Source organism: Hemibagrus wyckioides, linkage group LG02, assembly GCF_019097595.1.
Source record: "Hemibagrus wyckioides isolate EC202008001 linkage group LG02, SWU_Hwy_1.0, whole genome shotgun sequence".
NCBI lineage: Eukaryota > Metazoa > Chordata > Actinopteri > Siluriformes > Bagridae > Hemibagrus > Hemibagrus wyckioides.
The window spans coordinates 6,347,294-6,416,480 of NC_080711.1; the positions used below are offsets into that span (position 1 = coordinate 6,347,294).

General features: G+C 39.1%; 7 protein-coding genes across 13 annotated transcripts in view; 5 read left to right on the forward strand and 2 right to left on the reverse strand.

Annotated features, from left to right (window-relative positions):
- Positions 1–2,106: 2,106 nt before the first annotated feature.
- On the forward strand, positions 2,107–8,705 carry gdpd3a (glycerophosphodiester phosphodiesterase domain containing 3a). 3 transcript variants are annotated; one of them, XM_058419034.1, is made up of 12 exons: positions 2,107–2,309; positions 2,388–2,429; positions 2,511–2,697; positions 5,068–5,110; positions 5,265–5,400; positions 6,644–6,689; positions 6,770–6,888; positions 7,021–7,110; positions 7,437–7,570; positions 7,748–7,807; positions 8,022–8,073; positions 8,254–8,705. In XM_058419034.1, exons 3-12 carry the CDS (start codon positions 2,559–2,561, stop codon positions 8,392–8,394), a joined length of 960 nt encoding a protein of 319 aa, XP_058275017.1. In that variant the 5' UTR covers positions 2,107–2,309; positions 2,388–2,429; positions 2,511–2,558; the 3' UTR covers positions 8,395–8,705. The 3 variants fall into 3 exon arrangements, 2 of the variants coding, with proteins under 2 accessions (XP_058275017.1, XP_058275003.1); XR_009207508.1 differs by having other exon boundaries at positions 2,108–2,429; positions 8,254–8,475; positions 8,623–8,705; XM_058419020.1 differs by having other exon boundaries at positions 2,108–2,429.
- Positions 8,706–10,250: 1,545 nt separating this feature from the next.
- Positions 10,251–14,350, forward strand: ypel3 (yippee-like 3). The gene is made up of 5 exons (XM_058419046.1): positions 10,251–10,582; positions 11,468–11,586; positions 11,693–11,736; positions 11,828–11,936; positions 13,195–14,350. The coding sequence occupies exons 2-5, from the start codon at positions 11,470–11,472 to the stop codon at positions 13,282–13,284; spliced, it is 360 nt and encodes a 119-aa protein (XP_058275029.1). The 5' UTR covers positions 10,251–10,582; positions 11,468–11,469; the 3' UTR covers positions 13,285–14,350.
- Positions 14,351–18,059: 3,709 nt separating this feature from the next.
- LOC131362074 (uncharacterized) lies at positions 18,060–24,017 on the forward strand. Of its 2 annotated transcripts, XM_058403824.1 has the most exons (13): positions 18,060–18,162; positions 18,244–18,373; positions 19,703–19,814; positions 19,914–20,007; positions 20,122–20,176; positions 20,263–20,403; positions 20,778–20,938; positions 21,047–21,145; positions 22,032–22,177; positions 22,286–22,457; positions 22,580–22,692; positions 23,086–23,170; positions 23,280–24,017. In XM_058403824.1, exons 2-13 carry the CDS (start codon positions 18,256–18,258, stop codon positions 23,334–23,336), a joined length of 1,353 nt encoding a protein of 450 aa, XP_058259807.1. In that variant the 5' UTR covers positions 18,060–18,162; positions 18,244–18,255; the 3' UTR covers positions 23,337–24,017. The 2 variants fall into 2 exon arrangements, with proteins under 2 accessions (XP_058259807.1, XP_058259796.1); XM_058403813.1 differs by having other exon boundaries at positions 18,082–18,373.
- A 1,114-nt stretch (positions 24,018–25,131) lies between these two features.
- Positions 25,132–34,006, forward strand: LOC131363417 (uncharacterized). 2 transcript variants are annotated; one of them, XM_058405927.1, is made up of 16 exons: positions 25,132–25,370; positions 27,771–27,882; positions 27,958–28,036; positions 28,142–28,196; positions 28,494–28,634; positions 28,746–28,906; positions 28,993–29,091; positions 29,621–29,766; positions 30,090–30,255; positions 30,855–30,967; positions 31,080–31,164; positions 32,261–32,342; positions 32,438–32,550; positions 33,230–33,304; positions 33,429–33,515; positions 33,743–34,006. In XM_058405927.1, exons 1-16 carry the CDS (start codon positions 25,277–25,279, stop codon positions 33,824–33,826), a joined length of 1,692 nt encoding a protein of 563 aa, XP_058261910.1. In that variant the 5' UTR covers positions 25,132–25,276; the 3' UTR covers positions 33,827–34,006. The 2 variants fall into 2 exon arrangements, with proteins under 2 accessions (XP_058261910.1, XP_058261918.1); XM_058405935.1 differs by lacking the exons at positions 30,855–30,967; positions 31,080–31,164.
- Positions 34,007–35,789: 1,783 nt separating this feature from the next.
- rabep2 (rabaptin, RAB GTPase binding effector protein 2) lies at positions 35,790–45,083 on the forward strand. Of its 2 annotated transcripts, XM_058418245.1 has the most exons (13): positions 35,790–36,130; positions 36,723–36,893; positions 37,028–37,116; positions 37,723–38,064; positions 38,857–38,952; positions 41,572–41,670; positions 41,853–41,966; positions 42,055–42,133; positions 42,247–42,258; positions 42,373–42,428; positions 42,690–42,788; positions 43,230–43,346; positions 44,011–45,083. In XM_058418245.1, the coding sequence occupies exons 1-13, from the start codon at positions 36,094–36,096 to the stop codon at positions 44,113–44,115; spliced, it is 1,416 nt and encodes a 471-aa protein (XP_058274228.1). In that variant the 5' UTR covers positions 35,790–36,093; the 3' UTR covers positions 44,116–45,083. The 2 variants fall into 2 exon arrangements, with proteins under 2 accessions (XP_058274228.1, XP_058274238.1); XM_058418255.1 differs by lacking the exon at positions 42,247–42,258.
- A 1,911-nt stretch (positions 45,084–46,994) lies between these two features.
- On the reverse strand, positions 46,995–59,666 carry atp2a1 (ATPase sarcoplasmic/endoplasmic reticulum Ca2+ transporting 1). 2 transcript variants are annotated; one of them, XM_058418220.1, is made up of 24 exons: positions 59,514–59,666; positions 59,254–59,391; positions 58,555–58,572; positions 57,720–57,802; positions 56,180–56,284; positions 55,243–55,381; positions 54,434–54,514; positions 54,205–54,290; positions 53,724–54,021; positions 53,069–53,235; positions 52,284–52,372; positions 52,096–52,198; positions 51,872–52,003; positions 51,530–51,655; positions 51,221–51,439; positions 50,872–50,983; positions 50,521–50,744; positions 50,031–50,251; positions 49,662–49,864; positions 49,388–49,473; positions 49,058–49,191; positions 48,262–48,379; positions 48,061–48,178; positions 46,995–47,276 (listed from the first exon to the last, which is right to left on the reverse strand). In XM_058418220.1, the coding sequence occupies exons 2-24, from the start codon at positions 59,369–59,371 to the stop codon at positions 47,239–47,241; spliced, it is 3,018 nt and encodes a 1,005-aa protein (XP_058274203.1). In that variant the 5' UTR covers positions 59,372–59,391; positions 59,514–59,666; the 3' UTR covers positions 46,995–47,238. The 2 variants fall into 2 exon arrangements, with proteins under 2 accessions (XP_058274203.1, XP_058274214.1); XM_058418231.1 differs by lacking the exon at positions 46,995–47,276 and adding an exon at positions 47,636–47,728.
- Positions 59,667–67,311: 7,645 nt separating this feature from the next.
- The window catches only part of LOC131370001 (chaperone protein DnaK-like), a 6,931-nt gene continuing 5,055 nt past the window's right edge, over positions 67,312–69,187 (reverse strand). Inside the window, 3 exon segments of the mRNA XM_058416978.1 lie at positions 67,312–68,182; positions 68,184–68,232; positions 68,235–69,187. The exon segment at positions 68,235–69,187 is cut by the window's right edge and continues 395 nt beyond it. Of these exon segments, the coding sequence (XP_058272961.1) occupies positions 67,648–68,182; positions 68,184–68,232; positions 68,235–69,187 (1,537 nt within the window). The 3' untranslated portion in view covers positions 67,312–67,647.

The window sequence follows — 69,187 nt, forward strand, 5'->3', positions numbered from 1 at the left end:
CTCATGTCATACATACGTTCATGACTGTTTCACTGCATGGAATGAAAGATAACTGATCGAGAGTAAATAATCAAGTATATGATTATTTTTTATTTATTTATTAATTTGTTTTGCATTCATTTTTATTTTAAATTTTCATTTATTTCTATGTTCCCTGAAATATTATGACTTGAACAACAAATAAAGTAATATTAAATGGCTCAAGTGAGATCTATCTATCTATCTATCTATCTATCTATCTATCTATCTATCTATCTATCTATCTATCAATCAATCAATCAATCATCTGGGTTGTTGATTGGAGGATCAGGGTTCAAGCCCCAGCACCACTGCTGAGCAATTGAGCAAGGCCCTTAACCCTGGGGTTACCAGGGGCAATGTATCATAACTGCCTCTGCTCTCTGACCCCAACTTTCTCAGCTGGGATATGCGAAGAAAAGAATTCCACTGTGCTGTAATATATGTGTGGCAATTATAAAGGCTTTGTGTCCACAGTTCTTCTTCTTCTAAAATAAAATCAAGTCTTTTTAGTGTCATGAACCGAGTGACATTTTTCACATCACTATTGCCAACACTGTTTACATTGTGAGAGTTGACCATATTTTAATTATTTCAATCTTAGTTCGGAAATTTCTGCACTTGGGTTTATTAAAAGTCTTTAGGTGTTTAAAAAAATTGAAGAAGAAGAGAAGAAGAATCAGCGTAATTAGCATTACAATCCTGTGCTTGTAGGCTAAATAATCAGAGACTAGCTTTTACACTACTTTTATTTAACACAAACTGTTATGCTAAAAGCTATTAACTGTCTGTAGAAAGCTAGCTACTTGCAGTCTAGATCACAGAGAAGATCTCAGCTTGGATAAAAATGTGAGTAAATGTGGTGAAGTTAAAATTTAAAATAAAACACAGATGCAATGATTTTCTTGGTAAATGAGTTTCTCATTAATGTTAACCTTTGTAAAATGGCCTGTGAGTCATTTATTGAGTCACGTAATAAAAATGTATGCTGTAATGTAGTTATTTACAAACGTACATCAGTTAATGTTTTGTTTAATGCTAGTCAGCTACCCAGCGACAGCTAAGTTAAGTAGCTAGCTATGTTGTTAGCAAGCTGAGATTAAATGAAGTGCTTAGCTATTTATAGATAAGTTTGTTCTCTCTCTCTCTCTCTCTCTCTCTCTGTGTGTGTGTGTGTGTGTGTGTGTGTGTGTGTGTAGTTCTGTATATGTAGCCTGTCAGCTTTTCTCTACAAATCCACACAATAGAAACCATCTGCTGACTAACACAAAGTTTTACTTTAGAAATGTTGACTTGTATGTTTGTTGTGTGTGTGTGTGTGTGTGTGTGTGTGTGTATAGCCACTATTGAGGCAGAAATGTGCTCATAATGATATGCAGGAGAAGTTAGAGAAAGAGAGATACAATTTGTGACAGCCTTTGTTCAATATCTATTACTCATTAGAAATAACTGTTCATATGATAGATAGATAGATAGATAGATAGATAGATAGATAGATAGATAGATAGATAGATAGATAGATAGATAGATAGATAGATAGATAGATAGATAGTTTATTCTATTCTATTCTATTCTATTCTATTCTATTCTATTCTATTCTATTCTATTCTATTCTAGATAGATAGATAGATAGATCTCCTGGATTTATCATAGAGTAACCACTCTAACCCTAGACTATATAATGAAATCTGGTCAGCAACAAGAACTTTGGAACCAAGTCAACAACTTAGAAGTGAACTTAGTCACGCCCTCTTTTAGCAGTTTTATTTGAACTTCACACATGCAAATTCAGATGTGATACAAACCCTCAGACACGAGCGATGAAACCTGAACAATAAAACATACATTCTTTTACAAAGCTGCATGTGTACATGCACAAACACACACACACAAAGGCTGTCACAAATTGTATCTCTCTTTCTCTAACTTCTCCTGCATATCATTATGAGCACATTTCTACCTCAATAGTGGCTATACAAACACAAACACACACACACACACACACACTCATATATACAGGAAAGGAGGGACAACAGAAGGAGAGAAAGGGCTGCTGGCTGTCACTGACTAACCACTATCAATGTTACACTAATCCCAGACACACATCCACAGAGAGCATGCCTAAAGAGGAGGAGAACTGTTGCAACATTTATGTTTAATGGCCTATGTTTAAGGAGTGCTTCTTTTTTTTCAGGCTTTTGGTCTGGTTTGACTAGTTCTGGAGGAGGGCTGGCAAGAAGGAGGGGAGATATACAGGGGAAAAGGAAGGTGTACAGAAAGACAGAAAACAGGTCAGCAGTGAAAGAGAGTATGAAAGGTCTTTGGGATCAGTGTCTAAACTGTCTCTCTGTCTCTCTTTATCTGTGAAGATAAAGCATCAAGCGGACACACGAAGGAGAAATCTGAATCAGGTAATCTGGAAATACTTTCTTAATGCCAAACACAAATCGGCCTTGGGTTTTTTTTTTGACGGCTGAATTCTTTTCCTGCAGTGACTTGTCACTCTCTGGATTCCTTGGGCTTGACAGACTGTGGAAATTATGTCCAGTTTCATGTATTACCTGCTCCCAGCAGTAGGGGGGTACACCATAGTGTCCCTCTACCTGTTGAAGAATCCACACATCCTGCACAAGAAGAAGCGGACCGCCTTCCACTGCACACACATCTCACACAGAGGAGGTAAGGTGTCTCACCTTCCTGGTCCAGGACATGTGTTCAATTCACTAATCCCTGTGTCAGCTTGACAGCTGAGAACGTACACAGTGAAGTGAAGTTAATGATTTCACTTGTTCATGTGAAGTTGTTTTTACCCTGAATGATGTGAATGATTTACCCTACACTATATATTTATATGTCACTCACCATCCACATGATGATATGACCTGTTTCAGATTTAGGACTGAAGCAAACATGATGTGAAGTTATAGAAATGACTCCACTAACTTTGCATTTGTAAGAAATCTGACGGGATGCTGCACTTGTAGCTTGCTGTATTTCTTAACGCACATGACACGGAACACAGTGCATTATGATTAGGGTTTGTCATTTGTATGTTGTGAAACTGGAATAGTTTCATTCATAAGAAGTAACTTCCTGAAGCTTTATTCTGGACAGAGTCTAATCTGGATTTGAGTCAAATTGGATTTGTATTTTCGATACACAAATGACAATCCTGGGGGAAAAAATGCACTGTTTTGTGAATTGGACCTAGTTGTGAAGAGAGCACAGTTCTACAGATTCACCTACTTATCATCTTATTGGGACACAATCCAGAAATTCAAATATTGGACAGTTTTGGGAAAGATGTTCACATATAATCATATTTAATTACATGAGTCTTTTTAATGTATTCTAGTTTAATATTCCTGGATGTTCCATCCATTAACCTAACCCTTGAAAAATGACTTTCTGTTCATGTTAAGTGACATAGAAATGAATAATTCTTTATGGGAAACACAAAAGTGGATAAACCTCTTTCAGCTTTCAGTTTAATTGACCAATTAATGAAGGGTACAGTGAAAACTTGCACTAATACACATTACAACCTCAAACTACAAATAACTCGCAACCCAAGTGTAAGAGCTGATTATGTCAGGGAAAAAGAGGAAAAAAATGATCTGATGCATAATAACTATTATCCTAGTTCTACATTTTCTGATGAAAGTCCCATGTGGTGTTTGTCTGTTCATTCTGTGATGTCTCACATGGATTCATTTTGTCTGAAAGTCTCACCTGGTTTTACTTTGTCCTCACCTAGCATGACAGAATGCAACAGATTTGCTCAGGATCAGTAATCAGCCCAGAACGAGCAGCAGAAACATTGTAAAGTTCCTCAAGCCCTATAGATTCATGTAACGCTGATCTAGCATTCTTAATCTCCTGATGACCCCATATACTGCAAGTTTTCCGATTTAATTTAGTGCTTGTAGCTAAAGTCATTAAGGAATTATCAAACAGCTCATATTAGCTGGGTTAAAGGGTGTTACAAAGCCATAATGTAATCCATGGGAGTGGCAGAGCTGAGACTTGAAAAACCGCTCCCCTGTGAAATATGTTTACTTTGTGATCTTATGTGGAAAAAAGGCTAGTGAGGCTGTGTTTGCACAATCGAAGTACGGAGGTTATGACTGGCTGCGTTACTCTCTTATCAGAATAAAAAAAGCGCATGAATGTCATGATGTAACAGGTGTGCAGTTCACTGAATTAATCCTACTGTTCCTTGTATCTACAGTTATTACAGGTCTACACTGAATAGACATAACATTCTGAGCAGTGAGAGGTGAAGCGAATAACACTGATGATCTCCTCATCATGGCACCTGTTAGTCCGTGGGATATATTAGACAGCAAGAGAACATTTTGTCCTCAAAGCTGATGTGTTAGAAGCAAGAAAAATGGGCAAGCGTAAGGATTTGAGCAAGTTTGACCAGTGCCAAATTGTGATGGCTAGACCACTGCGTTAGAGCATCTCCAAAACTGCAGCTCTTGTAGGGTGTTCCTGGTCTGCAGTGGTCAGTATCTATCAAAAGTGTTCCAAGGAAGGAACAGTGGTGAACCGGCGACAGGATAATGGGCGACCAGTGGTTAACACGTTTGCCTCGCACCTACAGGGTTGGGGGTTCTATTTGCATGTTCTACTTGTGATTCACGGGTTTCCTTTGGGTACTCCGTTTCCTCCCTGAGTAGACTGATTGGCATCTCTAAATTGTCCATAGTGTGTGAATGTGTTTGTACCCTGTCTTGGGTTGGCACTTCGTCCAGGGTGTCGTCTACCTTGTGCCTCAAGTCCCCTGGGATAGACTCCAGGTTCCCAGCCACCCTGTATAGGATAAGCATAACATAAACAGCTCTTTATACTGTATCTGCTCTTTATACTGAACTTTGCCTAGTTGATAAAATATCATCAGTACATGAAATTATGCTGTAAATGGTCATATTGTATTGAATGATGTATATAGGATATACTAGGACATAGTAAGGCTTCAGGTACAGCTAGGAGTTTTATTAATTGCTATGAATTTTTAATATTAGGCATCTCTGACTTTTCCAGGTTCTGGTGAGAGAATCGAAAGCACCATGGAGGCTTTCACACAGTGAGTAATCCCTCATCTCAGATCAGGTCATATAAACTCCTTCTTATAGCAAGAGTCAGTGATCTATTATTTATGTAATATATACCGCGCTACATCAGCCACCTCCTCCTGTTTATCACTGCTGATGTCTTTCGAACTCTTTCTTCTCCCTCAGCGCAGTGGAGGTGGGCACAGAGATGCTCGAGCTGGACTGCCACCTTACTCGAGATGGCCACGTGATTGTATCGCATGATGAGAACCTCCTCAGGCAGACTGGGCTCGACGCCAACATCGCCGATCTAAACTTAGAGGTCAGGGGTTCAAATGAGTTGAGAAAAAGAGTTCAAATGAAAGAAACTTCTATTATTCTGTTAAATGTGTACTGTAGATGCAAAACCAAGTGCTGAGTGTGTTATACTTCCTTTGTTCATGAGGAGGATATATACAGTGCTTTGCATAAGTATTCACCCCCCTTTTTGTAGTGGACTTCATTTGGATTTTATGGTGTGAATCTTCACAAAGTTACCCAGTAATACAGAATAGTATTGAAATAGGGAAGATATAGATTTATATATATATATATATATATATATATATATATATATATATTCTAATCTTAATGTTTTTATTCACTTGAAAACTAATGCTATAATTACATATAGTAAATATTGCCCAACATACTTACTTGTTTCTGTAACATGAAACGGGTGTTTAGTTGCAGACAATGAATTTAACTAGAATTTTTTATAGCACTTAATGCTTTGCATGATGTTTGCTTTGCATGTCCAGGATTCAATTCCAGCCTGTTCCTAAGTGTGTGTGGAGTTTAAATATTCTCACCATCCTTTAGGGTTTTCCTCCAGGTTCTCTGGTTTCCTCCAAAGATATGTATTGTAGGCTGATTGGCATCTCTAAATTGTCTGTAGTGTATAAATGGGTGTGTGATGGTCAAACCCTAGGCTTCACTCATCCCATGACCCTGTTTAAAGAAAATTGGTTATTAGGTGGATGGATTATGATTATTAAAAAGTAGGCATATTTTTCCAGAGAAGCTCAACTGTCCACAAAAACTAGAACCTATGCCATATGAATGTTGTGCAACAACAACAAAAATCACACTTTCATTTATTATTATTTTAAGTTTCATTTCAATTATTATTATTACATTTTATATTATTCCTGTTTTGAAGGAGATAAGTTTCCTAATAAGTTTTTTTTCCACTCTAGTTTTCATTTCATACTTTCGGTTATCATTAATCATAAACAGCTCTTAAATTGTCTCAAACTATCAAACAAACTATAAATAATCTCATGAGACATGAATGGAATGCTTGCAAATAGTAATACACAGGAACGAAGTAAAATCTTTATAACCTCAAGGAATGCAGATGATCATTTACTTCAGAAGTGTACAGCATAAAAAAAGACAGGCATTTATGTGATGATTCTTGTCCAAGTGGCAGAATGTCACCAGTGAAATACTGTAGCTACTTGTAATAATAGAATAAACATTTTTCATGATGGATGATCTTATTTTTAATGATTGTTCTCCAGGAGCTACCACCGTATAAGGAACAACTCGAGGTTACCTTTTACACAGGTGGGTTTCCAAACACACACACACACACACACATATATATATAGATAATTGTAATTCATTTCTAACACACACTGCTGCAGGTCACTACAGCACTGGCTCGGACAGAAAGTTTGTCCTGTTAGAAGACGTCTTCCGCAAGTTTCCAAAGATGCCCGTGAACATCGAGGTGAAAGAGTTCAACACAGAGCTGATTGAAAAGGTGGGAGTTCATACCTAAGCTGGATTTCAGAGGCTTGTTCCTACTTTAACTCCTGCCCAAATAATTTTTTCATTTGTCGTAAATCTTATGCCACATGACATCAGTCTGCTCTTCTTTGTTTTTTTCTCTCAGGTATCTGGTCTTGTTAAGAAGTATGACCGAGAGGACATCACAGTTTGGGCATCTATGGAGTCAACGATCATGAAGGAATGTTGTAAAGTGGTGTGTGTAATAACGCATGCTTCTGTAACACTGTGGTGCCGCAGACTTTGTAAAATGGAGATGATAAACAAATGATATGATTCTTCAGCATCCAACAAATCAGGACTCAGAGATCCAGAAAACAGCTTTTAGAAAAATGTAATGGCTTGTATGGTTTGAAAAGATGTGTGGAAATTCACGTGTCTTTACAAAACTGTTGGCTTCAGCAAAATACTCACCGAATTCACTGACAATCACTTTCATTGAGAATTTTTTTATCCACTTCACAGATTTTCTGATCCTTTTCCTGTGTCTTATTCTCTCATTTTCTGTGTTGGCTTGGCTAGAATTCCACTATGCCTTACATGTTCACAGTGACGCGTGGCATACAGTTACTCCTGCTTTACTACACAGGCCTTTTGCCCTTCGTTGCATTGGGTGAAAGTTTCCTGCAGTACTACCTGCCCCAAATCTTCAACACGTATGTGTTTTATTATTCAACATCATTTTTCTACTCTTATACTCTAATTGTATAGTTAGTGTATATTGTGTATTTTTAAATGTGTACATGGTGACTATACAATATCTCTGGCCATGTCAGGCATTACAGTATTTGAGGAGGGTTTAGTCATTTATTAATTTATATTTTTCTTTTCAGGACTTACATTCCAGAGCCTGGCATTCTTAGGAACCGATGGGTTATCTCTCTCATTCAAAAGTATTTACACAATAAACACTTTATAAGCAGTGTAAACTACAGAAATCTTCATGTAGAACTTTTGCTATTTTATATTTATCTATGTATCTATGTATCTCTCTCTCTCTCTCTCTCTCTCTCTCCATCTATCTATCTATCTATCTATCTATCTATCTATCTATCTATCTATCTATCTATCTATCTATCTATCTATCTATCTATCTGTTTGTTATAGGTTGACTTTGAGGAAAGCATTGCTTCAGCATCTTAAAGACAGAGGAATTCAAGTATGGAAATAAATCCATTTTTTTTTAATTTTGTGTCTTCCATTATGGCCAAATTCTATTTTAGCAATTTTATCTCTACATTTTTCTCTTTCTTTCTTTCTTTCTTTCTTTCTTTCTTTCTTTCTTTCTTTCTTTCTTTCTTTCTTTCTTACTTTCTTTCTTTCTTTTCATGTCATTTAGATCCATCTGTTTGTTTGTAATGAAGAACGGGACATCGAGGCTGCTTTTGCAGCGGGAGCAACTGGAGTCATGACTGATTATCCCACTCTCTTAGCAGACTACCTTAGGAGGCACAGACAGGCCACAAGATTGACAAGATGAATGTTGCACTGTATAATAATAATAATAGTAAGAGGAAGAAGAAGAAGAATAGTAGTGAGAATTATTTTTAAATGATTAAAGGTTTGTTTCAAATGTAAATAAATATATATATATATATTGTTAGATCTACAATATTGATTTTAATACCCTTGTTCATATTATAAACCGACTGACTTCCCTGTCTACTAGATTGTACACTGATTAGAAATTCTTTTGGTTTTGCTCCAGAGTGCAGATTTCATCACCTTTGTGAGAACATGGGGTTCTGGGGAATATTAGTGTCCAATGGAATAAAGCAAAACTAAACTATTCTCAAGAACAGAAGAATCATTCCTGGATTTTGCAATTCTCTCAGGAATACATTGTTCAAATCACATGTCACATTTCAACACAGAGACAACAGTTCTCATAAACTCAGCATGTGCAGCATGTGTGCAGCGAGGCCCTGGATTACATCATAGTTTTACAAGAGTAAAACAATGACTTTTCATGAAATGATAATAAGGGGCACTGAACCAAATCATGTTATGTTACATCTAACACTTTTTTAATGCAATAACGTTTAACTGTATCAAAACTGTCAGATTAATAGATTAATATCACAATGCACAATACAACTGAGTCTGAAGGTGTTTATTAAATTTCCTTACCAGCAGCTCTGTCAGTAGTTCTGGCTGTAATTGAAGTAACCAGTTTACATTAATGGCCTCTAATATGTTATTGTTTCTATAGTAACGATTCATTCAGAGATAATTGTATGGCAGACGATCTACATAATTTATGTCGAATAATTTACAGAGTAATAAAATGTATAATCTATGATGTGGATATATTCTGTAAGGAGATGTTTATTTAGCATTTTTGGTCTCCAGTGTCAGTGTTTTGTAACAGTAAATATGTTTATTAATATAGGAAACAGAGGACTTTGTGCTCTCCTGTAACATAACAAGCTATACTATTAAATCCATGAGAGCTGAAGGAACGACTGTTTGATATACTATATGGCCAAATATTTGTCGACACCTAACCATCACACAAATCTTCCCTAAACAGCTGCTACAGAATTGTATAGAATGTCTTTGTATGCTGTAGCATTACATTTTTTCCTCACTGGAACTAAGATGCCCAAACCTGATCCAGCATGACAATGCCCCGGTGCACAAAGTGAGCTCCATGAAGACAAGGTTTGTCAAGGCTGGTGCAGACGAACACAAGTCTCTGACCTCAGCATAACTGGAACTGAAACACCGACTTCTCCCCAGACTTCAGTGCCTGAACTCAATAATGTTCTTGTTTCTGAATGAACACAAATCCTCACAGCCACACTCCACAAATCTAGCTGAAGCCTTCACAGACGAGCAGACCCTTTTTTTTTTCTTTTTTTTTTTTAGCAAAGGGGGACTAAATCTGTAATGACATGTTCAACAAACATACATGGATGTGATGGTGAGGTGTCCATATACTATTGCCCCTACAATGTAGCTGCTATTAACTAATTATGTAAGTGACAATAAGAACAGACTTGTCTCCATGACATTACACGTAACTTTAAATGATTTTGTCGTTCATCAATACATTATTTTTAAAAAAGTGTTTTATTATTAGAAATGAATCCATTTCGATGTGATTATCTTTATATCTTCAGGGTTTTTTGTTTGTTTGTTTGTTTAACGTGTTGATTGCAAAACTTCATGTTTTGACTGCTCTCGAAAGCGTTAAGTCACACGCAAGCCCGCGTTTGATTGGCTGAGCGTATTCTCGGGATTCGTTCTCTCGGTCCTGATTGGCCGAAGGTGGCGCACTTCTGCGGCACGTGACGTCGGTGAAATTATTTAAGGCGGCGCGGTAAACAAGCGTCAAAGTGTAAATATTTTGGTTTACGTCGTCGATCGTGCGATCGCGTGTCGACATTTATCGTGCGTTAACTGTTGTTGTTGTTGTTGTTGTTGTTGTTGTTGTTTTAATCGGTTCAGAGTTTTAAGGTGGCTTGGAGGCGGACAGTGAAAGAGGAAAGAGGAGGGACTCTGCAGTGGCGCACGCTTGTTTGCTTGTTTTGGGGGAAAAAAATCGGAGTGACGTTGAGCATTTCATAACAACCTCGACTTCTCATGCCTTTCAGCTGACTGAGTGCTTTTTGTATTTAATTATAGGATTTATACCTCAGCCATCGCGAGTTATTCACATTTAGGTGAGTCTGTTTTAATGTTCAGCAAGCCGCTGGTTCCTGGATCCTGACTGTCTCGTGGACGCTCTGTTTATTTATTTATTTATTGTTTATTTCCGCTTTGTCTCCAAAGCTTGCTTTTGCAATATGCACAACTATCCACAGAAATCCGTCGCATTATTAACATGTAATATAAATGTCCGACATGCTAATCTAATGTCTTTTTGGTTTGTTACCGTGTTTGCATTGCAGACTGTTTGTTTTTAGCTGCAGCGTTGAGGCCCGTGACGTTGCGCAGGATCTATAGCATATGTCCTATTCCATAAAAATCATCTCCTTACATGTGACATCAATACTAATTTATCTTTATTATGGCATGGTACGGAAAGCCTGTCATGCTTAGCACAGCTGTAGTGAAAGCTCTACCTGGCCAAGTAGGTCAGACGAGTGTGTGTATGTGTGTGTCCTGATGATCATTAAACCCGGAAGTGTAGCACAAAATTATTTCCACACGCTCCTGATAAAATACACAAAGCAAAGGTTTCAAAGATCACAAATGTAACATCTTGTATCCTTTAAATCATTTCATTTTGTCAGTGTAGACCAGATGAACTGATCGATATTTTCTGAATATAAATCTGTACAACTATTTACATGGTCGATTGCTTTTTGTTGAAATGTGTATTAATTAGCTCATTTCTTGAGTATTAGATTATTTCATTCAAGCGTCCAGGCAAGCATGTCAATAGCTATAAAAATTCAATAGTAAAAAGAATTGTTCTGAGAATAATGATGATAATATGTGATGTCCAGCACAGTGACCGAACCATTGCACTGCATGTGAATGTTGCTCTGAAGATCTCATATTTCTGGATGTTGATCGCTTGTCTGTTCCTCTTGTTCTTCTAGCCATGGTGAAAGAGACTAAAGCCAAAACTTTCCAGGCGTACCTCGACTCCTGTCACCGCCGTTACAGCTGTGTCCACTGCCGTGCCCACCTAGCCAATCACGATGAGCTCATCTCCAAGGTGAGCTGATATCAAGTGAAATGAGGATGCGATTAATCATAATATAAAAAAAAAAATCACTTCATTTATCGAGCACAAGATTGAGAAGCTTTTCCATTTTTCCTAGTCTTTCCAAGGGAGCCAGGGTCGTGCCTATCTGTTCAACTCAGTGTGAGTATCTGAGTGTATGTAAAGTAGTAACATATAGTACGTTGTGTCCTTTTGGTTAATGTTTTTATTCTGTGCCACTTGATGATTTCAGTGTAAATGTGGGCTGTGGTCCAGCTGAGGAGAGGCTACTGCTGACTGGGCTTCATGCTGTGGCTGATATTTACTGTGAGAACTGTCACACCACTTTGGGCTGGAAATATGTAAGCACACCCTCCGAAACACAACATGTTTACATGTCTTTTGCCTCTTAAATGGTTGTTTCTGAAGGTGTTTAATTTTCTAGAACAGCAAGTTTTCTTTGCCCCCGGTGTCTGCGCTTTGTAACAGTAACTTTTACACCACAGGAGAGTTTTCAGGGCTTTGCAGAGTCTTATGTCTTATTATCTTGGAGGGGGAAAAATAGAGAAGCTGTTAAAGGAAGGACGTTTTTTTTTATAGTTGCCACTTACATAATAACAGGAACCTGCTTGTCTTTTGTATGTTCCACAACGCTGAACATAACTATAAACAGTTAAACGTCTGTCTTGTTCATTAATAATTAACACTGTGTTCACAAATTGTTGCGAGAGGACTTAAACACTTCAAGATGTGCTGTAAATAAATTATTAGATGGTTTTCTTACTACCTCATACCCCAAGGGTCTTATTCCTTACGTACCTGATTTTGGTATTTAGTGTTCCTCTAAACTGCATGCGATTGGATTTCAGGAAACCTAGACTTTAGGCCACTAATCAGGTCATTGTGCATGTGTGCAGAGGATGAAGGAAACGAGGCAGCTTGTGGGTTTGGATAAAAAATAGACACTGAATAAAAAATTGTATTACATGCAGTGTGTAAGAATTCAAACTCCAAAGTGTTTATCATGCAAAAATTCCTTAGCAGCCAGTTTCAACCCAACATGATGGATATTGTTTACACTGAGGAAACCTGTTAGTTATGCATTTATCATGGGTGCAAAGACATTTCCTGATTATTTCAGATACTGATTCGAAAACCAACCGTTACAGTGTTACTAGTTAAGTACTTCATGTAAAATAAAATGATCAAATTAAGATCAAATCTTTGGATAAATCATTTTATGTGGTTTGGCTGCCAGTGTTGCTCTCAAATTCACATTTTATTCGTCACATAGACAACCATCCACTTTTTGACGGTCTGTTATAATAAAATAGAATTAAATAAAAATTATAAACATGTTTAGAATAAAAATATAATTTTGTACAAAAATATATAGGGTGAAAAACTCTCTTTGCTATAACACCATGCATTTAAGTATGTCAATTATACAGCATTTCTAAAATAATTAAGATGTTTGACAGACTTTTCCTGAAGTTTTTGTTTTTTATCTACATGTAAACACATTATCTTGAGCTCAGACCCTTTGTGAGTTGCTCTCTGAGCTTTAACCGTGTGTGAAAGTGCTTCACCTCTGACATGATTATTTCTGTCTCTCTCCAGGAGCAGGCGTTCGAGTTGAGTCAGAAGTATAAGGAGGGAAAGTACATCATTGAACTTTCCCACATGATAAAGGACAACGGCTGGGACTGAAGTTCTCGTTGCCCACCGTCAGCATGATAAACTTTTTTTTTTTACTTTGTATTTGCATTACTATTGAGCACTTTTTTTCCATCATCGATAACCCAGTTCATCAGTCTTACATTTAAATGTGGTTGAAAATCAGTCAAATGAAAAGTTTAGCTCTTGTGTAGTTGAAATGGACAAAAAAAAACAACAACAAAAGACAGAGCTTAACTTGATCTCCAAAACTTTGCTGGAAATTAAATATACAGCTTTTTATATCCAGTTTGTTTAGTGTAATTCACGAGGCTGGGCAAAATATTGACCTTTATTGGAAAGGTCCAGTGATGATATTTAGCAGTTTTAGGTTCAGGTTGAAAGGCACGAGGTAGCAGATATGATTGTTTTTGGGTAAATGATTTACTCTGCATTATTTTGTGGTATTTGCCACTTGAGGTATCATTTTTTTATTTCAGTGTGAACTACATTGAGAGACTGAAGGCAATGTGCAATGTGTATGATTGTGTGTGAGACTGTATGATTGTGTGTGATTGTGTATGAGGCTGTGTGATTGTGTATGAGGCTGTGTGATTGTGTATGAGGCTGTGTGATTGTGTATGATTGTGTATGAGGCTGTGTGATTGTGTATGATTGTGTATGAGGCTGTGTGATTGTGTATGAGGCTGTGTGTGTATGAGGCTGTGTGATTGTGTATGTGTGATCTAGTGGAAGTGTTTCTCTTAATCTTTTGCCATTTTTCTTTTTAAATGTTTCATGGTATAAAAGGAATCCTGTTAATGTTAATGGGTTGTAGGATGTAGGCCAGATGGTGTACATTGTTTCCCCGAGACACATCAGTTACAGCTTAATTTAGAAAGTGATTGTGACTTTCGCTTGAGGAAAATATATATATATATATATATAAGAGACAGTCAATTGATCATGCTAGAATCTGAGCAAATTAGTAGCAAATGTCTGTAAATGCTAAATCATGTAGGTTTGTTTTATCACTTGCTGTGTTGTTACATTGTGATGAATGACTGTTGACTTTAGTGTATGTAAATACAGAATATATAAATAAAAATCTGAATTGTTACTCGTGGTGTTATGACTGTGTTATGAAGGTTTTTTTTTAAACGTTATATATATATATATATATATATATATATATACAGTATATACAGTTTGAGTGCAGCAGGTAACAGGATTTGGGTCTGAGCTCAGGTTACAGCGTGTGGCTTTTCTCTGAATCTTGACCCTGTGTCCTTGTGGGTTTCTTACAGGTTCTCAAGTTTCCTCCCAAAAGTGTGTGTGAGAGAGACAAAGACAGAGAGAGAATGTGAGCGTGTCACATGGTTCAGGCAGAACTGACCTCTCCTTCAGGGTGTATTCCTGCTTAAGGCCCAACTAGGTTCTAGATCATCCATAACCCTGACAAGGATGAAGTGGCTACTGAAAGTTTATACAATTTGCCCTATTGTTTATAATCCAAGCAACTTTAAATGTGTGTGAGGTTTTGTTAAATTTTCTTAGCCTAACGAGACTGTACATAAATATATGATTTGATATACAAATAAATTTGGGGCCTGCACATCACATGCAGTTTTTGGACAATTTCATGCTCCCAACTTTGTGGGAACAGTTTGGGGATGAACCCCTTCCTGTTCCAACATGACTGCACACCAGTGCACAAAGCAAGGTCCATAAAGACATGGATGAGCGAGTTTAGTATGGAGGAACTTGACTGTCCTGCACAGAGTCCTGACCTCAACCTGATGGAACATCTTTGGGATGAATTAGAGCCAGACCTTCTCGTCCAACATCAGTGCCTGACCTCATAAATGTGCTTCTAGAGGAATGGTCACAAATTCCCATAAACACACTCCTAAACCTTGTGGAAAGCCTTCCCAAAAGAGTTGAAGCTGTTATAGCTGCAAAGGGCGGGCCAACTCCATATTACATTCAAGTTCATGTGAAGGCAGACGTCCCAAAACTTTTGGCAAAGTAGTGTATTTATATATTAGCATATTGAGGTAGTTAATGTAATGCGCAAATATACAGAGTGTGCAAGTTATGTGCAAATAGTACTGAGTATCGAGTATAGTAATAATAATAATAATAATAATAATAATAATAATAATAATAATAATAATAATAATGGAAAGTGTAGAGTAGATACTGTATATGCCCAAGGCTAGAAATCGTCTATACATACATAACACTTCCCATGATGCCTTCTTTTCCATAACCATTATTATTTTTTTCTATAAGGTCTAGAAAAACTAGGAAGCAGTGCTGATGAAGAAGCTTCATAGTCTTTTTAAAAACTTGAATAAAACCCCATCTACTGCTAAACTACTATGTATTGGGCAACATTACACTAGTCCAGTATCAGGATGGCCTAACAAAGAAAAAGAAACATTTTAGTAACCTATAACACAATAACAATACCTCTTAACTATCTAAAAGTTACACTATATGGCCAACAGTATGGGGACACCTGAGCATGACACCCATATTTGCTTGGTGAGCATGCTATTCCAATGGCATGACATTCATTTTAATACTGATATTAACAGAGTTGTCCCCGTTTTGCTGATATAATAAGCTCCAATCTTCTGCAAAGTTTTTCCACGAGATGTTGGAGTGTGGGAATTTGTGTTCATTCAGCTACAAGAGCATTAGTGAGGTCAGACACTGATGTTAGATGAGGAGGTCAGTGTCGGACTCTTGAGTTCTTCCACTCCAACCGTAACACACCATTTCTTCATGGAGCTCTCTTTGTGCACTGTCTTGCTGAAACAGTCTTTTGAAGATGTTACAGAATGTCACACAAAGTCATTTTATACAATTGTTTGCTTCAAAGTTTGTGTGCGAACAGTTTGAGGGAGAAACACGGGACAGCTGAGAAGATCATTGGAGTCTCTTTCCCCTTTATCGTTGACATTTAAGCCACACGCTGCATCCGCAAAGCCAGCAGCATTGTGGACGACCCTACACACACCTCAAACACACACACTCTTCACTCTCCTGCTGTCTGGAAAGAGGTACTGAAGCATTCAAGCCCTCAGAGCCAGACTGTGTAACAGTTTCTTCTCTCAAGCTATCACATTATAACTGTTTACATGCTGTTTTTTGCACATTTATTCAATTGTTGCTGTTTTTGCACACATTTCAAACTGCTACCAACTGCTGCTATTACAGAAGTGTATATGTTTACAAGAATCCTCCTATTTTGCACATTGAACATATTGTACAGAATGTATGCTGGTCTGTGTTATTTTGTGTATTTTGTGTATCTGTCCTGTTCTGTTTCGGTTTGTATTGTCTGTTTGTCTTGCACTAGGTTGCACACGATGCATTTTATGTGGCTAGGACGACTTACTTTCAGTCCTTAGCTCTGTGTTGTGTTTATGTAGCTCTGTATTGTTTTGTAGTTGTAGGTGTTGTTTAATGTAGCACCAGGGTCCTAGAGAAACGTTGCCTGTTTCCACTGTGTACTGCGTCAGCTATATATGGTTAGAATGACAATAAAGGCTTCTTGACTTGATCTGATATGTGTGATAGTCTGGTGTTTTGGTATACACTACCAGTCAAAAGTTTGGACACACCTTCTAATTCCATGGTCTTTCCTGATGTTTATTTCTTTCTACATTGTAAAACGATGCTGAAGGCGGCCGAAATCCACAATAATGTCCTTTGAACAGTTGATATTGAGATATGTCTGCTACTGATGCTCTGTAAAGCCTTCATAACGGCTCTAATCTGAGGCGCTGTTAATTGGTGATTTCTGAGGCTGGTAACTCTAAATGAACTTCTCCTCTGCAGCAGAGGTCAGTTTTGGCCTTGCTTTACTGGGATGGTCTTCATGTGAGCCAGTTTCATCATGGTGCTTGATGGGTTTTGCAAATGCACTTGACAATACTGTTCTTGCAAGAACTATTCCAGAACACCTGCCCTCCGTGTCTTAAAATAACAACTGAGTGTTTTTTGTTGTCATTACATATGGATTACTTAAGTCCATGTGTGTTATTTCATAGTTTTGAAATCTCCAGTATTGTTCTAGAATGTAGAAAATAAATCCCTAAACAAAATACATTGAATTAAAAGGTGTGTCCAAACTTTTGACTGGTAGTGTGCATACATTTGGAATGTACAAACAGACTGAGCAGAAATCACCTACAAAAACAGATAAATATCCATCCATACATCTAGTTTCTAGGTCGCTTATCCCACACAGGGTCACAGGGAGTCTGGAGCCTATCATAGAAGGCAGAAGGCATGGAAAACACTCTGGACAGGTGCCATCTCTTTGCAGGGCACAATTGCACACACACACCCATTCACACACCCATTCAAACTCAGACTGAAGATAGGAAATCAAACCCCTAATCCTTAAAGTTGTGAGGCAACAAATGAATATATTTCAAAAATATATATATATATATATATATATATATATATATATTTTTTTTTTTTAGAAAAATCATGAATGGATTTTACATCATGACATCTACACAAAACAGGCAATAATATTACATGTATAAATAAAAGTCTACACTTTGTGATTGGAATACTTAAGTATTCTCTATGTTGCTGTGAATTAAATATGAGATTTTATCTTAATAATAAAGAAGATTTTCCTGTGCACATTATTAGCACAGTTTGCCAGTAGATGTGTTTATGGCATTGAGTTTATTGCTCTATCTCGCCCCTAGCGGATAACCAGAGAATAGCTATGTGGTTACCGTACAACCACGTATATACGCGCACTAAAGAATTTATCGCTGTTACGGGAACTAATCAGATGAGAACTACAAATCCCAGACGACTTTGCGAGCGTCGGTTGACGACGTGGCCGGCGTTGTTGAGCATACCGGGCCGATTTAAACTCAGTTCAGCCGTTAAGTGCGTGTCCACCTTCTCCGGTTTGCCGGTAACCGTAGTGTTTATTTTTCCTTTGACGTTCTAACGTCTACCTCTTTGTAGCTGTGTCAGAAAATGTCGGGGAAAATGAAGAGCCGAAACGCGGCGAACGCGGACTCGGTGTCGGGCAGCGTGTCCTGCGATGAGCGCATCCTCAAGGAGTGCCATCAGATGTACACCGATACAGACAGCGGTAAGAAAGAAATAAAGAGTTAAGATGTTTTAAATTAGTTTCACGCTTTGTTTTCAATGCTAACAATGCTTCTTAGTTAATACCGGTTAGCCGGCTCGCGCTTTGCTAAGGCGACTTTGAACGAAGTTAAACGATTCTGACCGAAATGACCCGATTTAATCCCGAATTGTCTTCGTTTTATTAACGCTGTCTAATGCCTTATTTGTTTATCTTAACTTGAAACTATCAGAGATTCAAAGGAGGTAAACAAAAGAGAGAAGGGTTTCTGGCATCAGTCCAGATTCTCCCTCTGGGTGTTTTCTGCTCTTATCCAGACTTCTTCACTAACTTTTGACTTCACAATATTAGCAAAACCTTTTAACTTTCAGTTTTGTTCGCACACTGACTCACTTGAGGCAGAAATGAAACGCTCTACACAATATAAGGAAGAAATTCACGATGATTTTAGTGGGAAACCATTTTACTTGTACTACTGGCCTCCTAATTTCATCTAAAGAGATGAAGTCAATTAAACCAGATCCATTTAATATCACAATACGGTTGAGTGCAAAAGTCTGGCTCTCTGAATGACCTGAACAGATGAGGAGGAGGATCTATTTTACACTTTGTAAGAGTGAGTGAGTGGAGGCTGATTCAGGTGAAACTAATCACCCAAATGTCTACACTCGTTCATGTCCTCTGTTTATCCTTTGACCTCTCTCTCTCTCTCTCTCTCTCTCTCTCTCTCTCTCTCTCTCTCTCTCTCTCTCTCACTCCCTCTCACTCCCCCCCCCTCTCTCTTTCTCTCTCACCCCCCCCTCTCTCTTTCTCTCTCACCCCCCCTCTCTCTCACTCCCCCCCCCTTTCTCTCTCTCACTCTCTCTCACCCCCCCCTCTCTCTTTCTCTCTCACCCCCCCTCTCTCTCACTCCCCCCCCCCCCTTTCTCTCTCTCACTCTCTCTCACCCCCCCTCTCTCTCTCTCATCTCCCCCCCCCCCCCGTCTCTCCCTCTCTCACCCCTACTGGCACTTTTTGGGAGTTGGGAGGAAACCAGAGGAAAGTCACTCACCATCAAAATTTTTGGCTTAATATAGAACTGATTTTGTGCAAACAATTGCATTTCTTTTTTCTGCATTTTTTTATACAATATTAAGGGTTAAGAGCTTCGTGATCCTGGGATTCACACTAACTAGTAATCCAGTAATCCAACACCTTAACCACAGAGTGCCCACATCCCATTTGTATATGACTCTTCAGCCTGCCAGGCTTTCTCCAACAAAGAGCAGCTGAGGTTTGATGACTTCTGCAAAATCATCTAAGCTGTATTCCCCCCCCCCCCTGTATTTGTAGGATTAATATCAATAGCTCAGTCTGTGGGTGTGACTCTGCTGCCTCCCAGGAAGAAGATCACTGTGATGCTGATGGGAAACCACTCGGCTGGAAAAAGCTCCTTCATTAACTGGTGTGTGTGTGTGTGTGTGTGTATTTACATGCTTTTTGCTATAAAGACTTTGGGGAGGTTTTTGTGTAAGCTGTTGTCTTATCAAACATTTTGTTTTAGGTACGTCGAGGAGCATATCCAAAGGACAGGAGTTGCGATTGAGACACAGGGCTTCACTTTTGTTACTAGTGGGCGTAAGAGGGAGTCACTGACGGTAAATATGATCATTTTGTGTAGTGTGAATTCTGGAAATCCCTGTGAAGAGCTTGTGGCTGAAATTATCGTCATATTGGTTTGTGGTCTGACCTTTCACCCCTGTGTCTTTTAGGGAAATGCAACTCTCCACCTGTATCCTCACTTTAAAGCACTGCAAGACTTTAAAGGTAAGCAACCAAATCCATTTTTTTCAAATAAATATCTGGCACTTAACATGAATGTGTACTGAGTCTCTTCGTTCTGTGTGTCTCAGGTGTGTCTGAATACGTCGGCACCGAGATCTGCACTTCTCGGCAGAAGCGTTTCAGCTTGGTGACTTTTGTGGACACTCCTGGACTGGTGGATGGAGATATGAAGTATCCCTTTGATGTGGATCAGGCCATCCTTTGGCTAGGTGGGATTCGTTTTGTTATTTAAATGTGATGTCTGAGTACTAGACTGCTGTTTCAAGAGGTGCCAGCATCAATAATTTAGCTGCATGTCATTTAAACTGTAAAGCGGTGATACAGGAGACAATGGAAATTTATTGAGACGCTGTTCTGCTTTCTCAGCTACTGCAGCAGTCTGACAAACTGTGCACGAAAGTCACATGGAACTACAACCAGTTCACTGAAAGGATGTTAAATTTATGCACTTGAACCTGGTCGTGATCACTTGGCTATATCGATATAGAGAGGAGTTTTTGTAGCAGTTATCTTCTCTGAATGCTGAGATTCAGGACCGTGTGACGCTAGCTGAATGTGTTATCATGATGTGTCTCCTCTTCAGGTGATGTGTGTGATCTGATCCTGGTCTTCTTCGACCCGATGGGACAGGCTCTGTGCAAGCGCACGCTCAACATCGTGGAGCAACTCAACGAAAGGCAGGGAGATCGACTCCGCTTTTACCTCAGCAAAGCTGACGAGGCTGGAGGAGAGTCAGACAGACAGGTGGGCGGTGGTGGTCTTATTGCTGGCCCTTGTTTTAATGATTTTATTAAAGCGTTGAGATTCCCCACTTCGTCAGACCTAACTGCAGGTTGTGATTGCTCCTTACAGAGAGTGATGATGCAGATTGTGCAGGAGTTGTGTAAACGTCCAGGACTCAACAAGTGTGGCTTTGACATGCCTACTATCTACATCCCCAATCCCAACAAGGTAAGTAGCTAATAATTAGTCCCAATGTGTTTTTTTGACATAATTGTCAGATCAGACCAGTGCGTGTGTATGTGGATGGACAGAGGTTGCAGCAGAAGGCCACTAGAGGGCCTATTTAAAGTAATATCTAACCCCACCCATTCCCAAGTTGGTGAAAGGGGCATGAACCAAATTTACTTCTTCAGAAAGTACTTTCAGGAATGGTGTTTCTGTTGTTCAGTTCAGTTAATCTCCCTGATATATTTTTAATCTATAAAATATGATATTTTATTAAAAAGGAACAGGGATAGTTGAAGACATTGATTGACACTTTTGGGCATGATGATCAACCCTCAAGATTACATACACACGTCTGTAGGACTTCCACCTTTTTTCATTAGAAAATATATTGGTCTTGTTCTGCTGTGAACATTTCTAACAGATCCTCAATGGCGAGTTTTTGCAGTTTCTGCTGGTATGTTGCTCATTTTGAGGTCTAAGCCGGATTGTTGTACTGATTTATTAGAACTCTTAAACTGCCAGGTCAGAGGTGTGTTCACTGTCTGACCGATGACTGCTCTCAATTCAACCAGAAAAGGCTGCAATACCATACAGTAGGTATAAATTGCTCCATGACGTCTACTCATATACAGTCATTGGACCAGACACATTTAACTCATCCTGAGAGCTGAGCTTTTGCCATAATCAGGACATTGTGAGTTCAAACGCGAGTGGAAAGATTGCCTTTTTCTACTGTCGCTCACCAATGAACAGTACATCTTTTGAGCTCGTGTACATTGAGATCATGTAATTTTTAGAATTTTTTTTTTTTTTTTAAGAGATGCTGTAAAACTGTCTTCTATGTCGCTGTAGCATCTTATCCTTTTTTTTTCTATTTTGTCCACAGCCCAGTCGATGTGTCAATCAGATCGAGGAGGTGTGTCGCACCATAGAGAAGACCATAAACCAGACCGTCCAGAACACTCTGAACACACTGGAGAAGGACTGCGAGCTCATCAGCGAGGCTGTTACTGATACGCTCAACAACGACCGGTAATAAAATCACCATTTGGATGTTTAGTCAGTGTGACGTGAACGATACAGATGTCAAACAACGGTAAGCTGTGTGTGTTTTGTTTTTTTGTGCATTAAACCCCACAGGCAGTGCAGTATGGAGAACAGGCGTGCTCGCTGTAAGAGCTGTCTCTTGAGCCTTCTGGGGTTCAGCGTGCCCTTACTGCTGCTCTTCTTTCTGGTACTCGGAAGTCTGTCAAGGGACATCCTGGAGCTAGCCCTGGGTGCTAAGGGCACTGAAACTCTCTCGCTCTATCTGGTGAGTGTGTGCATAAGCACCTGTTTTTCATTTGAAGAGAACCTGTGAAGTGATCATGTTGCTATATTTCACTGTGTTTAGTTCTTAATTTGTTTGCTCTTGTGTTCTGTCACTCTCTGTAGGCTCCAGTAGTGAAGGCGTCTGAATCTCTGTCTGTGGAAACACAGCTGTATGTTTGTGGTGGCCTTGTCCTGCTCTCCTTCATCCTTCTTATCCTCGCTCGCTTCTCTTCCCGGTTAGTAAATATGTCTTTCTCAACAGGTTTGACTTTTTGAGTCACATTCAGTGAGCCCAAGTTCTTTCCTTAGTATCTGAAAAGAGTTAAGGCAACAAGATGGCAAGAAACAGCAAAACTAAGTCTTGTATAGATATCTATAGATGGGTTAATACGTTCCAGTGTGACCTCTTAGGCTTAGATTGTTACTATAGAACGAAAATGTCGAAACAAGTGCAATATAAATGTGTGATTTCTCGACTATATCAACAAACATTAAAATATTATGGTGTATATTTATAAATTTGGTGTGTTTATTTTTTACAAATTCAGCTGGAACGTTCTTTTTGAATGAACAATCCGTGTGTGTTGTGTCTGACAAATTCTTGCTTATCTGCTTCTTTGGGTCTACAGCACAAGGCCGACTCTGTCCGGAAAACAAAAGAGGCAGTTGCAGGAAAAACTGGAGTATGTGCAGGAAGTGGTGAAAACTAAAAAGGTATTTTATTTTATTTTTATTTATTTTTTTTTTTAATTTAAGTAACATTATTATAATAATAAGAATATTTAACATAATATTCATTCTCTCTGTGTGTGTGAATCCACAGAAGAAGCTGTATGAGGAGTACCTCCGGCAGAGTGTTGGTGATCAGGATATGGACTAAAGGTTTTTTTTTTTTTGGTTGAAGTTCTGCAGGAGTGATGAATAGAAAGAGCAGTGAACAAATAGTAGGAAGGATATAAATAACCACTAAATGTTCCTGCACTTTAGAACAGCGATAATGTAGAAGCTTTCTAGGAATCACCCTCCAGAAGATACACACCAGCATGTTTCAGCATTGATGGGTAAAAGTAAATTTATTAACTATTTATGGGTAAAGAAAAACATTGATGTCAACACAATGTGTTGAGGGTTACTGTTATGGCACGCACTTGGATCTTGTCCCAACCAAGGTACACACTGTTCAGTATTTCTCTTTAAATGTAATCTTATTAACATGCCCAATTGTCTCCACTACAGCCTTACAGCTTTGCATTATGTGATTTGAACTAAATAACTTGCACTGCTTTTGTGCACATCATGTTGTTTTTAATAACTTTATTCTCATTCCAATATGATGATGATAAAAACCTATACCTCACTTTTTCACTGTATGATTTTAACACAATGAAATGAAGTGGTCATTTATTGTTTACAGTACAACTTACCAATTAAGCTTACACAAAAGCCATGCAAGGACAGGATTTTTACTAAACAAGAATATACCGTGTTTGTATGCCTTTGTATGTCATTTTTACTGTTTTCTTATTGTAGCTCTCCTAATAAAGTAAAATATACAATCTGATCAAGCATATTTCCTCTTTAGTGAATTCCTTGAACTCATCCCTAGCATTAAGTGAAATATCTTTGTCTTCTTCACAATTTCCTCTGGTGGCTGTTAGCAGAATCCTAAATTTCTTCTTGGGTATAGTAGAGCACAAAGTGACAGTAGGACTAACTCACTCAAGGTTTTTTGCATAATAACTTAAATATTTTCAGTTGGATTCGCCCTTCTACCCTCTTTCTAGACTTAGAAATTTTTCAATTGTATTTCTATTTATAAGAAAATACACAATATATTTGTCTCCATTATCCGAACCCCTTCAGCTAGCAGACCCTCCTGTTCATCCCAACTGCCTCTTACACACCTGAAAGTCAAACACCATTCATTTATTCAGTAAACATTTTTAGAGGTTTATCCATCTATTGTAATGTTTATTCTACACAAAGATGCAGGGAAACTGGAGCCATATTTGCAGAGACTCAGCACGAGGCAGGGGACACACCGTTGCATACACACTCCAGACAATTTAGAAATGCCTATGGGGGGTGGGGGGGGGGCCAGAGTATCTAGAAGTATGAAGAAACTACATACAGTATACAAACACAGGGATCAAATCCTCAACCCTAGATGTCTGAGGGGGAAAACATGCTAACCAATAAACCAAGCAAACTCAATTATGTGGGGAAGCATTTTTATAACAGCATTACCAACAATCTACAGAGAGAGAGTGGGAGAGAGAATCGACTCCGCTTTTAATGTTCACTCAAAAGAGCCGATTCATTGGCGAACGACACTCAGTTGTTTATTATTATTATTATTATTATTATTCTGAACATCATTGTAGCGGTTAAATTAGTGATAGGGACTTGATGCTTTCTAGCTAAAAAGGGGGAAAAAAGACAGCCAAACCATGAATATAACATCTTAGGCAATGTTTGAGTGTTTAGAAATGGTGTGATTTAATCTTCTCTTTTGTGCAGCTTATATAAATTCTCATGGACATGCATTCAGACTGATTTGCCAAACAACTTTGCTGAACTAATAAAAAAGTGCAAACACACACTCACAACAAATGGCAGTAGTGGAAAGCATCCTGTAATCAGGGTATAGGTCTAGGTTTGGATTGCAAACAAGGCGAAAGAGTGCGCTTTTGGCTTGGTTCGTCACGTGACTTCATGAAGGCGCCATTGCTTTAAGGAGGTTTCACGATCTCCAGAGCTTCACAGTGGGTTTATCTTGCGTGATTGTGTGGACACGGAGGCTTAAAAATTGCCAGGAAAATGAAGAGCATGAAAGCGGTGAAAGTGGAGCCGGTGTGCTGCGAAGAGCGCATCCTGAAGCACTGCCATCAGACATACACGGATACAGACAACGGTAATGAATCATCAGCTTATTTTTTGTTTATTTCAGTGAAGCCTTATATACACTTCGTCTTCTGCTCTTTATTTTATACTTTCACTGACCAGGTTTGCTAAGGCAAGTAAGTTTATTCAGGACTTCACTATGGAAAAGTGCTGTAGGTTGTCAGCCAGGAATACACACACACACACAACACAAACCATAGACCCCTTCAGTACAGATCTGCACAATAATGAAACATCTATTTTATCTATATTTTTTTTAACATCTGTTATGATATAATATTACATTACTATTGCATTAGTCATTATTTAAACAAATACAAAATATTTTTTTATATATTGGTTATCTATTAAGCCAAAGAAAATCTATTACAGTTCATATTAGATGCTTTCTAACTTTAATTTATTTAGTTATATTTAATTATAATTGTTTATTAGATTCAGTAATCCGTAAATCCAGCACTCTGACACAACACAGTTCCACAATCCTGGGCTCGAACCTGAGCTCGGCACTCCCAGTACAGTACAGATTTTTACATGTTCTTTCCTTGTCCAAGTGAGTCCCATCCAGGTTGAATTTTTTCATGCGTCAGTCAGATTCGGTGTTCCCTGTACCCGTGACCAGGATAAAGCAGTTACTGCAGATAAATGAATGGGATGAGGGTTTATATTAAACTACACAATACATATAGAAAGGTTTGGTTTAAAGCAGTTCGATTCAAATATCTGGTGTCAATGAATAAGTATAAAACTTCAGTGGGTTAAGATTTCCTCCACTGTCAAAAAAAAAAGACCCTTGGGGTTAGTATTGCAGGATTACGATGACTCCAAATGCATGACACAACATCATGTGAGATAATACACTGCAACCTGGTTTCAGAATACTGACACAAGTATTGGGTATTTGCTAAAGTGTATATCAGATATAACATTAAACATTTCCCACACAGAAATCCACTTCAGACTGACCAGGCTGATCTGTAACATTGTTCAAAGTCCTGTCAGTGTGAGGTGAGGCCTGCAGTCCTGTCTGGCACATTTGACTTTGAAAGTGTATTTCCAATGCAAATTTCAATAGACTACAAATTCAAATCTGCTTGATTTAGGCAGGGTCTGATTTGTATTTTTTCCCAAGGAATAAGAATAAGAATTGGAAAAAAAAGAAGAAGAATTCCAGTCACAAATCACAAATCAACCCCAGGGCAAAAAAGTGCTGTTGTATGGCTTCACAATACCAGTATGGGATTCAATCTTTTCTTTTATGGAAGCATTGACCCTGCTTCTTCTGTCCGCTGTGTCTTCTTTGTGAAGCTGGGTTTGTTGTTTCTGAAAATCTTGTGCAATAACCTTAGAAATTATGCATATTATTATTTCCTCTAACTCAAAATATAATAGTAAATTTACCTTTAAGCAAAAAAATTAAAGTTTGCCCAGGCTTAGATTTTTCAGCTTTAATCTCTCTCTAAGTAGATGACTGCAGATAAGGTAAGGTAAGGTAAGGTAAGGTAAGGTACGGTAAGGTACGGTACGGTACGGTAAGGTACGGTACGGTACGGTACGGTACGGTAAGGTAAGGTAAGGTAAGGTAAACCTTTATTCGTCCCACAGTGGGGAAATGTAAAATATACTTAGAACACGTTAAAATCTGATTGCTCAATCACTTCAAGAGACAATTTCAACAATTTCACCAGATGTTAGTCTCAGCCTCAGACATTGATCTTCTCATATGTTTCTTGCTTTTTTCTTTTTTACACGACAGAATCACAAACAGTAAAAGTTTGCTAATGACAAAATTTTTCCGTCTCTAAAGTGAAAGCTACGTCTGGCTCACAACATAAATATCTCTGAGCCACATTTGACAGCCAGAACAACTCCACACATATGTAGCTCAGATCTCAAATGCTCCACAGGAAAATCGCAAGGAATTCTGAGCCCTCTGAAGGAATATTGTTCTGAGCCTCAAGCATTAATAAGTTTATATATGCATACAGTCATCATCCCTTACTACATCCCTGGGGTTTAGTCTTTCTTTCTTTTGTTCAGAACCAAGAAATCTTTATGTGGCTTGCAATAATGAAATTGTACTGAAATGTTTATTCATATCTCTAATTAGATCGCAGAATTTGACATGGCAATTTATTTTTTCAGCAATAATAAAAATATCATATTATTTTAGAACCAACTCTACTGTAATTTTTTTTTATTATAATAATTTATTTAAAAGCCTATTCATCTGTAGTGTCTTGCCTAGCTAACACCTCTAGTCTAAAAGCTCTACTCAGAAAATCATTGTGGTCATGATTTTCTGGATTTTGAAACCCAAGTTATACAACATTTTGTCCCAAATAAACCCAATGCTTCAAAAATACATTTGGATAGATACATAACATGATTTTTATTTTTTATTTTTTAGGATTAATAGCAATAGCTCAGTCTGTTGGCAAAACTCTGCCACCTCCCAGGAGGGGGATCACCGTGATGCTGATTGGGAACAAATCAGCTGGAAAAAGCTCCTTCATCAACTGGTATATATGTGCATTCTTACAATTGTGGATTATGTCGTAAGTGAATCTGCGTCTCATTGAGACATTTCGTTGTAGGTATGTAGAGAAGCCAATCCTCTCCAAGACACAGGGCTTCACTTTTGTGACTAGCCGGTCCAAAAGAATGTCTCTTACGGTAAATATGTTCATTTTGTTTGTTTGGAGATTGCCTGTGTGTGAAATTTGTCCTCCTGCATTACAGATTTGTCTCTCATTTGACTTTTTGTCTCTACTCGGTTAGAGCAATGAAACCTTCCGGTTGTATCCACACTTTAAGCGCCTTCAGGAGGTTAAAGGTTAGTTATCAAGATGTTAAATGTAAAGTTTGTGAAATGTGTGTTCTATAATAAAATTTCTCTGTATACACAGTACATATTTATAGGCATATTTAAATGGTTATAAAAATTATTGGGACACATTTACATGACAGTTTTGCACACACTTACTTGTACATACTTGTTTTATTTAACTTGTACTATTTAAGTGAAATGCTGCCAATCACCAAATTTTAAATGACCTTTTGATAAATAAATCATCTAATAAAGGCTTCTAAAGTCAAACTCTGTGTGTGTGTCTCTGTCTCTTTGTTTAAGGTGTGTCTGAATATGTTAGCGCTGAGATCTGCACTTCTCGGCAGAAGCATTTCAGCTTGGTGACTTTTGTGGACACTCCTGGGCTGGTGGACGGAGATATGAAGTATCCCTTTGATGTGGACCAGGCCATCCTTCAGCTAGGTGTGTGTGTGTGTGTGTGTGTTCTGCATAATTGTTTTGTGTTCAACGTCTTGGACATTTTATCCATATGATGCTAGCTGAATGTGTTATCATGATGTGTCTCCTCTTCAGGTGATGTGTGTGATCTGATCCTGGTCTTCTTCGACCCGATGGGACAGGCTCTGTGCAGACGCACGCTCAACATCGTGGAGCAGCTCTACGAAAGGCAGGGAGATCGACTCCGCTTTTACCTCAGCAAAGCTGACGAGGCTGGAGGAGAGTCAGACAGACAGGTTTGCGGTGGTGGTCTTATTGCTGGTCCTTGGTACTCTTTATTATAATGTATTCACACTTTGTCAGATCTGATTGCTCGTTACAGAGAGTGATGATGCAGATTGTCCAGGAGTTGCACAAACGTCCAGGACTCAACAAGTGTGCCATTGAGATGCCTTCTATCTACATCCCCAATCCTAACAAGGTACAACATGTCTTTAACTTTTTTAGAGACCAAAAAAGCTTTGGATGTCATGTTATACTTGACAGTGGGAGTTAATGACTCAAATGAAAGACACTCAGGGCTTTACGTATTTATACTTTGTGTTTACTTTGTGTTTACTAGGCTACTAGGCAATATATAAATATAGAAATACATAGAAATGTTCAGTGTATGTTTTTTTACACAAATGTGTCTATCTTCAAAGTAAATGTTGATAGCAAACCCATTTCTGCTCTCTGTGATGCCCCAAGTACTTGTTTATAAGCATCTAAAATTTGAAGGTGGTTATCTGAAAGTGAAAAACACTTGTCCTGACTCATTTTATGTCAGACTTGAAATAATTCATTTGTTTATTCTGATTAAAAATGTCCAATAAGTCAAATTGAGCGCCAGTGTACTGGTAAAAAAAAAAAATTCGACCAATGCAGGAAGACAAAATGGAATGAAGACGGCTTATATTCATATTTTTTATGCTTGGTTAATGGGGTTTTTTTTCTGCTTGTTTCCACAGCCTAGTCAGTGTGTCAATCAGATCGAAGAGGTGTGTCACACCATACACAAGACCATCAAGCAGGTCGTGCAGAACACACAGAACACGCTGCAGAAGGACTGCGATCTCATCTGTGAGGCTGTTACTGATACGCTGAACAGTGACTGGTAATATAGCTTTATGCATTGGCATATTCTCATTAATCTAGTTTGTTAGCAATTTAATCAGAATTGACGTAAATAGAAAAACAGATCTTCATTTCTCCTTGTGCTTCTGAGGTTGGAATGAACTGAATATAAAATTAAACTGTGTTTAGGGAACAGCATTATTGATGTAAATGCTAAAGTTTGGTGTAGTTTTACTTTCTGTTTAAATGTATAGTGGGATATTTAATTCACGAGAACATTAGTAGTAAACGCTGGTGCAAAACAGACAGTAGTAATGGAGGGTAAGCCTGATTAAAACATGAGCTCTTGTATCACTGATATAGGCAGTGTTGCAAGGAGAAAAAGAAGGCCTTGCGGTTGAGCTATGCCCTGGGCCTGCTGGGCTTCAGCATCCTGCTGCTCTTTATGCTGACGCTGGGAATCCTCTACAGGGACCTGCTGGAGCTGGCACTGGGTATTTATGGTGCAGAGACACTGTTGCTCTACCTGGTGAGTGACATCAGCAATAGGTGTTTAACAGAACACGAATACATTATGTTTGGAATGAACAAATACTCTGCTATAAATGATACAAATACAGATATACACATCCGAGAGGAATTGTTTATTTTTTCTATGATGGCTTGCAGGGCTTGAGACTAGAGGCTAGGACTAGATGTGTACACATGCAGCTTGGGATCAATGAAAATTTTAACACAACAGAGTTAATGTTATAACTAGAAGATTCCTGGTTATGTGATACCACTTTTTGACCATTTAGTACACAGCTACAGAGTGAAACTTATTTATAATCGCTCTATCCGGTGTCATCTAGATAGGGTTTGGTTTCCTTTGAAATCTGGTTCCTCATTTTGTCTCGGAGTTTTTCCTCACCACAGTCACTTCTGGCTTGGTCATTAGAGATAAATTTCAATTAACAATGTGGATATTTGGAGCATGAAAACATATGTCTATTCTATTTTAAGACCAAAGACATTATCTAGATTTTTGCTATCTGTATGAATTTGAATGGTGAGTGTGCATAATGTACACACTCTACTGATTTGACTCATCTACTCTAATTCTGTGTGTTCGTTCTCTTTTTGTAGACACCAGTGATGCTGGTGCTTGATTCGTTGCCAGTGCAATTTCAGCTCATTACTTGTGGCTTCTTGATGCAACTCTCTGTAATTCTCAACATCATGGCTTTCCTCCTCTTTCAGTTAGTAAACCTGTGTGTGTGTGTGTGTGTGTGTGTGTGTATGTGTGTGCTTGTTGGGTGTATGTATACATCTTTGACATTTTCAGACTCGTCTGTGTCTCTTTTTCTGCAGCACTAAGCCGACTCTGTCTAGAAAACAAAAGAGACAGCTGCAGGAAAAACTCGAGTACTTGCAGCAGGTCGTGAAAATTAAAAAGGTAGTGTGTGTGTGTTTTAATAGGATAATCTATGAGGAGTGCTTAAGAAAATAAATACGCCATGGCTGTGTGCATCTGCTTTTAGTTTAATCAGGGACTGCCTTGAGAGAAATGTGTTGGAAGAGTTGCCACTTTACAGCACCAAGCTCCTGGATTTGATCCTGAGTTCGGCTGAACACATGGAGTTTGACGATATTTTTACCATAGCAACTGTGACACCGATCAGGATAAAGCAACTGCTGATGAATGAATAGATGATTTTATGTATAATTGAAAGCAGAAGAGAAAGAGGATGAGAGATATTACACCTGATAATGTCTAAAAATTGGACAAGTTTGAAGCTAGATAAGTTCTACAATAAGAGCTCATTTGTGCCAAATTGTGCTGGTGGGCGTGGCCAAGTTAAGATCTGATCTGTATGCAGATGAACACAACTGGACAACTACTTAATTAGCATAATGATGCTGCTAAACAAAGTATAGTTATATGTGTATATGTATATGTGTGTGTGTGTATGTGTGTGTGTGTGTGTGTGTGGTGTGTAGCTAAGCAACAAGAGTGCTGTATCAGAATGTACTGGTCAGCTTCCTGTCTGTCTGTCTCTTTGTAACTCTTTCTCTCTCTCTCGGTTTCTCTGTCTCTTTCACTGTTTCTTTCCCTTTCTGTCTTTCTATCTCACTCTAGCAGATTTCGGAGCATATCTAGGAGAAAAATAAAATAGAACCATTTTCGTCTTGTGTTGAAATTCTAGATAGCATTTCTCTCTCTCTCTCTCTCTCTCTCTCTCTCTCTCTCTCAATCTGTCTATTTCTTCCCTTTCTGTCTCACTATCTCACTCTAGCACATATCTGAGCATGTCTAGGAAAAAAAACAATATCAAAAACATTTTCTGCTTGAGTTGAAATTCTAGATATCATCTTGGTTGAAACAGGTTGTAGTATTTCTTTTATCAATTTTAAATAAACCTGGGAAAAGTGATTTGAGTGGGCATGTATTAACTTGCTTTCACTCAATTTCACTTTTCAATTTCTCAGAGCTTAACATTGCTACTTCTTCTTTTTCTCATCTTAACTTTCTGTGTCTTTGGTCTGAACAGGAACTAACTCCAGGGTTTGGAGTCCTACCTCCACCACCACCAGCTCCTCCTCTGCCCCCTCCTGCACCAGGGGCTGAAACAGGTAAAGATGCTCGTGATCACACTCAAGCATGATCTCACACACACTGAAAAAATAAACACGTGAACAATCAATGTTTTTGTGTTTTCCTACAAAAGTTAAGAGCAGAAAGCCAGTTCAGACCAAGATGCAGCCGCAGCTCAACTGCCAGACACCCAGCGAAGTGAAAGGAACAGTGTATAATAAGCTGGATGATGAGCATCTGTTAATGGTGAGCATGAGGCAAAAAAACGACACATAGAACTTTTAATAAAAGTAATACAATTATTGGCATAAAAATTATATGAATTCTTTCTATGTGTTTATAAACAAAGATTGTTTGATTAGACCCTTGTTATCTTCACTTTTTGGACACTTTGGTACTGATCAGATCAAACTGACCCAATATATTATTAGACTTTTTAAAGCACTACAGAAATAAAAAAAAAAAAAACATTACAAATATTGCCTTTATCTCAATTCCAGCTGCAAATGCGGATGATTTATAACAAGTGCAAACCACTTTTAGTAAAAATGTAAAACGGGTCAGTTTAACCCAAACATTTCCCTAAAAATAGTATAAAATTTGACTGTACATAAATGTTGAAAGTAGGCACTGAGGGAGTTCTAATAAAAAAAAAATTTTTTTATTATGAATAAATTAGAATAGATGCCCACTGCATTCCCTTATTGAAAATGATGTCATATTTTCTGAATCCTTAAAAAATGATGTCAAAGATATCAGTCCTGTTGTTGGTAAATGCCAGTTTTATCTTTCTGTTGCTGAAAACTGAGGCATTAATGTCCAAATATGCAGTGATCCAGGGTCCTTATGTCCTTATGAGTGATGCTTGTGTTTTACTGATTTTGTGCTACCTTTTGTCATTGGCTAATATCCCATGATGCTCAAGATGCCTCAAAAGGATATGATATCAGAGAAGAACCTCACCACACCTCTGAAGAAGAAAGACACCACACCGCCAAAGGTCAGACATATCTCCAACTTTTCGTATGTTCCTAATTAAAACATTCCATGTAATTGGAGTTCTCGTTGTGTTTTGCTGATCTGGTGTTACCTTTTGTCATTGGTCAATATATTGGTCAATAAAGGTGCCTCAGAAGAATCTGATAACAGAGCAGAAGATGAGGCAGTTGAAGCGTCAAGTCAGTGATGGAGCCATTAAGGACATCAGCAAGGTATTGTTTTATGCATTTAAATTAGGTTTTATTTTTAGATCTCATATGAATAATGACATTTTGTCCAGGCAGCATTATTTATATTATTTTATACAAAATGTGTATAGATATGAAGAGAATAAAATTGACTGGGAATAAAATTCTTCTTGGATGTTTCCATAAATAAAAAGAAATGAAGAGCAATCTGATCAGGAACTGATCTGGTGTTACCTTTTGTCATTATTCAGTATCCCACGATGCCCAAGGTGCCTCAGAACGATCTGATAACAGAGTTGAAGAAGAGGCAGTTGAAGCGTCAGGCCACTGAATGAGCCAATGCATCAGCAATACAGGAGCATACTTTGTACTACATTTATACATTTTTAATAACATTTTTAGTTAGGTTATGACTATTAAAACTGTAATTTTTTTTAAAACTATTCATCAGTTGTATTGGAAATTTGCATTCTGTGTTTGTATGTTTAATAACTATTAAACACTTGTATTGGAAATTTGTGTGTATGTACTTTATATGCATGCGATCAGCTCAGCAGCAAGAAAATTGACCTGGCTGTTGACCTTCTAACATATTTACGTAAACAATGTTTTCAGTGTTTCCTAATGACAATGTTGTATAAAATAGAAACAACTTTTAACAAGTGTAACCATTGTAGATTGTACATTTCAATCTCAGATTTAAGTGTGTATATATATATTAGTTTCTGAAATTCTCAAACCAGCAAAATGTGCTACATAAAGATACCAAAAAATAAAAACTGAAATTATCTTCAGTCTAAAGGGGGAAAAAAAGTTCCCTTGGTGTATCAATACATTTGGAGGGGGAAATGTATGTATTATATTTTATAAAAATCTATTTGAATCCACAGAAGGAGCTGTGTGCCTCCAACAGAGTGTTGGTGATCAGGATATAGACTAAGGTTTTGGGTTGTAGACCTACTGGAGTTATGAATGCCATAAACAATGAACATGTAATAGGAAGGAAATCAATAACACACCACCAAATTTCGCTGCTTTGTAGAGGAGAAATAAATGTATCAGGAGTTTTCCTCATTATAATGCCAACTCATAATGCTGCTGAAGGTTACTATATAAAATATATATACTATACTATACTATACTATAATATTTTACACATAACCAAGGCATGTATTGTTCAATATCTTGTGTATACATTAGTATGTACAGGCTTTCTACCAAATATACAGTACTTCACTATAACCTTACAGCATTACAGCAACAAAGGTTTCGTCCTGCCTTTAAAATAATTGTCATTCATACTATAACTGCTTAAAGATATATATATATATAACTGCTGGATTATTCAGCAGGGTTCTCCCTAAACATTATACGATATGTGGCTTGAAATAAACACTTTTACAATGAACTGTATATCAAAACAACGGAGCAATCTTGTATTCATTTTCGATTTTGGATTGGTATTAAATGATGTGTAACACACATATGAACGGATTAGGTTTTTGGAATCAATCCATACAGGGTCAAGGTCACAGCAAGTTCATATGTCTTTCTTCAATAGCTTCCTTCCTGTTTGTCAGACAGAGCTGTTACTTACATGTTTAGGAAGTCGAGGCCAATGTTCTGGCCATCTAATCCATCTTTTTGCTATTGCGCTATAGAGCAATAGCAAAAAGATGGATTAGACAGGCAGTGTGTCTGTTCAGGATATCTCAAGAATGGGTGGTTGGATATTTGTAGGATTTATATGAAATGATTATTGTGACAAGCAAATGAAGATGGAATCAATACAAACAGGGTCAAGGTCAAAGCAAGGTCAAATGTCTGGAATATTTTTTACTTCTTAAATAGCTTCCTTCCTGTATGAAGCATATATGAAGGGTATTTCAGGCATTCCATTTTGCAACAAGAAGGACGAGACAAGTTGGCAGCACCACAGGCGTAGACTTCTGCTTGTTTAATGAGGAACAAGCTTGCTGCCAGATCCACACAGTGTGACCGCCCTGTTCCTAAACTTCTAGATAGTTCTGTGGAAACATTGGGTTGCACTGTTATATTGTTATATAACACTGTGAATAGTAGTAGAGTAATAATGATATCTTTGTGTATGTAAACTGATCATTTTACCAGGAAGGTTTTGAGGGGGATTTTGAAATTACCCAAATAGCAATGCGTGTGTGTGTGCGCGCGCGCGTGCGCTGTACACAAGGTTTGAATGACCCTGCACTGTTAATATTTGGACAGATTAGATTAGCCTGCTGGCGCTAGAACAGCCTTTTCATAGTCTATATTCTGAGATAATAAGCTGAGATGAGAAATAAACCCGCTCACTACATTACAAGGACTTAAAACCCTCCTTGCTCCTAATCTTCCTCGCGAGCCGAGCTCTAGCCTGCAGGAAGGATGGTGACGCCACTTCCGCAGGGTTAAACCGGGGAAAGTTGTTTCCTGAACACATTTTGCGTGCACTTGTGGACGTTTTCTTTTTCTTTTTAGTGGATTTTCAGCTGAACTCGCAGTATTAACACGCAGCAGGATCAAAATGCGTGTGGGCAGATAATACTAACAATGCTGAAGTGTCGTGTTTGAGGAGTTTTAGAGCATGGAGGTGACGAGCAAAGAGGACAGCCAGTCTGTTGGTATGTAAACTAACCTAAGACGTTATCCAGCTAGCAAACAAGGCGCTTATTGTTGTAAACAAAGTTACTCTGTCGTCTTTTTTCGGGAGTGTATCCTCCTTTTTTGTGTGATATTTGCGCCATAACAAGCGGCTGAAGCTGTAATTGCTGTGAAATTCCAGAAATATTTCCTTTGACAGCTGGAACATTTGACAGCTGGAACATCTGGAACGTTAATGTGAAGGAGAGCATTGTGAAAAATATATCCAGCTTTAACGTGTCGTATAGCATCTACTAAGCTTCTGTGATCAACAGGTGTCTATGACGATTCTTCTCTTCCAGTGCCAGCTTGGATTAAATCAACCAGACCTTTAATCCTATTATGTTACTGTTTAGTTATTGTATATAAAAGATATATAAGGCAGAGACAGCTTGACCCTAATCTGATTTGCAATACTCTTAATCAGTAGGTAGTGACCTAGCACCTAAAACATGTCTGCTTGAAAGCTGGCCAGATAGTGTGTAAGTCCATGTGTCCAACAGGAATTTGAAAAGGTTTAAGAAAGGTACAGGGTCAGTATTTGAGCTTGTGTCTTTCTGTTTTTCTCATCAGCATTGCCTGATGATGAGGTGAATGTACAGCTCCAGCTACTCGAGTGCCGAGCGCAGTTGGAGCACTGGCAGGGAGTGGCGAAGATCTGTGAGCTGAGCAAACAGGAGGAGCTACAGGACCTGCAGAGACAGTGTGACCAGGAGATACAGTCACTTCACGAGGCTATGAGAGGTAAGGAGCAGAAGAGAAAGTGAAAGGGAACGTTAAGCAAATTTTTATGGTTTCGCTACAGCCGGATCATGTAAGCTGAAAATAGTTGTGTTTCTCTTCTCTCTGACTTTTGTTTTCTTCTCTTCCTGTCTCAGAAACAGCCTCTCAGTATGAAGCCAGAATATCTGCCCTACAATCAGAGCGTGCTCAGTGGAGGAGAGCAGGGTTCAGTCCAGAAAACAGGGTGTGTGTGTGTGAGAGCTTATGTAGGAATTTATTGTTTGTTTGTCTGAGCAGGGCATGACGTAAAAAGTTTGCCCTTTAAAGAAATACTTCAGCATTTTTCAACGTCTGCGTCTGCAGTGTATGTGCAATTTCCCAGAGCTGTAATTTAAAAAAAGAACAAACTCCTCTTTACTAGAATGTTATTTAGTGTTTTATTATCACCATTATTATTATTATTATTAGAACCATAACACTTACATATCTGTTCCAATGATAAAGCAGTACAGTGAAATGTTAATCTGGTTACTCACACTTTCTTAAAATTAGGTCTATTTCTAAAGATAATGAATTATACACATTTGCAATTTTATTTACAAATACATTTCAATCAAGAATCTTGGAAAGATGGAATTCTTGGAAAAGTATGTCAAGTAGTTTTCTGTTAGACATTCACGCTTGTGGCAGTTCATGTTGTGTTTATCACATATACCCAATACATTAAGATATAATGCAGATTGAAAAACACTAGTGTCTTTAATGCAAACCCTGAAAGACCACTTGTCTATCCAATTCGTCCTTCCAGCACTTTGCGTAACCTTACTGTCTGTTTTCTTTTGAACTGTAGGACAGCATAAAGAAGGGAAGGATTGAGAGCGCCTCTCCACCTAGTGACAGGCTAAAGAACGAGTGTGCTGCAGGAGACTGTGAGTCTCAGGAACTGCTAACCGAGCCCTCTGATGCAGAGAGTACAGGGCTCCATATGGAAGGATTCTACACACAGCAGTGTGACTCCTCCTCTCTGTCCTGCTTCTCTCTGGATACCCCGTCCCTGCCCCGGCGCATGCCCCCTCAGGATGACACCGCTTCCCTGGTTTCGACAGGAACCCTTGTGCCTGAAGCTATCTACCTACCCCCACCAGGACACCGTCTGGTCACACACGCAGACTGGGATGGACTCCAGGCACAAGTCAGTACACTGGCTTTTTTGTTTGGTTTTTGTAGTGAAGAATTCTTTCAAATACTTTGAAGCATTTTCCAGTACAGCCGTATATGTAGCAGGTTTTGTATATTAATCAAAGTCGACATATATAAACAGCTGTTGATTCTGATAAAGTGCATGGGCTTAAAAGTGGGTGAGAGATTTAACTAAATTTCTGATGCTAGTTTTGAGATCGGAAACAATCAGACTTTAAAATACCATGACCTTTTTTGCCCTGTTGAAAAAAGAGAAGCCGGTTGTAGTGTAAAGAGAAGCTGTTTGTATTGTAAACAGTAACAGGAACTAAATTGTTTTGTGGATGTTCTGCAACATTAAATGCAACTATGAATTGATTAGAAAGTAGCTAATACATACAGTTTAATCATTGCAAATAGCTGTGGAGTAAGAGGATAAGAACACTTCAGTGTATGCTGTTTTAGAAAATAGTGTTTCTGTTTTAATGTCAAACTTGATCTGAAGGAAATCATTAGTCTGATACGGGATCAGCGATGCTGTGGTTGAATTTCACAAGTGCCGGCCTGCTCAGCAGCTAATACAGGGAAGTGCTGGGTTTTTCTTTTCTAGATTGAGGTTGTTTGTTAAGTCCAAATATAGTCTTCAGTCTTTGATCAACACTTATAGCTGTGCAGCTTTGTGTTGCAGTGGTACATCCATGAGCTTTGGTAGATTTGTTGTTATTAATAACATCAATCTTGTGCTCACCTTTTTAATATCTGGTCACTGTGCAGATGTGGTTCATTGTGTTATTGTGATTAACAGGTGTCAGAACTTCAGGAGGAATTAACCCACTTGAGAGAGCAGAAGGCACAACTTGAGAAAGAGCTGGACATTCAGACGACAGAAACCCAGAAACAGGTAGAGAAACTTGACTCTTTTATGACTGTTGAGAGAATATGTTGTTATATATGTTGTTGTTCTTTTGGCTACTCCCTGTTCGAGGTTGCCACAGCAGGTTATTTGGTCCGCATGTTTCGATTTGGCACAGGGTTTATACCGGATGCCCTTCCTGACGCAACCCTCCTATTTTATCTGGGCTTGGGCCTGGCACTGAGAGTTAACTCTTCAGTGGCTGGGTTAGCTTCCTGCTTAGGAATTGAACCCGGCCCGTAGCAATGAGATTGAGGGAGCCTGCCGCTGGACCACCAGGAGGCCCCAAACGTTGTTTTATTTATATATATATATATATATATATATATATATATATATATATATATATATATACATTATATTGCCAAAAGTATTCGCTCACCTGCCTTGACTCACATATGAACTTAAGTGACATCCCATTCCTAATCCATAGGGTTCAATATGACGTCGGTCCACCCTTTGCAGCTATAACAGCTTCCACTCTTCTGGGAAGGCTGTCCACAAGGTTTAGGAGTGTGTTTATGGGAATTTTTGACCATTCTTACAGAAGCACATTTGTGAGGTCACACACTGATGTTGGACGAGAAGGCCTGGCTCTCAGTCTCCGCTCTAATTCATCCCAAAGGTGTTCTATCGGGTTGAGGTCAGGACTCTCTGCAGGGCAGTCAAGTTCATCCACACCAGACTCTGTCATCCATGTCTTTATGGACCTTGCTTTGTGCACTGGTGCACAGTCATGTTGGAAGAGGAAGGGGCCAGCTCCAAACTGTTCCCACAAAGTTGGGAGCATGGAATTGTCCAAAATGTCTTGGTATGCTGAAGCATTCAGAGTTCCTTTCACTGGAACTAAGGGGCCAAGCCCAGCTCCTGAAAAACAACCCCACACCATAATCCCCCCTCCACCAAACTTTACACTTGGCACAATGCAGTCAGACAAGTACCGTTCTCCTGGCAACCGCCAAACCCAGACTCGTCCATCAGACTGCCAGATGGAGAAGCGCGATTCGTCACTCCAGAGAACGCGTCTCCACTGCTCTAGAGTCCAGTGGCAGCGTGCTTTACACCACTGCATCCGACGCTTTGCATTGCACTTGGTGATGTATGGCTTGGATGCAGCTGCTCGGCCATGGAAACCCATTCCATGAAGCTCTCTGCGCACTGTTCTTGAGCTAATCTGAAGGCCACATGAAGTTTGGAGGTCTGTAGCGATTGACTCTGCAGAAAGTTGGCGACCTCTTCGCACTATGCGCCTCAGCATCCGCTGACCCCGCTCCGTCAGTTTACGTGGCCTACCACTTCGTGGCTGAGTTGCTGTCGTTCCCAAACACTTCCACGTTCTTATAATACAGCTGACAGTTGACTGTGGAATATTTAGGAGCGAGGAAATTTCACGACTGGATTTGTTGCACAGGTGGCATCCTATCACAGTTCCACGCTGGAATTCACTGAGCTCCTGAGAGCGACCCATTCTTTCACAAATGTTTGTAAAAACAGTCTGCATGCCTAGGTGCTTGATTTTATACACCTGTGGCCATGGAAGTGATTGGAACACCTGATTCTGATTATTTGGATGGGTGAGCGAATACTTTTGGCAATATAGTGTGTATGTGTATATATATATATATATATATGTATATATGTGTGTGTGTGTGTATGTGTATATATATATATTTACCCCTCACATTTTTGTAAATATTTTATTATATCTTTTCATGTGACAACACTGAAGATATTGACACTCTGGTGGCCACACAAAATATTGACACTTTGGGCCCAATTTGGACATTTCCACTTAGGGGTGTACTCACTTTTGTTGCCAACGGTTTAGACTGTGTGTTGTTATTTTGAGGGGACAGCAAATTTACACTGTTATACAAGCTGTACACTCACTACTTTACATTGTAGCAGAGTGTCATTTCTTCAGTGTTGTCACATGAAAAGATGTAATAAAATATTTACAAATATGTGAGGGGTGTACTCACTTTTGTGAGATATTGTGTGTGTATATATATATATAAAATGGTTATTATACACTAAACAGACATAACATTATGACCACTGACGGGTGAAGTGAATAAGACTGATGATCTCCTCATCATGGCACCTGTTAGTGAGTGGGATATATTAGGCAGCAAGTGAACATTTTGTCCTCAAAGTTAATGTGTTAGAAGCAGAAAAAATGGGCAAGCGTAAGGATTGATTGTGTAAGTTTGGCAAGGGTCAATCTGTGATGGCTAGAAGACTGGATCAGAGCATCTCCAAAACTGCAGCTCTTATGGGGTGTTCCTGGTCTGCAGTGGTCAGTATTTATCAAAAGTATCCTTTAAATCCTGTAAGTTGAAACTTAAAGAATCTGCTGCTATCTTGGTGCCAGATACCATAGCACGGACCAACACAATATTAGGCAGGTGATCATAATTTTATGCCTGATCTGTGAATATATAGGTTTATTATCTATTATTAATTTAAATATCTATTGTGGGTATTGTGGACGATGCAAAAAAAAAATCTGATATTAGACCTCAGCTTTGGTCAAGTTCAAGGTTCTGCTCAAGATAATGGAGGAGTAGTTATACCTTATGAATTATGTGTGTGTGTGTGACACAGGTGGCAGTGCTGCAGTCCCAGGTGCAGACCTCTGAGACTCTCCTCCAAGAACTGCAGAAATCTTTCAGCCAATCACAGAGCACTGTACAGAGCAGATTGGTGAGTATGGATGGATGATGCATTGAGCAAAATGTTCCTTTTGGGTCAGTTAGTGAGGAAAGATGTGCATCTACTTGTAGTCATTTGGAAGATTCTCCTATATTGGTAGTCTTGCATGTTTGTACAATTATGCATATATGCTTGGGGGTATTGTTTGGTGAAACTGCCCCTCTTGTGTGCAGAAGGAACTGTCTCTGTCTCAGAGGAGAGTATGTAGTGAGCTGTCCAGGTTGAAAGGGGGAGAGATGGAAGAAAGCATAGCTGGGGATGAACAACCAGAATTATTTACTCTACAGGTAACACGCCTCTGTTGTGTCTGTTCGTGTGTGTGTGTGTGTGTGTGTGTGTGTCTAAGATAAATTTACTTGGCTTTTGTCTGTGTAGGGAGCACACACAGAAGAGAGGCTGCGTATTGAAATTGTGAACTTGAGGGAGCAGCTGGAGATGCGTACAGAAGAGAGTGGTTGGTACTTTTAATGGTTTCTGATCTGTTCTACACAATGAGTGCTTTTTGTTTTCTTCTGTATGTTTAACTGCTGCTTATAATAACTTATTGCTCTTTCTCTGCTCCTTCAGAGGTCCTGGAGGGTAAGTTGAATAAATCTTTACGATTTTGTCGTATATATACCTACTGAGTGGCTGTTTAACAAAGAACATCATGTTTATATATGATGTGTATGTGTGTGTGTTTGTAATCCTCAGTCCAGCTCTCCAGCCTTAAAACAGAGACCGACCGCATCCAAAGCAATAAAGAAAAGGTGTGTGTTTTGCGAGTGTATTACACCATAATAGAGCTTCATAAGATGCACAAACAGGAAAGGACATGCAAATTTTACTACTTCAGATGATCATGTGATACATCTTGCAGTAACAAAAGCTGTTGAACTTGTGATGTGTACACATTTTAATTTGTTCTGAAAGTGTCTCTGTATTCCAGTGTATTAAAATAAGAACAAGGAGATGAAGACGTTTATATGTCCATCATATGTTCATGTATGTGGGTTTCTGTGATTTTGTAGTTGGAGGGTGAGCTGCAGGAATGTCGCACTGAGCTGCAAGGCCTCCGGGTGGCCCTATCTCATCTCCAGAGGGACATCAAGACCCAGAGCCATGACAAGGTATTTGGAGCTGGCATTTGTGTGTATTTGCATGTGGAGCTAATTCCACCACCTTCTCCACTCACCTACTCTCCCCGAGCATTAAAACAAATTCAAAAGGTTGAAATCACAGCTTAAAAGTTTAAAAGAACAATATTATAAAAAAATATTAACCTAAATATTTAGAAATCCAGATTTGGAAAACTGCTGTATATAGAAAATTGCATCAGTATATTTAATATTGAATTATTTTTCCCCCAAATGCTTTTTAACAACTTTTAGATTGTTTTATTTAATCCAAGATTTGTTTTTATTTAATAAGTGTTGAATAAAAAAAATATAAGTTCAGTATGTGATTCAAACTATGGATCAATGTATTACAGTAAATAAAGCACTTCTTGTGCTCAACAAAGCCTCACGATTTGACACTTGCAAATTGTGTTTCTCTTTTCTTTCCCTCAGGCGGTGATACAGGATCAATGTTTAGAGCTGCGCAGTCAGGTGATCAGTCTGCGCAGTCAGTTGGACACCAGCCAGGCTGTACAGAGAGACTTTGTGCAGCTTTCGCAGTCACTACAGGTAACCTAATATCTGCTCATTTGGCCAGGTATTCATACACAGGTTCTTTTTTAATATCAGTGCTTTTATATGAAGCTGACCAGCAGCAGAATCCTGTGGTCTCATTGCCGTGGCCCGGGTTCGAATCCTGGGCAGGGAGCTAACCCAGCCACTGAAGAGTTAACGCTCAGTGCCAGTCCCAAGGCAGGTTGCGTCAGTAAGGGCATTCGGAGTAAAACTTGTGCCAAAACAAAACGTGTGGACGAAATGATCCACTGTGGCGACCCCAAACAGGGAGCAGCCAAAAGAACAACAACAACATTTAAAGCTGACCAATGAAAAACCTCCTAAATCTTCTTCTATTCCATTTTTCTTTGCCAACACTAGCAATTAATAGTTTATGGTTTATAAGCCTTTTCAGCTTAGGTAGATTTCTGGGTGATTAAAAACAAACATGAAAGTTCTTAAGAATGTGTCTAGCTGATGCTAACTAGCCCGTGAATTACATCAAGCTAAGAAGCTAATGAAACGCAATATCAAAATGCACCCTGTAACCTGCCCTTCTGTTTGCGAGAGATCAAGGTAGCTGAGCGCGCTCCATGGACTATATATTCAATGGATATTCTGCCTAAATCATTTAGCAGTTTTCCACCCAAGCATGTCAGCTGCTGAAATCTTTTTTCAGGTGAGGATGGAGCAGATTCGTCAGGCAGAATCTCTGGACCAAGTCAGGCGCATCCTTGGAGAACCACTTGAAGAAGAAAGTGAGCAAGTCAGCAGTGCCACCTGAGCCAGTAGGACATTATCACCCTTTCTCTGGACCAAAGTGAAAAGGATCTCTTTATGTTATGTCCACAGAAATGAACCCAGATCATGCTCAGAGTCTAGCAAACTACCAATTATTATTAACTGTGGTAAATTTAGGAGACCAGCTTATTTTACCGTTTCAGTGGACATTGTTCTCTTACACGGCTTACTAACTGAAGCATTTTACAATATACGGCTGAATCTCAGCAAGTTAGACCTAACGGATGATGAACTTAACAAGTCTTTGACACTGTGTCAACTAACCAGACATCAACTCGATTATAGTAACTGTACATTAAAATGGAGGGTGAGTATCACTTGGCCAGTATCCTTTTACTAAACCTTTCACATGCGTACTCTTACATAGATTATATACATTCCTCATTTTCATATCTGTCACCAGCTAAATGATCAGAAACTGAAAAATCTTTCTAAAAGTGGCACACTATTTGATACCATTCGATGCTGCAAAAAATAAGCAATAATGAAATTTTCCTAAGCGGTTATTGTTACAGCAGTGTGCTGTAGGGAAAGTATAAATCTGATACAACTTATTGTTGTACATTTATAATAACGGTTAACATGGGCATTTCACCGTGTAAACCTGCCCAAAGTTAGACACAAATGACCTCCTCAGGCGTGTTTTATTGCAGGGAACAATAATATCTTTATATATGAACTTTCCTAGACTGTGACCTGATATTATCTTATGACTCCATGTAAAGTAAATTAACACTAGGCTTAATCTGGGGCCAAGACACTAGTCTTGTAAATGCATGAGTTCAGTACCATGATAATATTTATCATGTTGTTTGCCATGATTGGCTTCATACATCATACCACTGTAAATTAACATTTGGCATTTCACAGCGAGTATTTTCTGTTTGGTTTTGTGTTCTACTTGGACATGTTTTATTAAAAACCCCCTTATGCCCAAAAGAAGAGTGGTGGATTTGGTCTGCATTTATCTTTCACCCTTGTGTCATCTTTATACACTATATGTAAGTGAGAATATGCTGGACATATACAGTTCATTTCAGATGTCCGTGCACCTCTAGAAGAACACTTCATTTATACCAAGACATGTTGTGTGCCAGGGTTTACAGATGTTCTGTCAAAAATAATCAATCGGTTCCTTCTCATTTAAAATCTGATATAGAATTTTATGTTCTAATAATTTTTTTTGCTTAGTATTTGCTTTTGGCTCCAGTAGTTGGAATATTCCAAGCATTTCCCCTGAATATTTCCTTAAATTATGGGGTCATTGGTCAAGATATGGGATTACTGATTCTATGGTCATAAATTCACATTCCAGATCTATTGGGCCTTTTGGGCAAGGCTCTTAACCCTCAACTGCTTAGTTGTATAAATGAGATAAATGCAAGTCACTTTGGATAAGGCTATTGGAAAGGGCCTATTTCCAGGGCACCCCTGCATTATATTTACATTTACAAAATTTATGCAGATACACTATATTGCCAAAAGTATTTGCTCACCCATCCAAATAATCAGATTCAGGTGTTCCAATCACTTCCATGGCCACAGGTGTATAAAATCAAGCACCTAGGCATGCAGACTGTTTTTACAAACATTTGTGAAAGAATGGGTCGCTCTCAGGAGCTCAGTGAATTCCAGCGTGGAACTGTGATAGGATGCCACCTGTGCAACAAATCCAGTCGTGAAATTTCCTCGCTCCTAAATATTCCACAGTCAACTGTCAGCTGTATTATAAGAACGTGGAAGTGTTTGGGAACGACAGCAACTCAGCCACGAAGTGGTAGGCCACGTAAACTGACGGAGCGGGGTCAGCGGATGCTGAGGCGCATAGTGTGAAGAGGTCGCCAACTTTCTGCAGAGTCAATCGCTACAGACCTCCAAACTTCATGTGGCCTTCAGATTAGCTCAAGAACAGTGCGCAGAGAGCTTCATGGAATGGGTTTCCATGGCCGAGCAGCTGCATCCAAGCCATACATCACCAAGTGCAATGCAAAGCGTCGGATGCAGTGGTGTAAAGCACGCCGCCACTGGACTCTAGAGCAGTGGAGACGCGTTCTCTGGAGTGACGAATCGCGCTTCTCCATCTGGCAATCTGATGGACGAGTCTGGGTTTGGCGGTTGCCAGGAGAACGGTACTTGTCTGACTGCATTGTGCCAAGTGTAAAGTTTGGTGGAGGGGGGATTATGGTGTGGGGTTGTTTTTCAGGAGCTGGGCTTGGCCCCTTAGTTCCAGTGAAAGGAACTCTGAATGCTTCAGCATACCAAGACATTTTGGACAATTCCATGCTCCCAACTTTGTGGGAACAGTTTGGAGCTGGCCCCTTCCTCTTCCAACATGACTGTGCACCAGTGCACAAAGCAAGGTCCATAAAGACATGGATGACAGAGTCTGGTGTGGATGAACTTGACTGGCCTGCACAGAGTCCTGACCTCAACCCGATAGAACACCTTTGGGATGAATTAGAGCGGAGACTGAGAGCCAGGCCTTCTCGTCCAACATCAGTGTGTGACCTCACAAATGCGCTTCTGGAAGAATGGTCAAAAATTCCATAAACACACTCCTAAACCTTGTGGACAGCCTTCCCAGAAGAGTTGAAGCTGTTATAGCTGCAAAGGGTGGACCGACGTCATATTGAACCCTATGGATTAGGAATGGGATGTCACTTAAGTTCATATGCGAGTCAAGGCAGGTGAGCGAATACTTTTGGCAATATAGTGTATGAACACTATAGGAGTTTCTTAAACATTAGCATTTTTCTTAATCTCCTAGTATTAGAATTGAACCGGTTTAACATACAGAACAGAAGCAAAAAAATGTTTTTAAATATATATCTTTATTAAGAAATATATTTTTTATTTTTTAGGAATAGAATCCTTAAAATATTAGTTATAGTGGTTATAATGTTAATATATTTAAATACATAAACTTAGATCACATTCATATTCACAGAACATTGTGTGTTTTATACATTTACTTTCTTCCCTTTTTTTTTGTATTTTCAGGTATGTTGACTTGTTTACTGTTAGTTGCTTGAATGTTTGTTGTTCATTTCCTGATGGGAAATTGTGCTCATTCTTTTAAGCCAGTTCTTTCTCATTTTATCTTCACTTAGTCCCATTTCTTAGCCACCAGGTTCTCTTCTTTCTCTGGAGAGGCAGAAGGCACGCAAATAAGACACCACTTGTGCACAAGGTTTGGTTCATTACCATTACTTTAATCAGCCATGTTCATGTAAGTGCTTCATGCAAATGGAAATAATCAAACACTACATCTAATCTTAGGAGACTTCGCCAGTCATATATTCACTCAAACACACTTTCATATCCTTTTGTATGCTGAATATGAATTGCCATTTCCAAGGTTCACATCAGCCAGACTACATTAGGACAGTGCAACATCAAGTCACACCACTATGTTGAATATTTCATGCGCAACCGTGATAAAAATGCATCGGTAAAACGCTAAAATACATACTCACATAGCAGTCTTTTTTTGGCACACAGGAACACAAAGACAGATCTTAAGCTTAATAAAAGGACGGGGAGGATTGTGGGATACCTTGCTTTGTTACAGGTATTGTGAAGGGAACAGGATTAGGCTGGAATAAAATCGTGGAGGTGATTAGAGGAGGAGGGAGGGAAGGAAGAAACGTCAGGTAGTTGAGGTGAAAGAGTCGGTGACGTTCAGGAAAAGGAGGAGGGAAATTATTCAGGTCAACACATTTTTAAAGGTAGGAAGGGAGAATTCTAGTAAATTAGCGTTTAGTTATTAGGGAAATTGTTACAGAACCTTTTAAAGATAAATTTAAAGAAATAAGATTGAATGAAGAATCTATCTTGAGCATTTATGAATATTTTATAATATAACTGTTCTGTATAATCAGTTTTACTGATTTATAGTGAGTGATAAGGAGTGTTTTCATTCACTTACGTTCCAAGTAGGTGCGAGAGATGTACTTGAGCACCTCATCGATGAGGATGACGGGGAGAGAGAGCTTCAGTACCACGATCCACTGATCCAGAGTCAGATGAGTCAGCTTGAAAATCATCTGTAGTGCAAGAGAGAAACAGTTTAGAAATTTATGTGTCCAAATTGTGTCTTTAGTGGAATTGAATTGGCAGTGGGACTCACAGGGAGAGGATCGACATAGATGATCATAAAGTGCAGGGACATCGACAGGGACATGGCAGCCACCAGCCAGAGGTTGCTCCAGGGAGGCATACGCACCAGAGATTGGTTCTCTGACAAACTAAACACACACACAAAAGGTTATCCAGGATACCAAGGTATTAAGGCACAGGTTCCAAACCTAATCCTGGCGTACCCTCTGCTGATATATTTTTAGTGTATCTAAACACTAAAATGTGAATGACAGGGGGAAACCTATGTATTACAATATGAATAGTTGGATAAACAGATTGCAAATAGCTTTGCCTTTTGTATTTTCTCTGTTTTGAACTAAGAATCTTTACTCACTGTTCTTTAGGGTGATTTTTAATAGTGTGGAAGCTGAGACTTAGGCACATCACTAAAAACTAGAAATTTGCATGCGACTAAATTATAATTAAAAATGTGATATCGTCAAAGTCAGATTTTTTGGTATAACAACAGCACTAAAACTCTTGTACTTGGGTACTTTTAAGTAAAACGCTTGCACACAAAGAAGACATACAAGACATAACTGTGCTTAAAATCTTACTTAGCTTATTTCAAATGTCTTGGAAAACTTTTCTAAAATATTTACCTTATTGCACTCAACCATAATCTGTAGAATTTCCAGGCTGGCTATGTCAGTGCTGACATGGATTTCTACCTGAATAATGCTTTGTACTTTGTATGACAGGATTTCTTTAATTGAATGAATGATTGTTGAGCAGTTTTGTTAAGGTGGTAGAAATAAAGCATCAAGAGGTTGTTTCAGTCTGACCTGTTGAGGGCGTTGCACATCTCGATGGTGACCAGAACAGACAGAGCCATGGTCATCGGGGGAGCAGACTCAAACACCTCACATCTAATGTCGGCGAAGTCCTCGTTGTCTTCGGTGCATTGCATGAAGTGGGACTGAGGAACACAAAGCCATCTGGTTTAAAAGCCAGGTAAAATTTGCTAATTTTTGTAAGCTTGCATAGGTCATTAATATGACATTTAATGAGTTTAGAACATGGTTGGAGCAAAGGAAGCAACTTTTGTGTGCAATACAGGATTACATAAGGATTAGGAATCAGTGAAGTTATGTGGTAGTTATTTGGGGACTCACTAGCTGGTAGAAGGACACCATTGGGCCATCCTCACAGTAAATGAACCACCATGCAGCAGCAGCCACAGTAGCAGCTCCAACGTAACCTGAAGGACAGATAACCAGTGGCTCAGTGGTTAAGATTCTACACTAGCAACAGGGAGGTTGTGGAATGTGACATTAAAGATAATGTAAAAAAGAGAGAGATTATGTGAGATTAAAAAATAAAGGCCAGCCGCTTGTACAGACAACTCCACATTGTAATTATTATCTGTCTGTATATTAATGGAGGTACCTCCAATGGCCAGGTATCTGAAGAAGAGCCAGCCAGAAATGAGTGGTTCTTTGGGAGAACGAGGAGCCTTTCCCATGATATCCAGGTCAGGGGGGTTAAAGCCCAGAGCAGTAGCAGGAAGACCATCAGTGACCAGATTGACCCACAACAACTGAACTGGGATCAGGGCCTCAGGCAGACCAAGAGCAGCAGTCAGGAAGATACTGAGAAGGAAAGAGAAATGTGAGGTTTATAATAGTTCCAGTAGGGTAAAAATTTGTCTTGAATGTGAAGATTGCTTGATATCGTCATGAGGGACGTGTGAACACAGGAAAGTAACACAGGACCCGTTCAGAGTGAGAACTGAGATTATGGGATAATATTACTTACCAGACGACCTCTCCAACATTGGAGGAGATGAGGTAGCGGATGAACTGCTTCATGTTGTTGTAGATGGCTCTACCTTCCTCAACAGCAGATACGATAGAAGAGAAGTTGTCATCGGCCAGGACCATCTCCGAGGCTGACTTGGCAACGGCTGTGCCAGAGCCCATGGCAATACCAATTTCTGCCTTCTTCAAGGCAGGGGCATCATTCACACCATCACCAGTCTGTTTAAGGGCATTGAAATTTTATTTGTAAAGGCTGAACATGTTTAAATATTTATTTCTTTATCAACTGACTACATACAGTATAAATCTATATCTTAAACGAGGATATATTATTAGTATATTACAGTTAAAATGGGTTAAATTCTATGTATGCAGCATGAAGGTTAATTAATATTACTAATTATTATTACTATTAATTAATATACTGTAATTGTAACATAAAAAAATCTATTGCTGCAGATGCCATAAGAATGTTGTAGCCATCTCACCATTGCAGTGATCTCATCATAACTCTGCAGGAATTCCACAATCTTGCTCTTGTGAGAAGGTTCAACACGGGCATAGCAGCAGGCCTTGCGCACCGCCTCTCTCTGTTGTGTCAGGGGAAGATCATCAAACTCACGACCTGTGAAAGCACGTCCAGTGACGTCTTCATCTTCTCCGAAGATGCCGATGCGACGGCAGATAGCTACAGCAGTACCCTTGTTATCACCTGTGAGAGAGGGAGAAGATGTACTTATACATGGCTGATAATGGGATAAGAAAGGAGCAGAAACATGACAGTGTGAGATTAGATTAAAAAGGAGTTTGAAGTCGATATGTAGAATGCCGCTTCTCACCAGTGATCATAATAACCCGGATGCCAGCAGCCTTGCACAGCTGGATGGAGCCCATGACCTCTTTGCGAGGGGGATCCAGCATGCCAACACAGCCCACAAAGGTGAGATCAGTCTGAGGAACATAAAAAAAGCATGGTGAGGTTGGTGCAGCTTGGAGCTTAACAGCCTGTATAGAGAACATCGAACAAACTATGATTATTTTAGGGTGCTTATAGTAGATGGAAAAAGAGAGCCTAGCAGAATATCATGGTTTTATTATGTCTTGTCATAACAAATGTATATTTGATCAGTGATGTTCATCAGGTTCTACTGCATTTTTGTTAGAACATCCATCCATCCATCTATTCACCTCATAGTCAACAAATTTGGTGGAGTCCTCCAGATTCATCTCCTCCTTCCTCAGAGGGGAGTCCCGAGTGGCCAGAGCCAGGCAACGTAGGGTGTCGCGGCCAGTTCCCCATTCCTTAATCACAGCCATGATCTTTTCTTTCACTGGCCCAGTCAGGGGTAGGCGAGTGGTTCCCACACGCACATACGCACATCTGTCAATCACACCCTCAGGAGCACCCTACATAAAGATTTGTTAAGAGTAAGTTCATCAAGTGTAAGGTTCTGTTTTATATTTTGGCTGTAAATGTCTGTCGGGCAGTGCACTAACCTTGACAAACATCTTATTGCCAAGAGATGCCTTGGAGGACTTGGCTGGAGAACAGTAGACAGACATGGACTTCCTGTCACGAGAGAACTCCAGAGTGAACTCCTTCTTCATCAGCTGCTTAATTACCTAGTGAAGGTAACATAATTGGACATAAGAAGAACACTTTTAGAAAGCTAGAACTCTGAAGAACAGTCAAATAACCATTATAAGGGTTTTATATCAATATGCATAGTTTTGAACTGTAAAAATTTTAAGAATTGAGGCTTAGTGGATTATTTGTCACTTTTCTAAGCCATGAAGAGGTGGGATAATATAATAAAACAGTACTGTAATCATACTTACTGTGCAACAGGCATTGGCTCTTTCCACCTTGGACAGGCTACGGACCTCTGTGTTGAACACGTTCATCTTTTCCACCAGGCAGCAGAGTGCAGTCTCAGTGGCTTCACCCACCTTCTCATAGATTCCCTTAGACTATCAGACAAAATACATTTTATAATAGAAACGGTTGGAGCTGTATACAGACCAAAAATGTTGACCGAGTGTGTGTTTGAGAAAGTGCTGACCTCATTATAATCCAGAGAGGAGTCGTTACACAGGGCACAGATGGTAGCCAACTCAACCAGCCCATCATACTGTCCACATTTCACTGGTAGACCACCTTTAGTTCTGCAGAAAATGAGAGTTTCCATATTCAGTATGTGTTTAGTTTTTGTTTTGTTTATAGCTGCCCAGTAATTTGTTGTTTACTTACACTTCTCCTTCAGGAGTGTATTTTGAGCCAGAGATATCATATTGATCAAGTGTCACATTGTCCCCTTCCACCTTCTCAATGACGAACATCTAAACAGACAGTTTGTTGGCATTATATTATATAACAAATTTGAAAGATGACCCATCTTTCTCAGTGATCTGCAAAAACAAAAGAACTGTCCCTTGTCTAATTTTTTCTGCTCTGAACCCTATTTAATTTATCGGAAAGTGACACCAGTTTTAATAAGCATACAGTACAACAGAAACCTGTTAATTCCCAAGCTACCAAACACCAGCAGCAACTAACCTACAAGGAGTACAGATGACACCTCCAGAATTATAGGCCTCCCTATGACATGTGCATTGTATCAATCAAACCATCTTGCAATGGACTAATGTTTGGTCATTGTAATAGATTTGTTCCTTCAGAAGTATACTGTTAAACAAATAAGAGGTAAACCAAATTTAACCTGCATAACCTGCCTTCAGGGCTTGTTGGTTTGTTCATATTTATCTTTTGTCTGAAGGTTCATAGAACCATGGACCTTGAAATAAAAGCTTACAACACAGCATCTCTATTTCAGGAATGTCTAAAAAAAATACTCTTCAGACAGCTAGAGTTATTAACAGTCCAACTGATCTTTGACAATTTTTTTCTAATGAAGCATGACCTACACAAATCTAACCAAATGTAATTAACTTAACTAAACCTTACCTTACCAAACTTCACCTTGTGTATGTGTGTGTGTTTTTGTAATTGAGTATGTATTCATATCTTTTACCCACCTTGGTCACGCACATCTGGTTGGTGGTTAGAGTGCCGGTCTTGTCAGAGCAGATGACTGAGGTGCAGCCAAGAGTCTCCACAGAGGGTAGAGAGCGCACAATAGCATTCTTCTTGGCCATACGCCTTGTGCCCAGAGCCAAGCATGTAGTGATCACAGCAGGAAGACCTACCAGCACCCAAGCAGGTCAGGTGTGTATTAATAAAGTGTGATAAGGAATGTGAAGCAGATCTACTGTTCCCTCCCTGAAGTTGATTCTTTTCCCATAACAGCAATCTCAATGTGGTTTATTCCTTTTAAATTATAGTAAATGTAATGTTGTGGAACAAGTAGGAAACAGTTTTGTTGCTGTTATCTGTTATAGCAGTTAATAATAGTTTGTTACTGAGAAATCTATAAGAGCAAAATGTCCTGAAGACTTTCCTGTGGTGGAAAATGTACTGTTACAAAGCACTGATGCTTTGACTCCTTCCATAAATGTTAAATAGCTATAATAATTCGGCTTAGGTTATGTGAAGCATCTACCATACAACTCCCTGTGAATTAGCTGTTACTACAATTATGCGTTAATATAAACCTGTGGTTCTGTTGTACTGCAACTGTTTCACCAATCAGAATGAAGAATTATACAGGTACAGTAGTCTTTAGTCTCTCACCCTCAGGGATGGCAGCCACAGCCAGGGCCACAGCGATTTTAAAATAGTAAATGGCGCCACGGATCCAGGAGCCGCCATGCACGGGGTCGTTGAAGTGGCCGATGTTGATGAGCCAAACAGCCACACAGATGAGCGAGATAACTTTAGAGAGCTGCTCTCCGAATTCGTCCAACTTCTGCTGCAGTGGTGTCTTCTCCTGCTCAGTGGCTGCCATCTGGTCACGGATCTTTCCAATCTCAGTGGAGACGCCGGTGGCTACGGCTACGCCGATGGCTTTTCCTGCAGCAATGTTGGTGCCCTGTACAGTTTAGACAGAAATGGGTGAGTTAATGGGAATTTATGCAGATGATAGGTTATAGAAATGAAGAAGTGTGCATCGATGGTGAAAGCTGATAAACAGATGTGTAGTTACATACTCTGAAAGAGAAATGGATAAAAGGTGATGTTATATAGCAGAGTCTAAAATGAAAGAGAGACTCACAGAGAAGAGCATGTTCTTCTTGTCCTGATTGACGGCTCTGGGGTCAGGCACAGACTCTGTGTGCTTAATCACACTCACAGACTCACCTAGAAGAGACAGTTTGGAGTGTTTATTGGTGGTTAATATTAATATTTGACTTCACTGTATGTATAAATGTCTGACGGAATGACAGATTGCCAGCATTTATGATGCTTAATGTCTTTAATGTTATATGTCTAGAAGCCTGTACCAGTAAGGATGGACTGGTCAACACGCAGAGTTGTGGATTTGATAGAAGTGATTCTGATATCAGCAGGGACTTTATCACCAACTGCAGGAAAGAGAAATACATGCACACACTTTACTACTACTATATTAGTACTGCTACTTCTACTACTTCTAAATAATAATAATAATAATAATAATAATAATAATAATATGGCTTCAATGAGTAGGTTTTAGCTAGATATTTAGCTGAAACTGGTTGGAGGGTCACGATAAATGTAATCCCATAAAATGTCTATTATTTATTAATGACATAGTTACACAGAAATAGATATATAAAATAAGTTCATTTATTGGGAATTTACTGGAAAAGACTGAGCCTGATCAGTATATATGGAGTGAGTCTGCAAAAAGCCATAAACCAGCTGACCGCAGAGAGAAAGGAGTGAACAGGTGGGAGAATGAAAGAGAAGGAGAGAGGGATAAAGGGAGAGAGAGAGGGGGGATTGAGATTGGGGCAAGTGGAAGACAGGTGCTGGGCCATATTTATACACCAGCTTTTCTTTGACTGTGCTCTTGATGAGATCTCTTAACCTTCTTGGATCCCTTTATTCTCCCCCTCTCTCGTTCTTTCTTTGTATTCCTGTTTACACACATGTACGCACACACTTATTCTGATTACCATAAAAGAATAGTTTAACTCTCTCAAGGACACGAGTATCCTCTGTGGCCATATTAGTTATCTGTGTCTGTGTTTTAATTTTAATTTTAGTTTTTATTCACTGAAGCAAGTGATGTGTTTGCACGTGTGTTTGTGTGTGTGTGTATGTGTACCTGACACTTCTACAATGTCTCCAGGGACGATCTCCCTGGCCTTGATCCTCTGCACACTCTTCCTGTCAGCTCGGTACACCTTGCCCATCTCTGGTTCATACTCCTTCAGAGCCTCAATGGCGCTCTCAGCATTGCGCTCCTGAGGAAGGAAGTATTCATGCAAAGTCAGTTCCTATATTCCACCCCCTCTCTTTACAGCCTTTCTTCTTCCCCTGGTATGCATAGTTTCCATATGAGCCATTGTCCATATGGGCCTTACTGAAATCTGACCAGCCTTCTGTTCCATGTCGATACGGCTACTTTATTACAAGCCTTCAGGAGCTTAAGGATTTACTGGGATTAACATTTGAACGTTACACCACAAAAAAGATATCACATTCCCTTTCTAATCACTGCAGATGTATAGACACATCCATTGTGGAACCACTGTGATAATGAATCTTCATATAGCATCAACATTTTAGTCCTTCATATTTTTAGGTTTGTACTTATTGTACCTATGGAGTTCCTGCTTCAATTCAAACTCCATGTTTTGAATATATATGATGACTGAGGTTGCCATTACTAAAATATTGTATTCAGACTGTCTATGGCCAAAAATCAGATACTGGGGATCAGATTTTGGGGATGTCATGCTGAAAAACAGCCCATATCATCAATAAGATGTTTTGCAGTGTGTTTGAGGGCATTTCTTTGTATGTTATTATTGTTAATCTTTTCATTAATGATCAAAACAGCACTATGGTCAACATATTGGCTAGAACAATGATTATTGGCAGTAACCTCATGCAGCTTATGCTTTTCCTCTTCCAGGCTTTTGAACTTCTTTTTGTGCTAAATTATATTTTAACTACTTACATCTTTTTTTTCTGTGTGCACGTGTATGTGTGTGTGTGTGTGTGTGTATGTATGTGTGTGTGTGAGAGAGAGACCTCACCTGCCAAACTCCGACTACAGCATTAGCAATAAGGATGAGCAGAATAACGAAAGGCTCGACGAAGGCAGTTACAGTTTCCTCACCCTCCTCGAACCAGGCCAGAACCTGAGGTACAATGAGAAAAACTCCTCAGATTAGCATCATAACACCAATAACCTATGTGTGTGTGTGTGTGTTACAGTGTAAGGTGTTATTTCTCCATCCTAGTAAAGCAGGGAGTAAGAATACATTTGGTCCAGAATGCTAAAGTTTGTCAGAATCATTATTCATATATCTTTCATGGGTCCATCTTCTCTGAACATATCCTGCATGGGATAGTACTTTAATTCCACCCTCTCTTTGTCTGTCTGTTTCTCTGTGAAAACAGACAGCTGCCTTGGCTCATTGTGTCTTCCTCCTGAATCTCTCACACGCAGCACTTGCTTTATGACACATTAACACCAGCTCTCTGACATTCTTTCTCTCCTTTGCTCTCTTTTTTGTTTCTATCTCTGTCTCTCTACCAAGTAATCCTCGTATCTTCCATACCTGACCTTTTGTATATGGGGTTCTGTTCCTCAGCCTGGCTTTAAATAATGATCTCCTTTTTTCTTTACCCCCTCCCTTTGTTCTCTCTCTCTCTCTCTCTCTCTTTTTCCCAGTTGTTTAAAGCCATAATGTCAGCTGTTCTGGCACAGAGGACAATTAGTGTTGCATAGTCACCCATATGATGACACTTCAAAACAAATTAGAAGTAGTAGAGTGAGACAGGATGATCTGATCACTTTGATTAGTGACCATTTTGTAACAGGTAAAGTAGGTTATTAGCAGACCAACACATAACATACATAGATTTATACCAGAATTGTCATAAGGGGTATCATAAAGGGTCAGAACAGAAAGGTCAGCAACTGTAGTTATGCCAATAATCATTGTGACATACACTATAGCCAACCTGAAAATCTCAGTACACCAATGTTCCATTCTCTTTAGCAGACCTGAATAGATTTGCCATAAAATCCTATAGAGACATGTTGAAATCTTCACATGCACTAAAATCTTCTAAAAAATTGTCAGATCTGTTTTAAAATAGTACGTAGCATGTGTGAAACTATATCCCTGTGAAGTCAAACATTTCTGCCATACATCACGCCTCTGAACTTGCAGTTTACCCACAATGCCTTGCTCAGGGCTAAAGGGTGAAGAGGTCACTTTTTGATAGACAGTAGGGCTTGGGCATGCGACAAATGTGTCCCTGCCATTCACATCAGTGTTAACTGTGGTATCTGTGTCTCAGTATGAAGTCCAGCTTCCTTTTAAGTGCGTTACACACCCACATTTGGCACCTCACTTACAACAATAGTCCCTTTCTTTATGGCCTGTAAAGGATAGGTAAATGTTGTTTGTGTTCTATTTATGGGGGGAAAATGAGGGGAAGACTACAGCTTGCTTTTTCAATTCGGATACATCCAGCTCAATACGTTATTGTTATGTTCATAATGTTTTTTATCATTTGAATAAAAAAACATATTTTAAAAGGAGGTGATTTGGATTTACTTACAAAAGAGATGCAGGCAGCTAGCAACAGGATCCTGACCAATAAATCCTCAAACTGCTCCACCACCAGCTCCCAGATTGATTTACCTGAGAGAAAGTGAGAAAGTGTACATGCAATATTTGCATTCGGGAATGCTGAAACTACTGAACACTGCATTTAATGCTACAATCTAATTTCAAGGTAATAAAGTTTGTAAATGTTAGATGGCTCTTTTCAATTTTATAAGTTCTGGCTTGTACAATGTTTCTTTAGTGTGTTTATTATATTTGTGCTATACCACAATGCTATACATTTCTTGAATCTGATTGGTCAAGATGGTATCAGTTATTTTTCTGTAACAGCAGCTCTGACAGTAGATTTGGTTGCCATTCATATTCATGGGTATAATTAATGCACATTTTTTTAGATACACATAATTATTTATTTCTATAGTAACGTCTCATTCACAGGAATTTGAACTGGCAGATGCTCAACATACATATAAAAAGCTTATTAATTCTTAATTCTTAATTATTTCATATCTTGAAGCTTATTAATTTTGAGAAAAGTTATTAATTGTTCTAACAATAAACTTTTTAAAACATCATTGGCAAATCATTGTGGTATAAGAGGAATAAAACATTTTGCTGTTATTGGAAAATAATAATAAACGTCAAGGTTGTAATGACCTTTCTCTTTATGTCACATTGATTTTTTTTTCCTATAAGTGTGTCTTGTCATGTTTTATTTCTTACTATTCCTTAGTCTATATATCAGCTAATAATTTGGAAAATTATTTTGCAAGAAGGAGCAGAGTAAACACACACAAAAACCTAAAAGAGAGAGAAAAAATATTCACCTTCCTCAGCAGGCAGCTCTGTGATTGGTCAGTTCAGTCCAGTAGGGGGGATAAAGGAAATAATGCAAAATATTGATTAGTCATATTCATTATTGTCTTGGGTAATTATTATGGTTAAGCATTTGAAATACAGCATTTATATAAACTAATATGATTAAGTAAAGATAGTTGATTTTTCTGGATGTCCTAGTCGTGGGACACTGGACCAGCTCTGTATTTTATTTAATCACTGCTTAATATTTCACCCTTTCTTTGCTTTTACTATCATTCATCAAGAAGGCTTAGGTCCCCCCCCCCAAAAAAAATAATAAAATAAAATAAAATAAATAAATAAAATAAATAAGTAATTTTACATCCAGACTTCTAGGCTTAAAGATTGGATAAAATAAATGATAGCTTGGAAAACAGATGTTAGGTTAGATGTGTACTCCACAGGTACCAATGCAAATAACAAATCATTTCTATGAGCATACAGTTTCTAATTTATTTCTTTTCCATATTCAAATTTTTTTGTTTGCTTGGCCTACAAGACTGAGAAGACAATGAGGTCTCTATCTAAAAAAACAATTTCTCTGGTCTTTTCAATGACTCTTTCCTCATATAAACCTCCATCTATCCATCCAGCCACCCATCCACCCATCCACCCATCCATCCATCCACCCATCCACCCATCCATCCATACGTTCATGTGCCCCTCACCGTTAAAGCCGTACTTGGCCAGGTTCCTCTTGACCTGGTCAGGTGTGAGACCTGTGTTCTCGTTGACACCAAAGAAGGTCAGGCATGCACCTGGCTCCTGAGTATGTGCGTTCTCCATCCTCTCAGCTCAAGGGGAGGCTTCACAAAAAAAAAATACAACAACCAAAGGTCAGATCCCAACTTAGAGCTCAGAAAAATCCACCATGAAGTGGAAAAAATCGGTCTAATTCCAGTAGAGTTTAAAAAATTGTGTTACCCACCAACACTTTCTAAAAGTGTGGAAATTGGGACAAAATCAACAGCCCCAGTCGTTCTCTCTCTCTCTCTCTCCCCTCTCTCGCTCACCTCCTCTCCTCCCTGGGCTGACAGAAAGTGCTAATTGTTGCTTATCTCCGTACGGTTTTATAAAGACACCCCAAAGCCACTTTCCTAGAGGCACACTTTCACAAGTCTTCCTATTGGCTGAGGTGGCACGTATATGGAGAAGGGGCAGTGCCTGTGATGAAGAGAGGTGGCTGGAGTAATTTGGCAGCAACTGTGGGCCCGAGTGTATTTGTGTGTGTGAGGGGGTTAGCCTTGAAGCAGGGGTCTGAAAATGGTGTCTGTTTTTGGAACATACATGGTCAGTATAGGATGGAAGGCATGGAGTCAGGGATTGTGGCATTGAGTGGTGAGGGATAGGAGGCATAGTGAGTGATGGCTCAAGTGTCTTATTGGTCTTACAGGGGCAGGAAGGGGTCACCTTGGCTCACCATCAGGGAGCTAGTATGTAATAACTATAACTCCTGGGTGAGAGAAAGAGAGATAGCTATGGGTCTGAGAATAAGTAAGGACATTCTGTTCAGGGGATTAACAGCCCAAATGACTAGGCATGGAAAAGTGTGTGTGTGTGTGTGTGTGTGTGATTGAAAGTGAGACGCCTTAAGAGTTTACATCAGGAATTCAAAAACAATACGGCATAAAAGACAAGCCTGCGTAATGAGTGGTTAAGAGAGAAAGAGAGACACACAGTGCACTAAGAAGTCAGTTTAAAATCTCCTGGACCACTGCAGCCACATACCTCAAGTCACAGGCTAAACTCAATGCTATAGGTCATCCTGATTTGCTATTAATTAAATATTAATTATGATGAATTATTATACCTTAGAACCCTTTAAGTAAACACTGCCAAGTGGCAAGATGGTGGACTGGGTGTCATGACAAAGAAAACAACTACAGTGTGTTGAATCAAAATGGAGGAACATGGTAAGAAACTCTCAATGGAGAAGACGGTGTATATATATATTGGAAATCACCTTTCTTTCTTTCTTTCTTTCTTTCTTTCTTTCTTTCTTTCTTTCTTTCTTTCTTTCTTTCTTTCTTTCTTTCTTTCTTTCTTTCTTTCTTTCTTTCTTTCTTTCTCTCTCTCTCTCTCTCTCTCTTTCTTTCTCTCTCTCTCTCTCTCTCTCTCTTTCTTTCTCTCTCTCTCTCTCTCTCTTTCTTTCTCTCTCTCTCTCTCTCTCTCTTTCTTTCTTTCTTTCTCTCTCTCTCTCTCTCTCTCTCTCTCTCTCTCTTTCTTTCTTTCTTTCTTTCTTTCTTTCTTTCTTTGAGATGTTCAGCTGCTGTTCTGTACTTTAACCTTTGACCTTAACACAGGCTGATCTGTCATCGTGTATCTCACGGAGGCGGAATGACATTTAACTCAATATCCCCCAAGATCAGCTTACAGACCCACAACTCGCATACATACGCACACTGATCAATGTTAATGCGCTGTACACACTCCATAGAAGCTTATGGCTACGTAACGCACACCTATACCACACACATGCAGTCTGATCTCTGAGCAGACTTTCCTGATGGCTGCCTTTTCTTACAAACTTATTGTGTGCCCTCTTGTAGGGGCAAAAAAAAATTAAATCTAGAATCTTGAAAGCTTCCTTCGGTTTGTCTATCCGTCACTCTGACAGTGTTTTCCTATCAAAGATAGTTCCTAGTCGAACCCTAGGCTATATAGATCCATACTTCCACAGTACATTTTGTAACATCTTTGTGGTAAGCTTATATGTTATACATGTTATATATGTTATGCTGGACCCCATGTCACTATTTATCGAGCAGCAGTTGTGTCAGTCCAGTATAAATAGATCTCGTGTGATACAGGCCGACAACAGCTCAGGCCGATTGTCTTTTTTGCGTGTGTTTACATTTCAGGGGTGGCAATTGTGTTATGACCTCCATACCATACAACATTCATGAAATTCATACATGAGTATGCGATTTTACTGGAAATAATTTGCAACAGTTGCAGCAAACATTGCTCCATTTTGTAATAGAATTTATCTGTCTAAATAAGCTATAAATCCATTCGTTTTATTACTACAATGCTACCAGGTCCACCTGCTATCAGACTTGTGCAACATACACAATTTCTAAAAATAAACTGATCATTAAATGCACAATAAATCTTCTATTTTTACAATACATGCTCACTTTCCTGGCAAAATACCAATCTCCTTGGACTGTTTCCTTGTTTTTCTTGTTCCTTGTTTAACCTTTAACCCCTGAACCTTTACACTTTTTTTTTGAACCCCGAGACCACAGATAGACACCAAGTGACCTTGCTCTCACACCACAGTTATCCACCACTGTGTTTTTTTTTAAAAAAAAAAACTAGACAGAGGCTTTTCTTGAAGGTCTTCACTCATTATGAGGTGAGTGTTTGTGAACACTGGTTATAAGCCTTGATGCCTTACTAAAAAGTGAATCTTGAAATTATTTCCCCCTTTTGACCATCCATTTTTCTTGAGTAAGTGTCCACCTCACTAATATATATTTAATTTAAAGAAATTACCAATACAGGAATTAAAATCAGTTTTAAAATATATTTATAAACAGTATTGTGTAGCTATGGATGTGTTTATTATGGCATTGTGTCTAAAAATATCTTTATACAAGTTATTATTAGCCACGTTTCATAATCCTTAGTTATATAAATGAAATATTAAAATTCAGCCATATATGTTGTTTTCTAGGGTGTTGCCACCTCACAGCTCCAGGGTCCTAGTTTCAATTTTATCTTAATGTCTGTGTGGAGTTTTGCAAAGTCTACTTCCTAAGGGTTCTCCATGTTCCTGCAATCAAGGTATGTTGTAGATATGGCAACTCTAATTGTGTGCGTGTGTGTGTGTATGTGTGTGCACGCATACTACCATCCAGGGTATATTTCCACCTCATGCCAAGCATTCTTTGGATAGTTACATGGCTTCAATGCAATCCTGTCCATGATAGACTGGTTACTGAAATTGAATGAATTTATGAATTCATTCATTCACTTCTACTTCCTTCAGGTTCCTCCAATCAGGCAGTGTTGTAGATGTGGCAACTCTGAGTGGATATGTGTGTGTGTGTGTGTGTGTGTGTGTTCGTCTTTCTTTGTGTACATAGTGCCCTGCCATGGCTGGCATCACATCCAGGGTGTATTCCCTACTCATGCCAAATGTTCCTGGGATAGACTCTGGATTCAATGCAGTCCTCACAATGAATGAAAGTATTATAGTTTCACACAGTTATAAAAATGTACTTATCAAAGTGTGTGCTACTTGTCTTAGCAATCTATGGACATTATAGGTGGCTGAGGAAACGTCTGTACATTTGAAAGTTAAAAAGCAAGTGAATGCAGGAATATCTCACAAATAACTGAGACTGAGAATTAATCCTGTTAATGTTGATGACATACCAGTGAGACTTCCTTTTTACGTGTGTGTGTGTGTGTGTGTGTGTGTGTGTGTGCGCGCATAGAAAACCTGTAGCACAGTACGTAGGACTACATTCCGAGCAAATACACAACAGTGTGAGACTGCTGCAAAAATATTCAATAAATACATGGGACAATAATTAGCAGCAAATATGGTAACAGGTATAAAACATTTGTGCAGTGTGTTGAGTATTAGGATGAAGGGGAAGACTGTTGCAGAGTCTGGTGGTGGTGATGGTGATGGTGGTGGTAGAACGGATGCCCCGGGACCTTCTGCCAGATGGCAGGAGTGTGAACTGTGCACTGAAAATGAAGCTCTTTTATCACAGGTTGCAGGCGATTTATAGGAGAACACTTTCTTTGATGGTGTGAGTATTTAGTGCAGGTTAAGAGTGAGCCCCTCTTACTCTTAATCTCTTCTTACATTATGTTGGTTTCATATAAACACACATCCAGACACGGAAATTTGTTTATGAGAAAACAATTCACAATACCTAGTACTGAATTCTCAGTTGTGATTGGTCAGAAGGAGTTGATTAATTTTCTATAACCACTGCTCTGAACATAGAGCTGGCTATAAATCAAACCACAGGGTTATATTAATGTGCTTAGTCTTATACATTATTGTTCCTATAGTAGCCACACATAGGGATCGTAGGGATTTCAGATGCCTCACAGAAACACAAAAAAGTGTATAGTTGTTAATCAGTGAGATCTTCCCTGAGAAGAGGTTTATTTCCTATTTTTTGGACAGATGCTTTGTGGTTTTTTTGGTAACATGATGTTTTTTTTTCTTATTAGCTTCAAGATGGTAGACTGATTGTTTATAGCAGCTATAATGTAAGTGATAACAGTAAACAACCATTTTCATAGAAATTCCACAACATTAAATATAACTTTCTTTCTTTCTTTCTTTCTATCAGCATTAGCAAGCATTCTTGCTAAAGTCCTGTTGTATTTTATTCCTTACATAATCAAGTAACATCATAACCAAATTGTTGAAAAATTGAATAAATATTACATTTGTCCATGTTAATAATGTCCTATTAAAGCAAGAAAAGTGTAGAAACTAGAAACTAGAAACTTCAGACACACATATAATGCTTATACATAGTAACAGATATAATACGGTGTAATTAATTACACTAAAAATACAGAAAATAAACTAAAATTAAATTTTATAAAATGCATCCAAAAGCTAAAAAATATCACGTGCAAACATAATTGAAATAATTGTTTCTCTGACGTTACTTGAATTCTAGTCAAAAAAAAATAATACACACTTCCAGGATGTGAGCCAATGTACAGTGTGTATCAAGTGTGTATTCTTCTCTAAAAATAACACACAATCATGTTTGTGACATTTCTGATCGTTTACAGTCTAATGACTCCGATCTGCAATACAGGCAGACTTTATTAGGTGAACGCTGGCGTGAGAGACAAAAGTCACGATCCAGTAGTCGCTGGACATTACGTTACCGGTCAGACACCATTAAGAGTGTGCTCATTTCATAATTCCTCTGTCGCTGAAAGACAGAGGAGGATCAGATGGCACTGTGGAATGCCAGAGGATTTAGAAGCGTGTGTGAGTGAGCTGATCAGGTGTTTGAGGAGGGAGGGAACGGACTGTTAGGAATAGACGGTAAGAGAGCATTTCTGATGGGACAGTTGCTAACACTAGTTAATTATAGTGAGGGATGTCCTTGGGTATTCTTAAAAGAGGAGAGGGCGGAGGATATCCCAAAGAAAGCGTTATCCATAGCTCTCTCTCGCTCTCTCTTGCTTTCTCTCTTTCTCTCTCTCTCTGTCTGTCTCTCTGTATCTCTCTCGCTTTGTGAGTTATTTTTAGTCAGGCTTGCTTTTCAACCCCTTGCTTTGCTAGAGTATCAGGCCTTACAAGGCCCCCTGTATCTGTTGCCCGGCAACTCAGTGTGTTGTTTTCACTGAAGCAGAGTGCGTTCATTAATCAACTTTGCTCAGTGCAATAATTATTGTCTCATCATCATCCTGAGAGAATCGTCACCACTCTGTACCAAAAAGTCATTCTTCTGGCACTGTGCAATTCCTTTCTATTAGTTACTCCATAAGAGATTTGAGAGTTCTATTTGGTTATTTTGCTTTAATTGCTTTGTACAGATGAGAGAGAGAGAGAGAGAGAGAGAGAGAGAGTAACAGTAGGAAGACAATGTGTGACAGAGGTCATAAAGAGGCTCAGTATGAAAGAACAGCTGCAGGACATGGAGAGGGGTGTTTACTGTGATCACACTGAATATTAAATAACAGGAAACACAAACACATCAATCACTGACACAAAATAAAATGACAAAGGATCTTATTTCTGATTTGATTAACGATTAGCGCCACGAGCGACTGGAGCACCGTGCGATCTGTGGAGTCGAGTGCAGAAGTTTGCATCCCCCATGCTTGTTGAATGGAAAAGGCGAATAAAGCATCTCTAATTTAGATGATTTTGAAACGTTAATGTTAAAATGTGGGTTTATTTCACAGCATCAATTAAAAAAAAATCTATTTTATTAGATATGTGAAAAAGACATGTCGATGCAAACTTGCTACAAATAATATTTCTGCTCATTTGTGCTTACTTTTGCATTCCCCTCTAGTGGGGTTCATGAAGCATTGGCAGGGATTTTATTTATTTATTTATTTATTTATTTATTGATTGGTGTAAATCACAATCGATCATTATCAAAGTTAATATATTTATGATTGATTTTTTAAAAATATTTATTAATTTCTTTGAGTGATCTGTGCATGGAAAGTTCAAGAATTTTTTTTCCCCAGGAAGCATATCCTGAATATTTCTTTACATATTTAAATAATCAGCTTAATATGTGAATGGTCCATTCACAGAGTCTGTGAAAATTGTTTTATAGTTACATTTATTTCCTAGTCATAGTTCCTGGATGCTAAATGTTTAAGCTGAATATACACATAAATAAGGTTTTGTGATTATTTAACATAATTTTATGTTTTCAGCTACAGTGTTTTGTTGGGACATGTCGCATAAAAGCTAAACTAAGATTGTTTATGCTGATGTGCAGAGGATGGATATACACCTGTGCTCCACTTTGCATGACGTTGTTAAGATAACACTTGATGCGATCCGCAGCCCAGAGGGAACATTTTGTGTTTGGTTATGCGTATACAATTACACCATGTATATATACATCCTAACTAATTTTCTAATAATAATTAGAGGCCAAAGCTTATGTATGCATGTGTTGTTAGATACAGAAGGACCACCTGTTCAGGATGGATCATTTGTCCATGTCATAAATGCATGCATGGATGAATACACTTTACTCCAGTTCACAAGCCGATAGGAGGTGCTAGCCACGTTTATTGTTCTGTGCCCGTGACTTGAGTTTTGTTTTCACTGACATGTTTTTCTGGGATTTTATTTCAGGCTTGGCATTCCGGGAAGAGAAGGCCACTCGTGTTAAAACAACTTTAGACACAGGGAGACATTTCTTAAGGGGGGAAATGAAGAGAGGACAGAGAGGATATACTTTACAGTTCATACTTCACATACTTGCATAGAACCAAGAGCTTCTTGTCGCAGCCTCTACATATCAGACAGACACCGTAGAAGTCCCTAGGGGTCCTTTATACACCTGATTCTTGAAGGGTCACTTATTGTACATGAGCAACAACTGGATCATCGTTACTGTGCACTCAAAAACAAATCATCCCATAGAGTTACAGTAATTTACAGTTAAGATATGATGGAAAAGAATTTAAAAAGCCCCAACATGTATACTTATTCAAGGAAACTAAGCTCTAACTTTGCTAGCATTGTTCTTGTTTTTAAATAAAAAGTCCACTCTTAAACCTGATTTCTGTTCTTCTCCCTCACTATCTGACACCTGCCCAGTCAGCTCAAAATGCAGACAGAATAAAAAAAAATGTTTCGTAACTGTTTAATATGACGTTCAGTAGCAGTATGTCTTCAGCGATTTGGTAATAAAGCTATTAATAAATGTCCCTCTTGTGCATGTGCATTCTGCAGGAAGAAACCAACTGATTAGTGTCAGTGGACTTACACAATGTTTGGCTAAAGCTGGTGAAGATGACCTCACATCTTTCTCATTTACACACAGAGTGTGTTGGCGAAAATCACATGCTAGAACAGACTGAGGAGAGCATGGTGGTCTATAAACCCAAGAATGTGATCATTATTACACATGGTAGTTAAAATAAAATAAAATAGGTTTGCCCAGGACTACAGTTTGGGCCACCTTTCTTCTTAGATGGTATGCCTATGATAATAAAAAAACACAGGTATTGACACTTCAACAGTCTGCATTTTATTGTTGACTCCAAGATGACAACTTTTTCCCAATTCAGACAAATCCTGACCTCTGCTGGTGAATGGTGGTCAGTATCTGCATTGGGTCATTATATGGCCTGTCTTCAATTATCCAGAGTAAAAAAAATAAACTTCTAAATTGCATTCAAACCAATATTTACATTTGTTTAAAAGTTAATTACTACAGTTACAAGAGACCGACCTCTCATGTGCAAATTAACAAGAGTTTTAACATGTTGCAAATTTACTAAAAAAGATGCCAAACCAGAAAGTGCTTAGAAAGACCAAAAGAATGCTTCAGCTGTGAAGTTAATTTGATCTTATTTCATTAATCCACTTCTTCAATAGTCGGTCCCTGGGCATCTGAACCAGATGGTGCCTGAGCTCCACAGCCTCCAGCTGGCATCCCTCCCTGGTACAGCTTAGTGATGATGGGCTTGCAGACATTCTCCAGTTCCTTCAGCTGATGTTCGTACTCCTCCTTTTCGGCCAGCTGGTTGTTCTCCAGCCAGGAAATGGCCTGGTTACACTTCTCAATTACTTTTTTCTTGTCCTCTTCACTGATTTTGCCTTTCATGCTTTCATCTTCCACGCTGTTTTTCATGTTAAAGGCGTACGACTCCAGGGAGTTCTTGGCCGTGATCTTCTCTCTCTGAAGGTCGTCTTCTGCTTTGTACCTATCTGCTTCCTGCACCATCCTCTCAATCTCCTCCTTGCTCAGCCTGCCCTTGTCATTGGTGATGGTGATCTTATTCTCTTTGCCTGTGCTTTTGTCCACGGCGGACACGTTCAGAATGCCGTTGGCGTCTATGTCGAAGGTGACTTCGATCTGAGGAACTCCACGTGGAGCAGGCGGGATGCCAGTCAGATCAAACTTCCCCAGTAGGTTGTTGTCTTTGGTCATGGCTCTCTCACCTTCATACACCTGGATCAGAACCCCAGGCTGGTTGTCTGTGTAAGTGCTGAAGATTTGCATCTGCTTGGTGGGGATGGTGGTGTTGCGTTTGATGAGAGTGGTCATGACTCCTCCTGCTGTCTCAATGCCCAGGGAGAGTGGAGCCACATCCAGCAGCAGCAAGTCCTGGACATTTCCAGAGGTGTCACCCATAAGGATGGCAGCTTGAACCGCGGCACCGTAAGCTACCGCCTCGTCTGGGTTGATGCTTTTGTTCAGTTCCCGGCCGTTAAAGAAGTCCTGCAGAAGTTTCTGGATCTTGGGGATTCTTGTAGAACCTCCAACCAGGACAATTTCATGGATCTGGGATTTGTCCACCTTGGCATCTCGCAGGGCCTTCTCCACCGGCTCTAGCGTACCTCTGAACAGGTCTGAACACAACTCTTTAAAGCGTGCTCTGGTGATGGAAGTGTAGAAGTCAGTGCCCTCATACAGGGAGTCAATTTCAATGCTGGCCTGAGAGCTGGAGGACAGGGTTCTCTTGGCTCTCTCACAGGCTGTATGCAGCCTCCTCAGGGCTCGCTTGTTCTGGCTGATGTCCTTCTTGTGCTTCCTCCTGAATTCCTCCACAAAGTGGTTGACCAGGCGGTTGTCAAAGTCTTCTCCGCCCAGGTGAGTGTCTCCCGCTGTGGCTTTGACTTCAAAGATGCCGTCTTCGATGGTAAGAATGGACACATCGAAGGTTCCGCCTCCCAGGTCAAAGATCAGGACATTGCGCTCTCCTTTCTTGCCTTTGTCCAGGCCGTAGGCGATGGCCGCGGCCGTGGGCTCGTTGATGATCCTCAGGACGTTCAGTCCGGCAATCACTCCAGCATCTTTAGTGGCTTGTCTCTGAGAGTCGTTGAAGTAGGCAGGAACAGTAATAACAGCATTTGTTACTCTCTCTCCAAGATAGGCCTCTGCGATTTCCTTC

Coding starts and splice junctions, on each gene's coding strand:
- gdpd3a (XM_058419034.1), top strand. CDS start 2,559: ATGTCCAGTTTCATGTATTACCTGCTCCCAGCAGTAGGGGGGTACACC. Junction 5,401..6,643: donor TCGCCGATCTAAACTTAGAG/GTCAGGGGTTCA, acceptor ATTGTTCTCCAG/GAGCTACCACCGTATAAGGA. Junction 7,571..7,747: donor CTGCCCCAAATCTTCAACAC/GTATGTGTTTTA, acceptor TTTTCTTTTCAG/GACTTACATTCCAGAGCCTG.
- ypel3 (XM_058419046.1), top strand. CDS start 11,470: ATGGTGAAAGAGACTAAAGCCAAAACTTTCCAGGCGTACCTCGACTCC. Junction 11,587..11,692: donor ACGATGAGCTCATCTCCAAG/GTGAGCTGATAT, acceptor CATTTTTCCTAG/TCTTTCCAAGGGAGCCAGGG. Junction 11,737..11,827: donor GCCTATCTGTTCAACTCAGT/GTGAGTATCTGA, acceptor TGATGATTTCAG/TGTAAATGTGGGCTGTGGTC.
- LOC131362074 (XM_058403824.1), top strand. CDS start 18,256: ATGTCGGGGAAAATGAAGAGCCGAAACGCGGCGAACGCGGACTCGGTG. Junction 20,177..20,262: donor AGCACTGCAAGACTTTAAAG/GTAAGCAACCAA, acceptor TGTGTGTCTCAG/GTGTGTCTGAATACGTCGGC. Junction 22,693..23,085: donor CTCGCTCGCTTCTCTTCCCG/GTTAGTAAATAT, acceptor TTGGGTCTACAG/CACAAGGCCGACTCTGTCCG.
- LOC131363417 (XM_058405927.1), top strand. CDS start 25,277: ATGAAGAGCATGAAAGCGGTGAAAGTGGAGCCGGTGTGCTGCGAAGAG. Junction 29,092..29,620: donor ACATCCCCAATCCTAACAAG/GTACAACATGTC, acceptor TTGTTTCCACAG/CCTAGTCAGTGTGTCAATCA. Junction 30,968..31,079: donor ATGGCTTTCCTCCTCTTTCA/GTTAGTAAACCT, acceptor CTTTTTCTGCAG/CACTAAGCCGACTCTGTCTA.
- rabep2 (XM_058418245.1), top strand. CDS start 36,094: ATGGAGGTGACGAGCAAAGAGGACAGCCAGTCTGTTG. Junction 41,967..42,054: donor CAGAATTATTTACTCTACAG/GTAACACGCCTC, acceptor TTGTCTGTGTAG/GGAGCACACACAGAAGAGAG. Junction 42,429..42,689: donor TCCAAAGCAATAAAGAAAAG/GTGTGTGTTTTG, acceptor GTGATTTTGTAG/TTGGAGGGTGAGCTGCAGGA.
- atp2a1 (XM_058418220.1), bottom strand. CDS start 59,371: ATGGAGAACGCACATACTCAGGAGCCAGGTGCATGCCTGACCTTCTTT. Junction 54,022..54,204: donor AGAAGAACATGCTCTTCTCT/GTGAGTCTCTCT, acceptor TAAACTGTACAG/GGCACCAACATTGCTGCAGG. Junction 51,656..51,871: donor GAGCCAATGCCTGTTGCACA/GTAAGTATGATT, acceptor TACCTTCACTAG/GTAATTAAGCAGCTGATGAA.